Source organism: Apium graveolens, chromosome 8 (genome assembly GCF_009905375.1).
Source record: "Apium graveolens cultivar Ventura chromosome 8, ASM990537v1, whole genome shotgun sequence".
In the NCBI taxonomy this organism is placed as follows: domain Eukaryota; kingdom Viridiplantae; phylum Streptophyta; class Magnoliopsida; order Apiales; family Apiaceae; genus Apium; species Apium graveolens.
Window position 1 is genome coordinate 23,735,004 of NC_133654.1, and position 72,089 is coordinate 23,807,092.

At 34.1% G+C, this 72,089-nt stretch overlaps 2 protein-coding genes and 1 non-coding gene across 15 annotated transcripts; 1 reads left to right on the forward strand and 2 right to left on the reverse strand.

Annotated features, from left to right (window-relative positions):
• Positions 1-1,642: 1,642 nt before the first annotated feature.
• On the reverse strand, positions 1,643-1,749 carry LOC141681623 (small nucleolar RNA R71). Its single transcript, XR_012559050.1, has one exon. It is a non-coding gene; the product is annotated as a small nucleolar RNA R71 (small nucleolar RNA).
• A 58-nt stretch (positions 1,750-1,807) lies between these two features.
• Positions 1,808-3,629, forward strand: LOC141679397 (uncharacterized). Its single transcript, XM_074485899.1, has 4 exons — positions 1,808-2,207; positions 2,306-2,914; positions 3,017-3,199; positions 3,349-3,629. Exons 1-4 carry the CDS (start codon positions 1,808-1,810, stop codon positions 3,627-3,629), a joined length of 1,473 nt encoding a protein of 490 aa, XP_074342000.1.
• A 19,192-nt stretch (positions 3,630-22,821) lies between these two features.
• Positions 22,822-31,684, reverse strand: LOC141678936 (uncharacterized). 13 transcript variants are annotated; one of them, XM_074485397.1, is made up of 8 exons: positions 31,347-31,684; positions 30,911-31,108; positions 30,724-30,790; positions 29,288-29,386; positions 25,190-26,267; positions 24,497-24,587; positions 24,374-24,413; positions 22,822-23,606 (listed from the first exon to the last, which is right to left on the reverse strand). In XM_074485397.1, the coding sequence occupies exons 5-8, from the start codon at positions 25,265-25,267 to the stop codon at positions 23,492-23,494; spliced, it is 324 nt and encodes a 107-aa protein (XP_074341498.1). In that variant the 5' UTR covers positions 25,268-26,267; positions 29,288-29,386; positions 30,724-30,790; positions 30,911-31,108; positions 31,347-31,684; the 3' UTR covers positions 22,822-23,491. The 13 variants fall into 13 exon arrangements, 12 of the variants coding, with proteins under 12 accessions (XP_074341498.1, XP_074341496.1, XP_074341491.1 ...); XM_074485395.1 differs by having other exon boundaries at positions 25,190-26,272; XM_074485390.1 differs by having other exon boundaries at positions 25,190-28,919.
• Between the last annotated feature and the right edge of the window lie 40,405 nt (positions 31,685-72,089).

Below are 72,089 nucleotides of genomic sequence, written 5' to 3' on the forward strand. Positions count from 1 at the left end.
GGATGATCATGAACCCGGCGGATGAAGAATTCAAACATCTGTTGACAGTGACAACACAGTCACATGCGTCGAGTGTATGTAAATGGAATGTGGAAGCCTATTCAACTTGGTTTTAGAGAACAAAGAAGCATTGACATTTCCATGCTATTATGAAGATATTCAAAGATGCTGGAATAGAGTAATGAAGTAGCATAGTATTAGACTTGATAGTTTTTATTTTATTATCTTGTCTTATTGCTTTGTAATCTTGGTGATATATAAACCAAGAAGCAGCAAATATAATAACTAACTGAGATACAAGGAGAGAAACATTTGTAAGTTGTATTCTTAGCATTTCTCTGCACTCTTAGTTGTTCAACACTTGTAAGCAGCTGTGAGCTTTTTGCTACACAGAGTTCTCTCGATATATATTATATATCTCTGGTGGATACATTCAAATCCACCAGAAAGTTTTTAAAGACTTGTGTTTTTAGTTACTTGTGTTTTGATTCAATTGAAGTTATTATTCCGCACTCTGTAAATCAATTCACACTGATATATATATTTAAGTTAGAACAATTTTATTTAAGAAAAAGTTTCAAGAATTCTATTCAACCCCCCTTCTGTAATTCTTGTTGAATTGTTAAGGGACTAACAAAACATAATTGGTGTCTGCCCGGCTTCTATTTAATTTGTGGATGCTGAGTAGTATGATATACGTATATTGAAAGATAACATGTGCTAATTTCGTGTTGTCTGATTAGTTATCATAACCATCACATACTATGATCAAAGGCATAAACTTTGAACGAAGTATTTAATGAAGTTAGAATCTCATGTTTTATTTCAATTAAGTAACTTGATTTTTAATCTCGTAGTTAATTCATTCTAGCATAATTACTTTAGATAATCAACTCAATTTGATACTTGTCTTAGCAGTAAATAATAATCATACATTGTTGCATAAGTGCATATTATGAATTAAACCAATATTTGTGGGAACGAACTAAACTTAATCTTATACTACTTGTGACTGCGTACACTTGCGTGTTTTTGTACCAACAAGTTTTTGGCGCCGCTGCCGGGGATCGGTGTTAAATTTAGTTTATGTGCTTGTCATCAGTGGTCGTTAAAGTTCACTGACTCAGAATTATTTCTCTTACCAGTTTTACTTTGTTTTTGTGTTCAGGTATTCGATCGAGCGTGTATGCGAACACGTTCTCAATCTCATAAGGACACACTAAAAGAAGTAGAAATGGAAGTGATCATTGCAATGGGGGAAACAACTGCAGAAGCGAAAGCATTGAAAGATTATTCTCAACCAAAAATCAATGACATTCAGTCTAGCATTGTCAGACCATCCATTGCAGCTAATACCTTTCAAATCAAGCCTAACACGATTCAAATGGTACAGAATTCAGTCCAGTTTGGGGGTGCTCCAATGGAAGATCCCAATATGCACATTAGGGATTTCATCAAGATCTGTGACACCTTCAAGTTCAACGGTGTTTCGGAAGATGTCGTGAAACTGAGACTTTTCCCATATTCTCTGAGGGATAAAGCTAAGAGTTGGTTGCACTCTCTACCACCAGGTTTTATTGCGACATGGGAGGATCTTGCTCAGAAATTTCTTACTAAATTCTTCCATATGGCAAACACAGCTGCAATCAGGAATGCTCTTACTCAATTTGCACAACAGTTGGGAGAATCTTCATGTGAAGCTTGAGAGCACCACAAGGAGATGCTTAGGAAGTGTCTTCATCATGGAATGCCTAATTGGATGGTAATTAATTGATTCTATCACGGGCGGGGAGCACAGTCGAAACCAATGTTAGATGCAGTATCAGGAGGAGCTTTATGGGCTAAGAGCTATGAGAAAGCTTATGAGCTAATTGAAATGATAGCCACTAATGATTATAAAAACCCAATTCAGAGACTACCACAAGGCAAGGAAGCAGGTATTCTGGAGGTGGATACGACTACGGCTATAATGGCTCAGCTAAAGACGTTGACTATGAAAGTGGATTCTCTGGCTAAGTATGGAGTTCATCAGATAGCAAGTGTTTATGAGCTTTGTGCAGGTGCACATGCGATGAATCAATGTGCTATATCTAGTGAGTCGGCTCAGTTTGTGAGCAATTTTCAGAGACCACAACAACCAGTTCCTGCCACTTATCTTCCTAACAACAGAAACCACCCTGATTTCAGCCGGAGCAATTATCAGAGTGGTATGTAACATCCACAACATCCGTATCAGCAGTTTGGAGCCAAGCCATTCAACCCTCCTGGTTTTCAACAACAGTATGCACCAAGGCAACAATTTCAGCCACCGGTAATGCAACAACAATCTCATGGAAGTGCCGACAATTTTCTAATAAAAAATCTGAATTGGAGGAATTGAGGCTAATGTGTAAAATCCAAGCGGTTTCGATCAAAACTTTGGAGAATCAAATAGGACATATTGCTAATGCGCTGCTGAATCGACCACAAGAAACTCTTCCTAGTGATACGGAAGCTAACCCAGGCAAGAGGGAAGTTAAAGAACAGTTGAAAGCAATCACTTTGAGGTCTGGAAAGGTCGCTAATCATCAAAAATCAGAATCGGAAAATTTTCGGCAGAAGCCAAGCGCGCCCGCGCTCTATACAGGCGCGCCCGCGCCTGCCCCTGTACCAGAAATTGTAAATGTTGATGATGCAGCTTATTATAAGGATGGCAAAGTGGAAATGAAGAAAAATTTTGTTGAACACACTATTCCTGAGCAGAATACAGGAGACAATCAGGTCTATCCGCCTCCTCCATATCCTAAAAGACTTCAGAAGCAAAAGTTCGACAAGCAATTTGCCAAGTTTCTAGAGGTTTTCAAGAAATTGCATATTAACATACCTTTTGCGGAAGCTCTAGAGCAGATGCCAAGCTATGCTAAGTTCATGAAGGGTATTCTATCTCGGAAGTTGAAGCTTGAGGAGTTGGAAACCGTTGCTCTAATGGAAGAGTGCAGTGCAGTGCTGTAACAGAAACTGTCTCCAAAACTGAAAGATCCAGGAAGCTTCACGATACCATGCACAATTGGCGAGTTATCTTTCGATAAGTGTTTGTATGACTTGGGAGCTAGCATCAATCTGATGCCATTGTCTGTCTTTAGGAAACTTGGTCTGCCTGATCCAAAACCTACAAACATGTCCTTACAACTGGCTAATCGGTACATCACTTATCTGCGAGGTATAGTGGAGGATGTCTTGGTTAAGGTGGATAAACTCATCTTCCCTGCTGATTTTGTCATCCTAGAATTTGAGGAGGATAAGAAGATTCCTTTTATCTTTGAAAGACCATTCTTAGCTACAGGTCAAACTTTGATCGATGTGTAAAAGGAGAACTTATAATGAGGGTTCAGGATCAGGATGTCAGTTTTAATGGCTTCAACGCAATGAAATTCTCCACAGATGAAGAGGAGTGCTATAAGGTAGAGCTGGTCGACTATGTAGTGAATTTGGAGCTTGATCAATTGCTAAGGTCAGATACCTTAGAGAGAGCCTTAACAGGAGAATCTGATAATGAAGTCAAAGAAGGGGTTGAGCAACTTCAGTTTTTGAATGCATCTCCATGGAAGAGGAAGTTGGATTTGCCATTCGAGTCCCTTAGATTAGCATAGTTGAAAAATTCTCAGGAGCGTCTTAAACCATCTATTGAAGAAGCTCTCACATATGAGCTCAAACCACTGCCTGATCACTTGAGGTATGCTTTTTTAGGTGATGCATCTACTTCACCTGTTATTATTGTATCTAACCTTTCAGGTAGTGATAAAGACAAGCACTTACGAATTTTGAGAGAGTTTAAATCAGCAATCGGGTGGACTATAGCAAATATCAAGTGAATCAGCCCTTCTTATTGTATGCATAAAATTCTGCTTGTTGAAGGAAGTAAACCTACCGTTGAACATCAGAGAAGACTCAATCCTATCATGAAAGAGGTGACGAAGAAAGAAATTCTTAAATGGCTAGATGCAGGGATCATTTATCATATTTCAGACAGTTCACGTAGTGTGTGCCCAAGAAAGGAGGCATTACAGTTGTGGCTAACGAGAAGAATGAGCTCATCCCTACTTGGACAGTCACAGGATGAAGAGTATACATAGATTATTGAAAGCTGAATAAAGCCACCAGGAAGGATCATTTTTCGCTTCCATTCATCGATCAAATGCTTGGCAGGTTGGCTGGTCATGAGTATTATTGCCTTCTGGATGGGTACTCAGGCTATAACCAGATTTGCATTACCCCAAAAGATTAGGACAAGACCACTTTTACTTGTCCTTTTGGCATTTTCACTTCAAGTCGAGTTTCTTTCGGGCTCTGTGGAGCACCTGCTACTTTTCAGAGATGCATGATGGCCTTTCTATGACATGATTGGTATTAATGTGGAGGTGTTCATGGATGACTTTTCTGTTTTTGGGTCTTCTTATGATGAGTGCTTGCATAACCTGGGTTTGGTGCTGAAAAGGTGTGTTGAGACCAATCTGGTGCTTAACTGGGAAAAATGTCACTTCATGGTGTAACAGGGTATCATTCTTGGGCATAAGGTATCTAGCAAGGGGCTGGAAGTGGATAAGATGATAGTGGGGGCTATTGAAAATCTTCCTGCACCAATCTCAGTTAAAGGAATCCGCAGTTTTCTTGGGCATGCAGGTTTTTATCGGTGATTCATTAAAGACTTCTCCAAAATCTCTAAACCCTTGTACAATTTATTGGAGAAGGATGTTCCCTTCAAATTTGATGAAGACTGTTTAGCTGCTTTCGAGAGTTTGAAAAAGAGTTTGACTACAGCACCTGTTATTACTGCACCAGATTGGGATGATCCCTTCGAGATGATGTGTGATGCTAGCGACTTTGCAGTTGGAGCTGTTCTTGGTCAAAGAAAGAAGAACATTTTCTATATGGTTTATTATGCTAGTAAAACCCTTAATGGTGCTCAGATGAATTACACTACTACGGAGAAGGAGCTTTTAGAAATTGTTTACGGGTTCAAGAAATTCAGATCTTACTTGCTTGGGACAAAAGTGACGGTTTACACTGATCATTCTGCTATTAGATATCTGGTCTCGAAGAAAGATTCAAAACCTCTATTGATTCGATGGATTCTCTTGCTTCAGGAATTCAAGTTGGAAATCAAAGACAGGAAAGATATAATGAACCGTAAGGCGGTGATCGTCGTTCTTACTACAACTTGATTTTAGAAGTTTCACGTCAAGCTAAAGACGGAAAACAAGCGCTTCGTGGGAGGAAACCCATGCGTTTTTGGAGTATTGTCGCTTATAAGAAAAAAGTGAATTTTTTTTGCAGAAGCTCAGCGCGCCCGTGCCCTCTTTCAGTGCACCCGCGTTTGCCCACTGTTCAGAAAAAAAACAAACGCAGAGGACTTGATATAGGCTCTAGGTACTGCTTTTTGAGCCACTGGTGTCGAGGTTGATTGGTCGGTTTTTGAAGCTAGCATATTATATCCGCCGCCTGATTCTCCACCCGAGGAGGGTGATCCTGCCGACAGCTAGGTATGCTCTTGCTATTCTTATTATTGCCTTTAATAGGGTCATTGAATATTTTATGTTTGGGGGTATTTAAGGATTAGTAGTAGTAGAGTCGTGTTCATATAGGAATCATATTGCATGTGTAGTGGTAGTTCATTCATAATTTTGCATAATTATTCATATAGGCCATAATTGTTTGCATAATTGTTCATGCTTATTATGTGAGTCCATTTAGTTACATTTGCATAGTATATAGCATGATCCCGTAGGATGAGCTATTTTCGGTTTGTAGGTCGGTGTTGATTTGGGTGTTGTGATGATGATTAGAGGGATGATTAAGTTCTTATGAATTGACTTGCATGTCCAAAAGCAAAACCTATTCACAAGTCTCATCGGGTGCTTTTAGGTTAGATCAGAGCCATACTTGTTTGGTTGTTAAAATTTAATCACTTGTTTGCATTTAGAATGCTTGTTATTCCCTTGATGACGAATGAGCACTAAAATATAAATTGGGGAAACCAGGGATTTCATTGCTAGTTGTTAATAAAAGTTAGTCGTCAAAAGGCTAGTGGCCGCTCATATTTATGAGTAGTTTAGGGTTGGATGAGATGGAGCGAAACTTACTCATTCCAAAAAATTAAAAAAAAAGAAAAAAATATTGTTAGTATCTGATTATGCAGAATTGACCACGGGTGAGCTCTTTAATACTCGAGCAATTAAGTTCTAGGGGACTTTGTGCCTAGTGACCTAAGGCTTGTTCAGCCTGGGATCCGCTAACCTAACGCTCGCTACATGGGTATTATTGCATAAGTCTTTCGGGGCCTCATCTATTGCACGGTTAAATAAGCATTTGTGTTGATGTGTTTAGTGTTGTAGCACAAATCTTTGTCTAACTCCAGTGATGATGGAGGTGTTTTGGAGTCGTGATGTGTTAAGCGTATATTCTACTTATAAACTTGTGACTGTTTTGGCGAAGAATAAGATATGGTTTTGATCTAGTGTTGAAGTATTTCTGATAAGCAAAGCACACACTCACGCTTCTGTGCTTGTAAGTTAGTGCATTGAATTTAGTCGAGCTCTGTTTAGAGTTATTGCATTCTTAGGGATATTGGCTTATTGATTTAGTTATGGTTATTTCGAGGGGATATTTGCATTGTCATGTATTTGCATTCTTTCATTTAGTTGCATTCATGCATTAATAGTAGTAGTTGTCGAGTCTGTTTATGCTTGAGAACAAGCATCGATTTAAGTTTGGGGGTATGATAAGTGGATTTTATATCCATTTAGAATACTTCATATCGACTTAAGTTGATGATTTAACCTCAAGTATGTGGTATTTTTAATGTATTTTGTGTTGAGTATGTGCAGGGCTTTAGTTGGAGGCAGGAATGGACTTATATATGCTTTTATGTTGATAAGAGATCAAGAATTGAAGTGCGAGCGCTTGCGAGAAGATCAGAACGAGAAACAAGAAATCTGCAGAAAATTTTCCAGAAGCCAAGCGCGCCCGCGCTTGACTTAGGCGCGCCCGCGCTTGACTTAGGCGTGCCCGCGCTTGACTTAGGCGCGCCCGCGCCCTGTTTTCCAGAAGCAGAACTCGCCCACACTCCATACAAGCGCGCCCGCGCTAGGTCAGGTAGACAGAATCCCGATTTTAGTACGTTTTGGATATTTTGAGCGGCCAAGTCAACCCGGAGCATATAAATAAAGAAAAGGAGGCGAATTTAAAAAAAGAAGGAACAAAGGGAGAACTCTGGAAAACTAAAAGCACACAAGACGACTAAGAAGAAGAAGATTTAGTTCTATGTCATTTTTTTGTATTCTTCTAATTAGGCGATAATTTGGATGCTTGTTTCGGATTTGTTTTCTAAACCTTAATACTTTAATATTCTCTTGTTATATTCAGAACCTTTTTACTATCGTGTTTTCATCGAAACCCATGATGACGAGCTGTTCGATTATGAACTAATCGTTATTGTAGGCTTCTAACGGATATATTTATGGAGTTTACTAGTTGATTGCCTTAAAGTTTTCAGTGTGTGATGAATTATTGATTTCCTCGTATGGTTGTGCCTAATCTTCTTGGATGCGTAGCTAACAACTAAGTTGTATTGTTAATCTCTATTGAATGCGAAATTGGATATAGGGGTTTAGAACTTCCCATGCGAGCATAGGTTTATGGATGTTTTAACATGCATGATTCGTAGTGTAATTTTAACCATCTTACGCTGCCATATGTGATCTCAATGGATAACTTGCTCTTAAACTGTTATGTTTTCAAATCTTATAGACATATAGGGTCTAAACATAATTAGTGTCTGCCCAGCTTCTTTTAATTTGTGGATGTGACGGCCTCAACCCCGGGGTCAGGAGTTGATGTCATCAACAATCATGATTCAATCCAAATCATTAATAATACATAATCACGACCCCTTTACCAAGTCATTTGCCAGGTTTAAGTGTGATTTAGGTTACAACTAATAAAAACCAACTTACAACAATTATCTCGACGCGGCTAACTTAACACAGCAACTCAACAGACCACCCTTGGTCCAACACAACCATCTCAGAGGAATCTGACACGACGAGAACTGGAACTCTGCCCTGACTACCACAGAAGAATCTCCTAGGCATCTGCAATACATATATAAAACATTCTGCAAGGGTGAGGAATTGCTTGCTCAGCAGCACCACTATGTGAATAACAAGTAAAACAGTTTAAAGTAAAGCAGCTATAGGAACAAAATTCATAACTTGCCAAAAACATGTAAAATAGGTATAAACTGGATATCAAAACTAGCATGCTCTGATATAAAACAATTCCAGTCGTGTGCTGTGTATAATTACCAGAATCAAAGCTTAGCACGCTATTTCATTTTCACATCATTTGTTTCAATAAGTTGAGTTGTTAATCAATTTCAAAACTGAATCAATCAAATCTATTGGACGTTTAACGGGTAAGATAGCTGATCAGTCTACCCTCATCGGACATCGACTAGCAGCCATCCAGAAATAGAATGTGTTCCGGAACTTGGGAAAAGACTAGCTAGGTCTTTCCCCCACGCTGGACTAATCGGTTAAACAGAATGCCCAATACAATTAGCCACTTACGCAACCACATGCTGGGTCGTTACCGAATAACGGGCCTCTTACGCAACTCCAATAGATCAAATGAATTCCCTTTTTGCCTTTTTCCAAAATTCCACGACATAGGTGGATCAAAACCTTCCACGACATAGGTGGATTAAAACAGTCTCTTTATCCAGTTTCCAAAATCACCGTCACCTATCTCTTTTTAAAACCATTCTGTCACAGCACACTATTCAAAACTTCCTTTTATTTTAATCACGTTTAGAGATAGGTGTTTTCAGAAGTTACTTCTCCCCAAAACATAATTTTAAACAACATTTTCAAATACAGGGGATACGTAACTTAAAACATTTCTGTTCCATTACGAGATTAAAACATTAGCTATTCACATATAGTGAACCATAAAAGAATGGTCAGGGGTACTTGCCTTGCAGAGCTTTACAACTATTAGTAATCGACTCTGAGCCAACTCGGACGCTCAGGCTTTATCGCTTTACTATTTGACTATCCTAGATCCGACCTCAACGCTCAGGTCTTTCGCTTAGGAACCTCGCTGTGCTTGTCGACTGATCACTAGGTTATCCTTAGTTCGATATCAACTCTTGAGTCCTTCGACTAGAACCTACAGAGCCGAAATACCCTACGTTAGACGTCTAGGTATGCTTGACATATCCTCAATACCAATCCTACCCAAACGATAACAATCCCGACTCGTACTTGTATGCATTATTATAATACAATAACACACATAACAGTCAGGGTTCACATTCTCGAGAAATCGGTTCAGTGTTCATTTCCAAATAATATGTATACTCGTAATTTTACGAAATCAGGGTTATCGATTAGGCAAAATATTTCAACACATCGCACAATCAAGTTTTGTATAAAACATACATATATATAGGGTTATCGATTTTTATTTCACGAAATTACTCAAGAAATTTCCTGCAGAAATAAAATAAAAACATATTAAAATTTTAATTCGGTAAGCACACGCGCACAGCAACACGCCACAATCGAAAAGCAGAACACAGCCAAAACAGGCCGGAACCACAGAACGGCTACATAGCAGCTCCACCAAACACACACAAACTCACATAACACAATACACACATAACATATTACACACACAAATATCGCGACTGTACCAGGAAACAAGCCGGAAAATGATGCGGCCGAAAAACTTACCAAAGGTGGCGGAAGAAAGAAACGGAAAACAACAGAAAAGGAGTGGATGAGATAAAGATTAAAATGGAGAGATAGCGAAAGAGAAGAGATGAGAGACCATCGAGAGAGTGAGGCGCGTGGAAGAGAGGAACATAGGAGGAGGAGTAATGTTTCTGTGTGCGTGTGTTTGCTTTTTTTTGTTTTTTTCAACACATAGCAGAAATTCCGGAGAAGCTGCCACACATCACAGAATTAACAGGGTTGCAACACGTGTCCCATGCTTCACTGTAAACCCCAAATTTTATTCATATTTTGCAAAATAATGAATCATTGCGGGAATAAAATAATCCCAAAAAAAATTCCAAGTAAATTTTTGAAATATCACAAATAATTCAAAGTTATTAAAAATAAATTTTCCATAATTTTTAAAGTATTTTTGAAACGCAACTCGTACCCGCATTTGATAATTAACAAACCGAGCTGCATGTAAAACAAATTCAGAAAATCACGAAAATAGTCTTAAAATGTTATAAATATCCTGGAGTTTATAAAAACATAAATTTTGAAATTTTAAAATAATTTCTGAAATGCAATTTATATCCGCTTTTATCAATTAAACGAATCATTGCGCGGGTGAAACTAACTCCAAAAATTCCCAAAATAATTTTAAAATTCTCAGAATAATACGAACCTAATAAAATATAAGTTTCATAATTTTTGAAGATTTGTATAATTAAATATGGATTTTACTATTAAACACACTCAGAAAATCATTTAAAGATAAATAAATAATGAAATATTGATTTCTCAATTTTATAAAGTCCTAAAAATAATTATTGAAATTATAAAGTGATAAAAATAATTTTAGAGACAATCCAAATATTTATGGAAATAAAATGAAATAACACTATTTTTAACAACGGTACAAAATCATACAATTTATTAATTAACCACGCAATTCAATTCCATACACTAATAATCACAAACACATAGTGACAGAGTAATAACCCACTGACTGAACCCACACAAATATTTTATTTAATTATTTATTCCATAATTACACATTTAAATAATAATAAAAATATACGGGTCGTTATATCATTTCCCCCTTAAAAAGATTCTGTCCTCAGAATCTATCTTAACTAAATAAGTGAGGATATTTGTCAAGCATATTTGACTCTAACTTTTAAATAGGCTCTTCTATCCAAGGGTCTATTTAAACCATACTTAGTATAGCTATAAATTCATTCCTAGGGATTCGCTTTTTAACGAGCTAGAATTCAAATCGATCATTCCACGCCAAATAAAATTCGGATGAGAGCCCCTTGACTCTCAATCAACGACTTGGTTCAAATCAGGTACATACCGCTTTAACATTGACGCGTATAACATATTATTTATATATACATTGCAACTGCGGTGACAACATCAACTCATAGACAACTTTGCCTATATTTATCTATACCTCCAACGGTTCAATACATTTGGGACCCTACTTGTCCCTTCTATTCAAACTTAACCAATCTCTTTCAAGATGAAACGTTTACCCGCACCAACGATCCTAATTCTATATCCATATTCTTTCGATGCAATTCCGTTCTCTTTCTTTGTCTATCCCGAGTTGTCTCAACTCTTTTCCGAATCAACACCACTACACTCTTGATGTACTGACTTAGCTTAGGACTTAACAATATCTCTACTCCCAATTTCTCTCAATAGAGTGAGGATCCACGCTTATGTCCATACTAAACTTCGCAAGGTAGCATTCTCTTAACAATATATTAACTATTAGCATAGAATACTCAATCTATAGTAGGTGATTATTCCAGTTTCCTTTATAAACCCAACACATATTTCTTATATTTTCCGAATCATTTTCTCACTTTGACCCTTTATCTAAGGACGATAGGTAATACTGATTTTCAATTTAATTTCCAACATCCGATCGCTTCTTACTCATTTCCATCAGTTAAGGATGGGAAATAATCTTACATACTAGCTTCTCATCACCTTCAGATACTCAACTTCAATTCCCACAGTTTCCAATTCCTTTACTGATTCCTTAGCAATCTTAATCACATTTAATCATTTTTCTCTGCACGAGACATAAACCATTACACTGGCTCTGCTTAGATGTTTGTTAGTGAAATACTCAAATATTTTGTTATTTCTAACCAAAATTCATACTTTAAAACTTAGCGTATAATTGCTTCCCTTCTAATCTTCGTAGGAAAATCCTGGGGCGTTCTACACAAACTTTCTTAATCCTTAGACAGCTGGTAATGTTATCAATAAATACAATTCTTAAGTCAATCCCGTAGAAATCACACGCTCCATTAATTATGTCGCATAAATAACCAATTCTTTATAGAGGTTACCTATTCTTATTTATCATTTTTTTAAACTCCCGATAATTAGTACATAATCTCATAATTTCATTCCTCTTTCCAGCAACATCACTGGTGTACCCCTAGAGAACTATATCTGGTATGCTTACTTTCCTTTCTAATAACGTTTACCATTACCAACTAATTATTTCTTTCCACTGGCCTCCAGAGACTCTAGGGCATTTATTTATTACCCAATATTCTTCCAGCTTCAGTATTCTCTTCCTCGTATCTTTACAGATGGTGGATCCACCTTATGTCCTTGGCTTATTACTTCTTTTCTTGCATGATTGGAAGAATTCCCTATATTACTTCTGCATCCAGAAACTTACCTTACTATTGGATTCCATACACTTTACACATCGCTTCTTATAAAAACCACTACTTGACATAATACAGGACAACCAACTCAATCCTAAAATCACATCAGACCCCTCTAGCTCGGAGGGTGTCAGATCAACTGCAAGTACGTCCAATTTCTAAATGCTTGATTTCTTGGTTCTTTTGAAAGTTCTATCTCTAGCTGAGCTGGATGTTGGCCCTTGGGATGTAATATCTTGAATAACCGTTCTACAACTCCTTGCAATATGGCCACTCTTCCATAATTGTGATACATAACTCCTGCTTTTCTGGATTACATTCTGATGCATAATGACCCTTACGTCCATGCTTAAAACATCGCACCTTCTTCTTGTACGTACCACTAAGTCTCCTTTCACTGGGCTTGCAATCCACTGCTCACTTGACTGACTGGGCTGAAGTTGAAGCAACTGAAGTAGCACTAGATCTATCCTGAAATAAACTCTATCTCCGGAATCTCTTATTCATATTCCAGCCAAACCACTTCTCAAATCCTTGAATGGATTCTCATTGGTCTGCTCTATCCTTAACACCTTCTGACTTCCTTTTCTTATCACTTTCGTCTTTAACAGTCAACTTCTGGTCACTTTCCATTACCAGGGCAGCCTGTTCCATGGAGGAGTATGTCTTGAGTTGCAACGCCACAACTCCTCTGCAAATTTTAGGCTTCAACCCTTGTTGGAACCTCCTTGCCTTTTGACTCTCCGTACTTACATACTCAGGAACTAATCGGGCCAATTCTATAGACTTGGTCTCAAATTCCAATACACATTTTTTTCACCTTGTTTCAGGTCTAGAAACTCAATTTTCCTTTAACTCCGTACATAATCTGGGAAATACCTTTTCAAAAACAACTCAGAAAACCTAGCCCATGAAACAGGGCCTTCTCCTTCTAACGCTCTGGTTGACTCCCACCAATATTTCGCTTCATTCCCTCGGAAGTAGCTTACATAATCAGTCTTAAAATTAGCATTTACTTGGACAAGCCTGGAAGCTTTCTCCATCTCTTTTAACCATGCTCCAGCAGTTACTGGATTAGGTTCACTTTTAAACTCAAAGGGGTTAACATTCTGAAAAGATTTGAAACAAACACTTGGGTTTACTCCTTGCTGTTGTTGCTGTAACAGTAGTTACCGCCACTAAACCTGTTAGATTAACTACAACTGTTGTTGCTACGGCGGGCGCAACAAATCTAGAATTTCATTTATAGTTGAACCCTCCGCAAAACTACTACTATTTTCTTTAGACTGGGTAGCTTTCTTATGTGGCATTTTCTAGAGATATATAAATGAGTTTATTCAAAATATAACAAAATATTTAACAAAATATCACCGTTTTTAAATGGTGCATCTGTATCAGGAAAATTATGCCCAATAAATTACCCATGTCCTTAATATCGGGGTCCATGTACAAAAGAAATCTAGATTAATAGGACTAGCAATCATAGCAACAATGACAGTAGCAGAATCAATAACAGTTCAGGAAAACTAAAATACAAAGGAACTAACAGCGTAGCATGACTCCTCAATACAACAGCAACTGACCGACTTCCGGTCATTGCTCTATTATCACACTAACACTAGTCTGATAAATTACGAGACTTATCTGGCTATATCAACCACCTACCTTGAACAAACTGTTTAATTAGGTCAATTTAAGGAACATTGGGCTCTTCTAGGCACCAAAGTCCAAATTTCAACCAATCACTCTTCTAGAGAGGATTTTTTTTCACCCAAGAGCGGTTCATCCACCACTGACTTACTTTTCCCGAGGCTATAACTCCATCCTTAGATCCTGAACTCTCGCGATTACCATTATTCTTAAATAATATCCTGATATAGGACTCTCGTTCTTCTCAACAGTCGCTCTACCTTGCTTTCAATAACGAGGAACATCAAATCGCAGAACTTTATTATCACAGAATATCGAAGGAAATTTCCGACTCAAGGAAATCAAATAAGAAGAAATAGTGAAAAAGATGTAGGTATGACTGAGAGCAACCATACAAGTACATAAGATGGCCAGTCTTAGTACCATACAGTCACAACACATAACTCGGTGGCATCCCACCAGACCCTTTTGTCACATAGACAAATGGTCAATTCATATGCATTATTTGCCCCAATCAACCGAAAAGTTACCGAGGAAAGAAACAATATTCAGATAGGAAATTCACAAATAGAAAAGAAAGAATTTGATTTGTAAGGAGATCAATAGAATCCCAAGTAGCTTACCTTGGGTTCACAACTTTCTCACAAGAAAGATAAACAGCTTATGGAATAAGAAATAATTACTCTGAAGATAAAATACATTTCAAGGAAGGAAATAAAAGAGTTCAAAGATATCACCTCCCGTTCTAACCCACATTCACTACCAAACTTAGTCGTCATAACAGCCTCTGACTATTGTCACGCTATCCGAACTCACCGAGGTCACACAATCAGTCCAATAACATTCCTTGACACAGAAAATGTGATATTTAGAAATAACGTTGGCGTCTTCTCAGCTGACACAACAAGAGCCCGCTCACTGCTGAATCCTCGCAATCAAACTCGTTTTCTCGAGGGAAAACTAGAAATCTCTATCGAACGTTACTAATAATATATATACGAAGTAAATTTACTCTAGGTTAGGGCAGTTCCAGTCAATCCTTAATAAAAGTCAGGGTTACTCTTTCGAAACCCTTGACTAAACTCATAGACTCACTCCTCTAATTTAGTTGCTCACTCACATCTATCTACGAACCTTTCTTCACTCTTTTAACTTTACCCATAACCTAAATCAGGGACTCAAACCTGTAGCTCTGATACCAACTGTGACAGCCTCAACCCTGGGGTCAGGAGTTGACGTCATCAACAACAATAATAACAATCATGATTCAATCCAAATCATTAATAATACATGATCACGACCCCTTTACCAAGACCTTTGCCAGGTTTAAGTGTGATTTAGGTTACAACTAACACAAACCAACTTACAACAATCATCTCGACGCAGCTAACTTAACACAGCAATTTAACAGACCAACCTTGGTCCAACACAACCATCTCAGAGGAGTCAGACACGACGGGAACAGGAACTCTGCCCTGACTACCACGGAAGAATCTCCTAGGCATCTGTAATACATATATAAAATATTCTGCAAGGGTGGGCAATTGCTTGCTCAGCAGCACCACTATGTGAATACCAAGTAAAACAATTTAAAGTAAAGCAGCTGTAGGAACAGAATTCATAACTTGCCAAAAACATGTAAAACAGGTATAAACTGGATATCAAAACTAGCATGCTCTGAGAAACAACAATTTCAGTCGTGTGATGTGTATAATTACCAGAATCAAAGCTTAGCATGTTATTTCATTTTCACATCATCTGTCTCAATAAGTTGAATTGTTAATCAATTTCAAAACTGAATCAATCAAATCTATTGGACGTTTAACGGGTGAAGATAACTGATCAGTCTACCCTCACCGGACAGCGACTAGCAGCCATCCAGAAATAGAATGTGTTCCGGAACATGGGAAAAGACTAGCTAGGTCTTTCCCCCCACGCTGGACTAATCAGTTAAACAGAATGCCCAATCCAATTAGCCACTTACGCAACCACATGCTGGGCCCTTACCGAATAACGGGCCTCTTACGCAACTCCAATAGATCAACTGAATTCCCTTTTTGCCTTTTTCCAAAATTCCACGACATAGGTGGATCAAAACCTTCCACGACATAGGTGGATTAAAACAGTCTCTTTATCCAGTTTCCAAAATCACTGTCACCTATCTCTTTTTAAAACCATTCTGTCACAGCACACTATTCAAAACTTCCTTTTATTTTAATCACGTTTAGAGATAGGTGTTTTCAGAAGTTACTTATCCCCAAAACATAGTTTTAAACAATATTTTCAAATACAGGGGATACGTAACTTAAAGTATTTTTGTTCCATTACGAGATTAAAACATTAGTTATTCACATATACTGAACCATAAAAGAATGGTCAGGGGTACTTGCCTTGCAGAGCTTTACAACTGTTACTAATCGACTCTGAGCCGACTCGGACGCTCAGGCTTTATCCCTTTACTATTTGACTATCCTGGATCCGACCTCAACGCTCAGGTCCTTCGCTTAGGAACCTCGCTGCGCTTGTTGACTGATCACTAGCTTATCCTTAGTTCGATATCAACTCTTGAGTCCTTCGACTAGAACCTATAGAGCCAAAATACCCTACGTTAGATGTCTAGGTATGCTTGACTTATCCTCAATACCAATCCTACCCAAACGATAACAATCCTGAGTCGTACTTGTATGCATTATTATAATACAATAACACACATAACAGTCAGGGTTCACGTTCTCGAAAAATCGGTTCAGTGTTCGTTTCCAAAAAATATGTATACTCGTAATTTTACGAAATCAGGGTTATCGATTTGGCAAAATATTTCAACACATCGCACAATCAAGTTTTATATAAAACATACATATATATATAGTCACTCGACGTCCTGATAATCATCGGATATGTTCCCGTATTTCCGTAGTTCAATTTCCCGGAAATCGGGCAGCGTCTCCTTTGTTTACCGGACTACCCGTCGACCAACTCGACGTCAAATCAACAACAAACAACCCACAGCTGATCCAGATACAATTCCCAACCTCCGATTCAACTCAATAATAACAATCATAATTTCATGCATTCCAAATTTCAACTTCATTACAATTATTAATTATTATTCATATTTATTTATTTTCAAATATTAGGACTCAGATATACATCATCATTGTCTACCGTCCGCTTGTCGAAATTTATCGCGGACGACGGTAAAATCCGCGGGTACCCAATTAATTTGGGTTTCCAACGCTAAATTCTACCGATTACTCAAATTATTTTCTGCACGAATTTTTATTTCATGAAATTACTCAAGAAATTCCCTGCAGAAATAAAATAAAAACATATTAAAATTTTAATTCGGTAAGCACACGCGCACAGCAACACGCCACAATCGGAAAGCAGAACACGACCAAAACAGGCCTGAACCACAGGACGACAACATAGCAGCTCCACCACACACATAAACACACACAACACAATACACACACAACATAATACACACATAAACATCGCGACTGTACCAGGAAACAAGCCGAAAAATGATACGGCCGAAAAACTTACCAAAGGTGGCGGAAGAAAGAAACGGAAAACGACAGAAAAGGAGTGGAGGAGATAAAGATTAAAATGGAGAGATAGCGAAAGAGAAGAGATGAGAGACCATCGAGAGAGTGAGGCGCGTGGAAGAGAGGAACATAGGAGGAGGAGTAATGTTTCTGTGTGCCTGTGTTTGTTTTTATTTTTTATTTTTTTTTCAACACATAGCAGAAATTCCGGAGAAGCTTCCATGCATCACAGAAATAACAGGGTTGCAACACGTTTCTCATGCTTCACTGTAAACCCCAAATTTTATTCGTATTTTGCAAAATAACGAATCATTGCGGGAATAAAATAATCTCAAAAAAAATTCCAAGTAAATTTTTAAAATATCACAAATAATTCAAAGTTATTAAAAATAAATTTTCCATAATTTTTAAAGTATTGTTGAAACGCAACTCGTACCCGCATTTGATAATTAACAAACCGAGTTGCACTTAAAATAAATTCAGAAAATCACGAAAATAGTCTTAAAATATTATAAATATCCTGAAGCTTATAAAAACATAAATTTTGAAATTTTAAAACAATTTCTGAAATACAATTTATACCCGCTTTATCAATTAAACGAATCGATGCGCGGGTGAAACTAACTCCGAAAATTCCCAAAATAATTTTAAAATTCTCAGAATAATACGAACTTAATAAAATATAAGTTTCATAATTTTTGAAGATTTCCATAATTAAATATGGATTTTACCATTAAACACACTCTGAAAATCATTTAAAGATAAATAATTAATAAAATATTGATTTCTCAATTTTATAAAGTCCTAAAAATAATTATTGAAATTATAAAGCCATAAAAATAATTTTAGAGACAATCCAAATATTTATGAAAATAAAATGCAATAACACCATTTTTAACAACGGTACAAAATCATACAATTTATTAATTTACCACGCAATTCAATTCCATACACTAATAATCACAAACACATAGTGACAAGGTAATAACCCACTGACTAAACCCACACAAATATTTTATTTAATTATTTATTCCATAATTACACATTTAAATAATAATAAAAATATACGGGTCGTTATAGTGGATGCTGAGTAGTATGGTACACGTATATTGAAAGATAGCGTGTGCTAATTTCGTGTTTTATGATTAGTTATCATAACCATAACATACTATGATTACAGGCATAAACTCTGAACGAAGTATTTAATGAAGTTAGAATCCCATTTTTTATTTCATATAAGTAACTTGATTTTTAATCTCGTAGTTAATTCATTCTAGCATAATTACTTTAGATAATCAACTCAATTTGATACTTGTCTTAGCAGTGAATAATAGTCATATATTGTTGCGTAAGTGCACATTCTGAATTAAACCAATCTCTGTGGGAACGAACTAAACTTAATCTTACACTACTTGTGACTGCGTACGCTTGCGTGTTTTTGTGCGAACAATATTCTCACCGAACTTGTTATTTAAATTTACTAAACATAGAATGTGACGATATTTTCCGGCCAGGTCATGTAGGCAAATTTCGAGCATTTTTTGAACAATGAGCCCAGTTCTGATTTCAAATTCGAAATAAACTAAAATGTATTGACTCATTATAATTCGAACTTTTCTAAATATGTAATATTAATATAGATTATTTATATATAAACGATTCTATTTTCAATATTTTCTTTAAAAATTATATATGTACATGTCAATTACTTTTTTATAATAAAAAATATATTAAAAATATATGAGATATATTTCCAATCTAAAAATGATTAATAAATAAGATAATAATCCATTTTATATCTATAATTCAAATTCCTTAAAATTAACTGTACAAATATTCAAGTAAGTATTTTTTTTTACGAAATTCAAGTAACTATCTTTAAAGTTAAATAAAATATTCATTTAACACACTTACATATTATGTGTATGATAAAAAATATATGTTACAATATGGTGTAATGATATGAGGTTGTATAGGTGAATGAAATATCTCGAATTTGATTTTCATAAACCAAATCTTTTATATAAATATTAAAACAAGGGTAATTTAGTCTTTTAAATGAGATTTTTAATCTAATGAATATTATCACCCTGTTTTTCTATTATGTACAGAAGAGATAGATGACACGAATGTCCTTGGGCGTGCCTAACCCATGGCTAGAGTGGGTCAAAATCTAGATCATTTTACTTACTTTTTAAAAGGGCATTATAATAGGGTGCACTCGACCTATGACTTAAGTTGAGCTTGGGAGAAAAAATTTGGCAGCCTTTACTCTTACATTTTTTTCATTATTTAGGATAAGAAAACACTACTTACATAGCTAAAAAAGTATTACTTAGTAAAAAATTAAATATTGTTATTTTGAAAAATTTAAACTTGTAATTTTAGTTAAAATTTATCAGAATGAATAATTACTAGTCGTTGTGCCCGCTGCGCTATGCCGTTGAAAATGTAAAATTATGTATTCTAAAAATATTGAGTTGTTTCTTTATATTTAAAAAATGTAAAATTGTGCATTCCAATATAATGAAATTTGGAACGTTATACATAATTAAGTTACTGTTTTGTTCGATTTTGTTTAATTACTAATAAAATTTATTTCATTTTTAAACGGTAAAAATTAAAACTTATAAAAAATTTAATTATATTATTTTATTATTGGTCATAACTAGCAACAAATTCAATAAGTCATAAGAATAAATATTTGAGTTTATCTAATAACTGTTTAGCATTTTTTCTTAGTATCAAAACCGTTTCAATGTGAGTATGGTTATATTTCTCAATTAGTTAAAAGTTTATTATTTGTCATTTCATGGGTTCAACACTCGCTCACTTAATAATTTCTCAGAATTGATACTCATTTGTAAAGTTATAAGATATAATTGTGAAAAAAATTGTTTCAATGTGTAGGGTTATCGCCTTAATGGATTTTGCGAAGTTAAATATTTAAAAGTAGGAAAATTTATGTTCTTTACATGTCGGCATAAGAAAAATATATATAAATACAACATTTATTCTACTTCTCAAATCACATAAATTAAATGTAATGTGTACATTAAAAACAAAATTCCCCGCCAACTAATTTATTTACTGCAATTTGAAAGTTTAGCTTTAATTTTATTTTCAATAAAAGACTAAAATTGAAGTGTAGTCTGTTTTTATTCTCTTCCTTTTTTCGAAAGAAATTTTGGGTTTGCCTAAATGAAATTAGGCAATAGCTATATTAGTTTCGTGTGCAGCAATATCATACAGAAATATCAACGTGAAATATTGTTGAGTACTTTTAATATATAGAATGATTTTCTATTTTTATCCAAATTTGTTTGAATATGATGATAATCTTTATTTTTGGGAACTCCTAATATCATTTTATTGTTTATGTTCATCTTTCCAAAAATACGGTTTTACGTGTTGATTCTTATTTTTCATGGGTTTGTAGAATTGAAAGTACTAATATGTGTATTAAGGATTTTAACATTATGATTGATTTTAACGGGATTAAACCATATCTTTTGATATTGTTGTAGTATGATGGCAAGAGTAAATTTCTAATATATAAATAAAAATCCTTATGCTATTGAGATTACGTATCCGTCTATTAAGAGTATTACTTCGCCATCTTGTGATTTGCATATGCAGTGATGTTGAAGTTGATCAGCTTTGTTAGGGAATTTTTCTATAATGCAATTTCAAATTTATGATGTATATATGAACTGCTATTAGAATTTATATGTGAAGTGAACTTCGTAGCACGTACTGCATCATTTTTTATTAGTGTCATAGGTACTATGATCCATTGTTAATCAACTAAAAAAATTGTAAGTACTTTCATAAACGAAACTTGTTACATAGTAAGAGTTTGTTTGGAACAATATTATTGGAGTGTGAAAAGCTATACCAAGATTCAGTTTGTTTTGAGCAAAACTGGCTTAACCCGCTACACTAAGAAATATGTGATTTTTTCCAAAATTTAAATTTTTTTTTAAGAAAAAATTGTTTCAAGGTGAAAATGTTATAAAATTACTCATAATTTTTACCATGATAGAAAAATGATGTAAAATGTTAAAACAAATATTCGGCCTAAAATTTGCATGATTTTGAATACAAAACGTATTGAAGAAAAGATCATTTTAACGTATAGTTTTTTGTAAAAGATTATTAATATAGAGTCTCACTCTAGGGAGAACTTTTTATATGGAAAATTATGGAGAACCCATCTCTGCCTTACATTCTAATAACAGCTAAGATTAACAAGTGGCTTTTTTGTAATTAAAACAAACTTTAAGACTAGTTTTATATAAACCAAATTTGAGCCCTCATTCTGCAACGCAGACATATACACACACTATACACACATTGGAAGCTGGAGAGAGAATGAACAACACTAAAATGGTGATTAAAGCTGCAATCAGTCCCTGAGATTCGAAGATTTTTTCGTAAAAAGGTTGAGAATCGTTGTTATTTAGTCAAATTTCATATTATTAAACTTCAATTCGTATGTTTAGGGGTTTGCGATGGTTTAGATTCATTTTAAATCTTTAATTTACATTCATTCTTGGATTTTAATTCTACAGTATAAGTGTGGTTATGTGTTTATAGTTTTAATTTATTTCTGCAGTGGAATTATATGAGAATTTAGGTGCTAGATTTTTTTAATCATGTGTATTTTTAAATATTGATATTACGATAGACCTTAATATAGTCTCCAACATATGTGCCTACCGAGAAATTAACTAAAATTTCTTCTCTTGATTACCAAACTCCAAAGGCGTGATAACAAAAATAACCATATTCACAAACTACACGAGAGATCCCAGGAAATTGTATCCTGATTTAATCTTAGTCTGTGTTTGTTTGCTCATAATAAGGATATTACAAAATCAAGTTTTATTCCACGAATAAGGTCCGGCATCGCATTAGAATTTATAATATGGTTGGGTGCCAGATGTAAGGTCGTAGACAAGACTTGCGCCTAAACCCATAAAGATCCCAAAAAATTTAAATTTCAGTTATAAATATGCATAGAATTTGTACACATACATGTATTAAGGCCCCTACAAACCGAGTTCTACTGAACCCTTTTCAGCTCAAGGCCGGCCCTAACTGTGGCAAGTACAAAGTCTTGGAGAAACATTCTTACAGTCTTTGTATGAACAGGGATTAGTTCCATTTTGCATTAATAACTTGCAGCATTTCTTTCTATAATTATTAAGTTTATACACAAGATTATTTTAAGTAAAAAGAAACTTCATACATCACAACTACATTGATCACAATACGTTGTTACTAATACGGAATATAACCAAAAAATAAATCAATATTCTATGTCTATGTACTGGAAATTGACAATATGCAGCGTAAATATATTATCTTCCACCGCTATATATCAACAATATCTTCTGCTTCTTCATACTATCAAGATCAGATACCGCATTATTGTCATAAAACTTCATAACTTCCCCAATTAATGGCTTTGCCTTCTACATTTGGTTTAATCTTAACCCAATAGTAATTTTCAATCTCAAACTCCCTCAATTTTACAAGCTCTAATTTAACTTCCTTCATTGGGGGTCTTTTGTCTCCTTTAATTTGCATGCACCTTTTAGCTAACTAGGCCACTCCTAAGCTGTTTCGCATGCCTTCTTTTCTCACCCGATATTCAAGAATTTTATGCAATCGATCATCTTCCATTGCAAATAAGAATTACATACCTAAATTCATGTCCTTCTCTTCTTTGTGGAACAAGACAACCCGTGCTTTAGTCAGGAGCTCCACGAGTACTATTAAAATACTGTTACATGATGGAAACCCTATATCAACTTTGACCACTTCACAATACTCTTTTTATACTATTCAAAAAGTATGGTTCCATAATGTCCCTCCATATTGCCTCTGTTCCGCCATTGGAGTCCCATCTCCAGCTACTGTTAAGCTCTTCCTTAAGGCTATATAAAACATAAATTTAGAAAATATAAAAACAAAAATTCTTTAGTAGAAACACAAATTGGAAAGTGAAAAAATAGTGTAGTAAACGAGAAAACTATAAATTATAATATGTTCTATATCAAAATTTTATAGCAGAATCAAAAATTTTATAGTAGAATCAACTAAATCAACCAATCAACGAAATCAACCAATTATTTAATTTCATTTTATAGTAGAATAAAAGACCTACATAAATCAAAATATCTGTTGTAGAATTAATTAAATCAACTAATTATTTAATTTGATTTTATAGTATAATCAACACCTCGACAGTGATGCATAAGCTCATATGAATAAAAAAGGAACTACGTAGGATAGGATTGTGTTAAATACTAACTTGATTCTACATTAGAATCAAATGGTCTAAGATATAATTTTAAGCAAAAAAAAACTTGTTGCGCACTCGTCCTTAATCAATTTTCATATAATATAAAATTCCAAAATCAAACTCACTAAAAACTTATTTTAGAATCAAAATCTCTGCACATAATTAACAAGTGACTGAGTTCAGCAACTAATATTCAGAAAAAAGATGTATGTGATCTCCTAGAGTAATAGAAATGCTTTACTAATATACAAAAAGCAATCTTCATGAGCCCGTAATTCTAGAAAGAAATTTATAACTTATATATGGAAACCTTGTCCAGTAATACATGACTTTTTCCTTCAGGAAGAGTAATTAATTGAAACTACTACGTAAATAATCGATGACACATTTTTAGCTTACTGTTCTTCTAATACAGGCTCCACTTCATCTGCCTCGCGTCCTTAAGACAAGAAGGTATTTTTTTTAGAAAAAGTACATAAAGAAAAGAATAATAAATACACCATAAAAGTAAATTACATATACCATTAATATCATAAACCACATCAAATCCTTCTGCAGCAAGACTAGATCTCGTACAATTAAAATCCTTCCTATCTCCTTTCAACTGAGATATCTACAAATCAAATACAATTCTTCTTTTTTGAGCAAAGTGATTGGACATTTAAGTATATAACAACTAGGTGAAATAACCGCGCTTCGCGCGATTTATTAACATATTTATATAAAAAATGTTGGAATAAAATCACGATTTTTCTATGAAACTTAGTACCGATCAAGTGTTATTATATTCAGATTTTATTGGATTCAAAATTTCAAGATACTTCACATATATGATTAGACATTGATAATTTTTGTATGACGAATGACGATGGATCGATACTTGTATAGAGAAAGCAAGCACCCGATTGAAATTTTGGCATGGATGAAAATTTGAGAATAAAAATGATGAGGTTTTAATATAATGTCAAAATTTAACCATTTAACATATGAATTTGAGAATAAAAGTGTTAAGAGTTTAATATAATGTCAAAATTTAACTTTAAACATAGTGTGCATTATATTTACGAATTTCTTCCTGAGAATAAAAGTGTTAAGGGTTTAATATAATGTCAAAATCTAACTTTAAACATAATGTGCATTATATTTACAGATTTCTTCCCTATTTTGTATACAATTGCCTCCAGTATGCAATTTTTACTTGCAGAGCCTTCTCACCTCAACCGCATTCCAATCATTATCAACCGTGGCACTCAATCTGTTGCATCTTGACAGGAGCAATTCAGTAATTCTCATCACATTCCCAAAATATACATATGAAAATCCAAAAAAGCAGAAAAAGGAGAATTATCACCCCACTGAATTTGAAAAAAATATATAACATATTTTACTAAAGAAAATACCATATCTACACATTTAAAGAAAAACTTAATTCTTAGTTAATATACGTGGTGGTGGAAGCCAACCTGGAAGATAAGGCTAATTACCAATTAACAACTATAAGTAAAAGGGAAAATAGAGATGCAAGGCATAGTTAACCCATTATATATATATGCACTTGACCAAACTTTGTACCTTTCTTGTCTTACCTGTATTGGTTGATTCAATATTGACCCGCATGAGTACTCAGATTATTCTCAGCTCCTCGTGACTTTGAAGTAGACACATCACAAATAGAAACAATTTTTTTCTATGCATGTAAATTAATTAACAAATTAAAAATGTTAGCAAAATGACTATACCCTGCACATGCTAATCTGGGCATGAATATAAAATTGAAATACCCACATGTTTGTGCAGATATATAAACACAATAGGAAGACACCTGAAACCAAAATGAGAATTCTGTTCACCCAGCAAATGTAATATTTTTGCCCGCAAATATATAGAGATGTGTATTGAGTAAGGGACTTTTCACCTTCTCTTTCACATTATAACCGAATCTTTATGAAATACAAAATGAAAGTGTATGCAGTTACAATATAAATCAATAAATGAAGAAGGTTAAGAGTTGCCGATAAAGTTTTTATTAATAATTTTAAATTGATAAATAGTGAAAATCACACAAAATTAAAGATTAGAGAATAGAAGTTTGAGAAAGCGCCATGTCAGTCACGTGAGATTCTACTTTATATAAGTATATATAGATATATAGATAGGCATATCAAAAGATAAATCAGAACCAAAAATTAACAAGTATAATTGTCATTTGTACCTTGAATTTGAAAGCATCATGATCCACCGGACAAGTTTTGGGTGATGGGTGATTTCCCTCTAGTGTAATGAATAGAGTAACCTGCACTAGTAATTGCATTCCTCGGTTAAACATTGCAAACTTGGTTGCATCACTCATAAGTCTCTTCTTTGCGTCCTCAGTATTATATAACGGGCCCTATGTGAAGTGTTGTGCAAGACATGTCTGTACCTTAATAAGAATAAGTCAAATTGACAAACCTAAGTAATTTGTATTGTAATTTTAGTTTGCATTTTATATTGTAATATTTAAAGTTTGTAAAAATGTCAAAGAGTAGACTAGAGTCTTTTTCTTTAAACAGTATTAAGCCTAAGAATTTTATCTGGAAGAAGATCATGCCTCAGAAGAATTATGAAGAAACTTGGAGTTGAATAAATCTGTTTTGAGAAAAATGTTCTAAGTCACAGATTTAGTGTTATAGAGAAGTCACTCGAGAACTCCAGAATGACTTATAGAGAAGTCAGGAAAGCTACTAGAGAACTCAGAGATATTGACAAGCCAAATTGAAGACATGAAGATTGGAGATATCGACAAGTCATTTCTTCACTAGAGAACTTAGATTCATCGACAAGTCAAATATCACTATAGAACTCTAAGTTATCAATAAGTCAAATATCATTAGAGAACTCTGAGATATCGATAAGTCAATTATCACTAGATAACTCTGAGATATCGACAAGTCAAATATCACTAGAGAACTCTGAGTTATCGACAAGTCAATTAGTCACTAGAGAACTCAGAGATGTCTATAAGCTAAAGTGAAGATATGAAGATGAGAGATCTCGACAAGCTAAATTCTATTATAGAGAACTCAGAGACCTCTACAAGTCAAATCAACTATAGAGTTATGAGATATCTCGATAAGCCAATATACTTATCGAGATGTCAAGTTCTCTATATGCCTAACTGGAGATCTCGAGGTAAAATCTCAAAGTACAAATTACAGACCAGTTCAATATTCAAGATCAACAATCAACAAACAATCCAACCAGTTGGATTGACAAGTCTACAAAAAGCAGCGTGAAGAGTGTGCAAGATCAAGGGTGAAGATTAACTGGCAAAGGAAGATTAAAGTTAACACAGTATGCAAATATATGCTAAGCCAGAAATGGAAGATATACTTTTCCTAAAATGGAATAATTAGTGACAGTTACTAAAGTGAATAGCATCTTTTCTTGTACACTGTGTAAACCAGTAGTTAACTATCATATAAAGTTAACACCGGTCCTTTGTAAGTTGTAACAATTAGATCAGGAAATTCTTGTATTTCTCTCAAGATTGAAGCTAAGCTCTTTATCAACAAAGAGCCTAGAAATTTTGTAGCAAAATATTCTTAATTTTAATATAAAATTAAGTAAGTTTTGAAAGATCTGTGTTATTCATTATTGCATGTTTAATTTCAGTTTTAACACATCTTACTACAACATTTGATTTACTTTGTTCATAACCAAAAATATTTCAAAAAAAGCAGAAAAATATAAAAACACATTCACCCCCCTGTGTGTAATTCATTACCTAATATGAAGGAAAAGTCAAGTTTATAATCTAATGCAATATTGATTCTCTGAAAAAATCAGAATTGCATGAGTCGAGTTAAGTTACACATGTCGGGTGGAGGTCTCCGAAGAATGAATGAGAGAGGTTGGAGCAAATGGCGAACTTGGAACACATGTAACATTATAAGAAGACATCCATCCCAATTTAACTATGTACTCGAACCAGTTGGAACACCATGCATGATACTCATTTTTTTGTCTGGAATGCCCAGGATATAAGTTTACCCGCATATGGAAATCATGGTTCACTACATAATAACACTAGATATTCATGTACACCTAAAAAAGTATCACGTCACAACATTTTGAATGCGATGAAACATACACTAAAAACACATTTCACATTAACTGGACAAAAAAAACATTTTGTGTTCAAAGATACATTATAAAAATTGGAGTTCTAGTTTTTACTTGAAATGTGCGCAACATCGAGCTAGCCAAAAAAAACTGCGAGGACCGGATAAACTTATCAACAAAAAAAAGTTAAACCACGACTATACTATATAGAATGTCTCGATAAAATCTTGTCAAACATAGATCCAACTAATCAGAAAACTATACTCTATAAAAGACTTTTAGCATTCTTGAAACTTAATCACCAGAATCGATAAAATTTAAAAAACACTAATTTATTTTTAAAGAATAATCACAAGTAATACTCAAAATTTTGAGTATAACATTTCTTGATTCTGATTCATTAACCTATAATATTTTTTTGTCATTTAGAAGTGTACTGTAAAATCAAAAAATTTGCATTAGAATTTTTAAAATCAAATAAATACCAAATTGATTCGACACTAAATTCAAAAAGTCTACCAAAAATTCTCAGAGTAAAATTTGCTTATTATTTATCTTTTATTAGAATTTGTAGTAAAATTATGCATAAAGAGTCTACTGCTGAAACTAAATGTTTGCACTAAAATAAAATTTGATTCTACAATAGAATTAAAAGGGTTTTATTAGCATCTATAGTAGAATTTATGCATTAAAAGTCTTCAATACAATTAAAATGTCAACAATACAATGAAGAAAATAAAATATTTTTTTTATGATTCTACAATAGAATTAAAAGGCCTACTGAAAACTCTGAGCAGATAATCTGTTACTTATAAGTGATTCATAAGATTCTATAAAAGGTCTGCAATAGAATCAAAATGTACGCATTAGAATTAATAAAATCATGTTAACATAAATTTTGATTCTATAACAAGACTAAATGTCCAAACTAAAATTTTGAGCATATAAATAGCCTTGATTAGAATTGAAGCATTAAAAGTCTCATATAAAATCAAAATATTTTAATTTTGACTATATCACGGAATAAAAAGACCTGACTAAAATTTATAGCATTTGATTCTTATGAGTAATTTCAGACTAGGTAATTGAACATTTGCATTAAGAGTTGTTAGATATATTTGAGATGTCATGTCTAATCTGTTGTGTTTAGTTTTCAGAACTTAATATCAGGACTTACTGAAATCAGAACTTACTGAAGTCATAACTTACTGAAGTCATCAGAACTTAAGGCGTCAGAAGATATATATATCAGGACTTGAGTGCGGGAAGACTTCAGATAAGGAATGCGGCTGATTTACAGGAGAAGATCTGGACTAAAACAAAAGAAGATATGCATGAAGAGTTAGAGGACTAGAAGACTTGTAGAAGATATCTGATTGATATATTTTAGGAGACAGGATTATATTCCATATCAATTAGAAGATATCTTGTAACTGTGTACTATATAAACACAACTTAGGGTTTACACTATATGTGTTATCATTATCGAGAAGATTATACATTGTAACCTAGCAGCTCTTAGTGATATTGTTCATCATTGAGAGAGAACAACGGTTCTATTGTAACAGAGTTTATTTGAATATACTTGATCTTTGTTAAATACTTGTGTTGAAATCGATTTGATTGTATAAACACTATATTCAACCCCCTTCTATAGTGGTGTATGACCTAACAAGAGTATACTGTAGAACCAAAATGTCTGGAATTAACAAAATTGAAGATAACATCAACTAAATTTCAAATATGATCGAATTTAGTGATAAAAAAGTAAAGATTATATAGATTTGAAACAAATATATTCACCTAAACTGAATCATAACCAAAAGTACCTGAAGTAATACATGAATCTTGAGATCTTAATATAGAGAATGCAAAGATTGAATCTTTAATTTAATCTGAACCGAAGGAAGTCGTGAATAGTCGATCGATCGATCAACAAAGATGACAACGATTTGTGTATGCGACGTATACATATGACGATTGTGTGTATTTGTGTTGTGTTGCTTTATGCTGCTGACCTAAAATTTTTGACTATGGACCGTCGGATGTAAATCTAATCTAAAATAATCCAGGGATGTAATTAAAAGAAGGGTTCTCCACGGGACTCCGCGTAATATGGTTCTTCACGGAGTATTGGCCTATTAATATAATAGTAATGCTCAATTATTTTGAAGTATTAAAACTATATTTCGGCGAATCAGACTTATAACCCCATTCTAAATGTAAATAAACTCCAACTTGGACAAATTTAAAACTTTTTTTAACAGATGTGTAAAGAAACCACTCTCGCAAGGCTAGAACTCGGAGATAAAGTTTAATTTTCCACAAAAAGTGCCAGTAACAATTTTGACTACTTACACTAAAAAGATTATATAATAGAGAGGCTGAGAAACAGAATAGGTTACCAAGGAGGAAATATAACCATGTTATGTAACTTTTCTTGTATAACCATGAGGAAATATGGATTTAGTCTAACATCATCATTGAATAATTGAGGGTTAAAAATGGGGTTATTATCGGAAAATTCTTTGCAATTTAACTAAACTGTAGAAAGAAAAGGAATACAGGAAAAGATGACTAATTAATGCATAAAATCTCTTGAGTTAACGATTGAATGCGTGTGTGTGTTTGTTTGAGAGAGATACCTGCAGAATTTATAATCCAACAGCATCCCCCATTTTGAGTGTACCATCTTAACCTGAAGCAAAAACCCTACACAAAATCCTCCAAATATAGGTAAAAAGAAAAATAAATTTCCAACTCATATTTCAACTCAGACATTATTGTTATACAAAAGTTACAATGAAATATTGGAGCATTTAACATACTTACCTAATGGAAAACAGTTTGTTAAGATCTCCAATTCTCCATGGTGTTGAAACCAAAGATCATTTAATAATATATTAAATAGAAAGACCTATACCCCCAAGAATTTATAATTGTAAGGAATAAACCAACTATTCCATCCAATGAAGTAATGGGTCGATTAATAATATTATCGCTCTAAGCCATATATCTGATATATTCAACCTGCAAAATAAAGATACATCAATTCTTGAGATAATATATTGCAAAACTCTGTAACTATTAAGACATTATGAACTACACAACTTATTACATGTATAGTCAACAAAATAATAATGTAAAACTCTATCAGAATTAAGATCAAACACTTGGAGTGCAAAATTTAAGCTCTTAAAATGTCAAAATAATTATTTAAAAAAAATAACTTTTAAGTAAAGAATCAACAGAAGAGTAAGATGATCACCTCATTATGCATTGCATTTACCATGAAAGGTCATCATCTCTTAGCAATTTAACAACCACGATAACAAAACTAAGAAAAAATAATTATCAATACACTTAGTAAGATCAAGAAAAGAGTAACAAATATAATGGATATACAATTTAGTATTCAAATTAAAGAAAATTCAAAATATAAATGAGAGATGCGAGAAAAGAGAAGATAGTGAGAGAGAGAGTTTTTAAATTTGAATTGACCTAAGAAAAGTAGGAATCTGCCTCTTCAGATGTAGAAAAAACTTTAATTTGAATTCGGAAAAGCAACAGTACAATGAGTTATAATTTTGTACTCCATTTTGTAGAATGTTGTATATTTCCAATTATATCTTTCGATAATATATGACACATTGCAACAGATAAGATGAAAAGTTGGATGGCATTATATGTAATTACCTGTCAAGTATGAGGATAGAGGATGTAAAAAAGTTTATTTTTGGATTCAGGATTTATTATATAGATAGATTATAAGTTCAAATTAACAAAAATATGATTAATCATTAACTAATTTGAAACTTACAACATATATGAATTCAAGTTTAGTTGTCGATTTTATATATTTTTTGTCATAATGAACTATTTCATTAATAAAATTTCAAAAATACAATAAGAGTATATCTTCTATTCACAAAATTTATCATCTATACGAAATTCACGCAAGTTGCCTCCGAAAATTTAGATAATAAAACCTTAATGTATGAAAACACTACTTGCATAGCTAAAAAAGTATTATTTAGTAAAAAAAATTCCTAAATATTGTCATTTTGCAAAATTAAAACTTGTAATTTAAGTTAAAATTTATGAGAATGAATGATTATTATATGTTCAAATTAATGGAAATATGATTTGTTAGGAATATGTGTATTATTTTGATGATAAGTTAAACAAAACATTTAAGTAGGAATCCAGTGTCTGTAGCCTCAACGGATAAGACCATTCTGGCTATCCGTTGATGGAGTAGCTTTACTTAGAAATAAGTTTAGTATTGTAGCACATTTCAGTTTCTGTATTAAAGTTATAATTCTAAGAGGTTGTGGGAAATTATAAGTCATGTTGACTACTAGTGGATATGCAAACAGGAGGGCTAATTGTAAATATTTCTTGCCTTGTAATTTTGTATAAGTGAAGTAGTATTAACTGATAAGTTAAAGACCTTCAACGAATAAGAAACAAAGCTTCAACGGATGTCTCTAAAGCTTCAACGGATAACATCCATCAACGGATGAGTGCGTCAACGGATAAAACTTCAACTGCTAATGCATCAACAGATAAAGCCATCAACGGATGAAAGCTTCAACGGATGCTAAGTTCAATAGCAGTTGACAATGACAATTCATAAGCTGACAGAGGCACATGGGTTGACAGAGACAATTGGAATGTGGTAGCCTCTTGGAGGAATCAAGAAAATGCAGCATTTCCATTCTGGTGCAAACAAGGAAGTATTCAAAGATTCACAGATTATCCTAGATTGCATTGGATAGAGAAATGAAGAAGAAACATGTGAAGAATCTTTTCAATTGTTTTTTATATTTTTGTCTTCACTTGTAAACTTGGTGATATATAAACCAAGTTGCAGCTAGTAATTAGAGTGTGAATTTTCCAGAGCTGTTTAGAAAAACATTGAGAGAAAATCATCTAGTTTGTACTAGGAAGCGGCTGTGATCAATTTCTTGAATCACATATTTTCTGAAATAACACATCTCTGGTGGAACAATAAATCCACCAGAAAAGTTTTTAAGTCTTTTGTGTTCTTTACATTTGTGTTTGAATATATATCTGTATGTACCAGCTCAAAGCAATTCACACACACTTGCTCATAAAAACACATAGCCTTTGAAACTGCTCAAAACTTGAAAAAGTTTTGAGATTTACATTCAACCCCCTTTCTGTAAATCTCATTGTTAGTTCCTTGGGAATAACAATTGGTATCAGAGCAAGCTCTTAACTTACAAAGAGTTTAAAGATCTATTCTACTAACATCATGAGTAAGAAGGATATTGGTGTAAAGATTCCAATCCTGGAAAGAGATAATTATCATCACTGGAAAGTGAAGATGCATCTACATCTTCTCTCTCAAGATGAAAGCTACATCAACTGCATTGAAAATGGTCCTCACATCCCTCACAAGGTGGCCACAGCTGCAACTGCCACAGTTGCTATTGGACAGTCTATTCCCAAGCCAAAAGCAGAATGGACTGATGAAGATATTGAAGAGGTTCACAAGGACAAGAAATCCATGAACATTCTGTTCAATGGTTTAGATCAAGATATGTTTGATAATGTCATTAACAACCAAACTGCTAAGGAAATTTGGGATACTGTGCAACTTATCTGTGAAGGTGCTGAACTAGTTAGAGAAATCAAAATGCAGCTTCTCATTCAACAGTATGAATACTTTCACTTTGAAGAAGGAGAATCACTGAATGATATTCAATAGATTTCAGAAACTGTTGAATGGATTGAAGCCGTATGGCAGAGTGTACCAAGTCAAGGACTCCAACTTAAAATTTCTGAGGTTTTTACCAAAGGAATAGAAGCCTATGACTGTTTCACTAAGGAATTCTCAAGATTAGAAGGACTTCACACTTGAAAGATTATATGGAATTTTGAAGACCTATGAACTTGAGATGGAGCAAGATGAGCTGTTGGAAAAGGGAAAGAGAAAAGGTGGATCAGTTGTACTTGTAGCTGATAATGAGAAGACTGAAGCCAGGAATGAAGAAAAGACAATGCCAAGTCTCAAAATTGGCACAAGCAAATCAGAATCAAGCAAGGGAAAGGAGCAAGTAGCTGAGGTTGAAGATAATTCCAGTCAAGATAACTCTGATGATGTTGATGAACATCTGGCCTTTTTGTCCAGGAGGTTTGCAAAGATGAAATTCAAGAAAAATGCTAAATTCACTAAGTCAAACAAGAACATGGTGGACAAATCTAAGTTCAAATGTTATAACTGTGGCATAAGTGGACACTTTGCAAATGAGTGCAGAAAGCCAACCTCTGATAAGAAGAAATTTGAGCAGGTGGATTATAAAAAGAAAGATTTCGATTTGCTCTAACAAAAGGAAAGAGCTTTTCTGACTCAGGATGACTGGGCAACAGATGGAGTCAATGAAGATGATGATATGGAATATGTCAACCTAGCCCTGATGACTAATTCTGATGAAAATAAAACTAGTTCATCAAGAAACCAGGTAATTACCACTGACCTCTCTCATCTTTCTAAGATTGAATGCAATGAAGCTATAAATGATATGTCCAATGAATTATATCATTTGCGTGTTTCTCTTAAATCACTAGCTAAAGAAAATACAAGAATTAAAGAGAATAATTTGTTTTTAAGTGATAGGAATGTTGTGTTAGAGGGTAAGGTAATTGAGCTTGAAAAGATTAAAATTAAATGCTTAACTGTTGAGAGTGAACTAGAAGAATCTATTAAGAAAGTAGAAATCCTTTCTAAACAATTAGAACGTGAACAAGATGTAATCAAGACCTGGAAAACATCTAGGGATGTTAGTGCTCAGATTGTCAAGGTTCAGGGAATTGAATCACTTTGTGAGAATGCTTGGAAGAAAAACAAAAAAGAAGTAGAATTAATTGATGGATTATCAATGGATGTGGAATCAACGGATGATGAAAGTTATCTGTTGAAGGAAGAAAAGGAGCATCCGTTGAAGGTTCATCAATTAAAACAGGCAAGTGATTCTAAAAAGAACAATTTGAAAAATCTCAATAAAAAGTTTGGTTCAACTTCCAAGAACTTTGTCAAAGAAGAAGCTAGCACATCCAAAGATGCCAGTAAGGTGAATATAGGACACATGACTTTAGATCAGTTGAAAAATAGGCTTAAGATGGTTGAGGATAAAAAGGAAACTAAAAGAAAATCAAATAGAAATGGGAAGGTAGGGGTTAACAAACACAACAATTACACACCTGATAAATATGCTCCTAGAAAAAGTTGTGTGCATTGCAAAAGTGTTAATCATCTATCTGCTAACTGCAAGTTAGTTAAGAATGCTCCCATGCCTTTAACTCCTTCCATGCCTAACATGTCTATGTCACCTCTGCATGATATGCCTGTTATGTCTCAACAGAATCCTCATGCACATTTTGCAAATATGCCATATGTTAATAATCCTTATTTTGCTGCATTCAGTATGCCTCAAATGCCATACAACATGCCTATATGGAATAATGTGTTTGCACAATCTATGCCTTATCAAATTCAACCAAATGTGCTAAATAATTCTGTGACTAACCCTACACTTCAACCAACTACATCTGAGACCAAGGTTGATCCAAAGTTACCTAAGTCAAAAGATGCTGGAGGTATGAAGTCTAGGAAAAAGACTAACAAGGCTGGACCCAAGGAAACTTGGGTACCAAAATCAACTTAATTGATTTTGTTGTGTGCAGGGAAAAAGAAGGAATCTATGGTACTTGGACAGTGGTTGTTCAAGGCACATGACAGGATATTTCACCCTGCTCACAGAGTTCAAGGAGAGAGTTGTCCCTAGCATAACCTTTGGAGATAATAGCAAAGGGTTCACTATGGGATATGGCTTGATTTTAAAAGAAAATGTTATCATTGATGAAGTTGCATTAGTTAATGGTCTCAAACACAATCTATTGAGCATCAGTCAACTATGTGACAAAGGGAATACTGTTTCCTTCAATTCTGAAGCCTGTGTTGTCACAAGTAAGAAGGACAACAAAGTGGTTCTAACTGGAGTTAGAAAAGGGAATGTGTACTTGGCTGACTTCAACTCTACAGATGCAGAATCAATTACTTGTCTTCTCAGCAAAGCAAGTCCAGATGAAAGTTGGCTATGGCACAAGAAGCTGTCTCATTTGAATTTCAAGACAATGAATGATCTAGTCAAAAAGGACTTAGTTAGAGGAATGCCTCTAGTGGAATTCTCAAGGGATGGACTGTGTGATGCCTGTCAGAAAGGAAAGCAAAAGAGAGCATCATTCAGCAAGAAGCTTGAATCAGCAATTGATGAACCTTTACAACTGCTACACATGGATCTTTTTGGACCAGTCAATGTTTTGTCAATTTCAAGAAAAAGATATTTCCTAGTGATTGTAGAAGATTTCTCAAAGTTTTCATGGACCTACTTTCTTGGATCAAAGGATGAAGCTAGTGAAATCATCGTCAATCATATCAAGCAAGTCAACAATCATCCAGATTTCAAAGTAAGGAATATCAGGAGTGACAATGGAACTGAGTTCAGGAATTCTACCATGAGGTTGTTCTGTGAAGAAAATGGGATCATGCATGAGTTCTCAGCTCCAAGGACTCCATAACAGAATGGTGTGGTGGAAAGGAAGAACAGATCACTAATTGAAGCTGCAAGAACTATGCTTGAAGAGTCAAAACTCCCAACATACTTTTGGGCTGAGGCTGTTAACTGTGCATGTTACACTTAAAATATTTCTCTAATCAATTAGGCAAAAGGCATGACTTCCTATCAATTGTTCAAGAGAAGAAAACCAACTTTAAACTTTCTTCATGTCTTTGGTTGTAAATGCAACATTCTAAGGAATCAACCTGATCACAAAGGGAAGTTTGATGCAAAGGCTGATGAAGGAATATTTGTTGGTTATTCTGCTGGAAAATCATATAGGGTCTACAATCTAAGAACCAACATTGTCATGGAATCTGTGCATGTTGTGTTTGATGATAAAAAGATTGATGGACTAACAGATGAGGGACATCATGAAAGACTCAAATTTGATAATATTGAGATATATTGTGATGATAGTGAAGATGAGAATGATGGAGAAGGCACCTCGAAAAGAATTCAAAATTTGCCTTTGGATAATGCACAAAATGCTGTATCAGTTGAAAGTCATAATTCAGCATCCGTTGAAAGACAAGGTGCATCATCCGTTGAAGTACATAATGAAGCATCCGTTGATCATAGTCTATCAACGGATAATCAATTTACCTCATCAGTTGATAGAACTCCCAATTCCTTTCAAAGGATCAGTAACTTAGGGGGAGTTTCAACCAATCAACACTCTATCTCACATCATGACAATACTGAGGCAACCTCATCTAGAGCTAATCTACCACCTCAAAGGAAATGGACCAAGAATCACCCTTTTGAATTGATCATTGGTGATGCTACATCTAAAGTACAAACTAGAAGGGCTACTCAAGATGAATGTCTATATAGTAGTTTTCTATCACAGGAGGAACCTAAGAGAGTGGAAGAAGCTCTATTGGATCCAGATTGGATTTTAGCAATGCAAGAGGAGCTAAACCAATTTGAGAGGAACAAGGTATAGAAGCTGGTACCCAAGCCAAAGAACAAGAGCTCTATTGATACAAAATGGGTATTCAGAAACAAGATGGATGAAAAGGGCATTGTCATAAGGAATAAAGCCAGATTGGTTGCCAAGGGCTACTCTCAACAAGAAGGAATAGATTTTGATGAGACATTTGCTCCAGTTGCAAGAATTGAAGCCATCAGAATCTTTCTAGCCTATGCAGCCCATGCCAATTTCAAAGTCTATCAAATGGATGTCAAGAGTGCATTTCTGAATGGAGAATTGGAGGAAGAAGTTTATGTAAGCCACCCTCCAGGATTTGAAGATCCAAATTTTCCAGACTATATGTATTATCTGTTGAAAGCACTCTATGGACTAAAGCAAGCACCTAGAGCTTGGTATGAGACTTTGTCAAAATTTCTTCTAGATAATCACTTCACAAGAGGTACTGTTGACAAAACTCTTTTCTTTAGAAATGTTAATGGCTCTACAATACTTGTTCAAATCTATGTAGATGATATTATATTTGGTTCTACAGATGATAAGCTTTGTAAAAAGTTTTGTTAGGAATATATGTGCATTAGTTTGATGATATGTTTAACAAAACACTTAAGTAGAAGTTTAGTGTTTGTAGCCTCAACGGATAAGACCACTTTGGCTATCCGTTGATGGTGCAGCTTTACTTAGAAATAAGTCTAGTGTTGTAGCACATTTCAGTCTCTGTATTTAAGATATAATTCTTAGAAGTTGAGAGAAAATATAAGTCATGTTGACTACTAGAAGATATGCAAATAGGAAGGCCAATTGTAAATATTTCATGCCTTGTAATTTTGTATAAATGAAGTGGTATCAACGGATATCTTAAAGACCTTCAACGGATGAGAAACAAAGCTTCAACGGATGTCTCTAAAGCTTCAACGGATAGAGCTTCAACTGCTAACACATCAACGGATAAAGCCATCAACGGATGAAGGCTTCAACGGATGTTCTGTTAAATAGCAGTTGATAAGTGGTAGTTGTAACAGCAGACAGAGGCACATGGGTTGACAGAGATAACTGAAATGTGGAAGCCTAATTTCAGGAACATCAGAAAAAGCAGCCGTTCTACTCTAGTACAAAGAGGCAATAGTCAACAAAGTACTTGAGTGATATGGAGAAGAAACAAGTGGAGAACTTATTTTATTATTGTATTTTTATCTTTGTCTTCACTTGTAAACTTGGTGATATATAAACCAAGTAGCAGCTAGTAATTAGATAAGAATTTTTCCAGTGCTGTTTAGAAAAATCTTGAGAGAAAAATTATCTAGTTTGTACTAGGATGCAGCTGTGATCAACATCTAGAATCACAGATTTTCTGAAATACCATCTCTGGTGGAACAACAATCCACCAGAAAAGTTTTTAAGGTCTGTTGTGTTCTTTACATTAGTGCTTGAATATATATCTGTCTGTATTAGCTTAAAGCAATTCACACACTTGTTTATCTTGAACACAAAGCCTTTAAAACTGCTCAAAACTTGAAAAAGTTTTGAGATTTACATCCAACCCCCCTTCTGTAAATCTCATTGTTAGTCCACTAGGAATAACAATTGGTATCAGAGCAAGCTCTTGACACACAAAGAGTTTAAAGATCTTGGAAACTAACAAAGATGAGTAAGAAGGATATTGGAGTAAAAATCCCAGTTCTTGACAAAGACAGTTATCACCATTGGAAGGTGAAAATGCACCTTCATCTACTCTCCCAAGATGAAGGTTATGTAAACTGCATTGAGAATGGTCCTTACATTCCCCACAAAGTAGCCACAGTTGCTACGGCCATAATTGCTGTTGGTCAATCCATTCCAAAACCTAGAGCAGAATGGACAATGGAAGACACAGAAGAAGTCCACAAGGATAAGAAGGCTATGAACATTTTGTTTAATGGTCTTGACAAGGATATGTTTGATAATGTGATAAATTGCACAACTGCCAAAGAGGTTTGGGACACAGTTCAGCTACTGTGTGAAGGTACAGAACAAGTAAAAGAAAACAAAATGCAGTTTCTCATTCAACAGTATGAGTATTTTCATTTTGAAGAAAATGAATCTTTAAATGACACATTCAATAGATTCCAAAAGCTGTTGAATGGACTGAAGCTGTATGGTAGAGTGTACCAGGTGAAGGATTCAAATCTTAAATTTTTAAGATCCTTGCCAAAGGAATGGAAACCCATGACTGTCTCCTTGAGAAACTCTCAAGATTATAAGGACTTCACTCTTGAAAGATTATATGGAATCTTGAAGACTTATGAACTAGAGCTGGAACAGGATGAGGTATTGGAGAAGGGAAGAAAGAAAGGAGGTTCAGTTGCCTTGGTAGCTGAAAATGAGAAAGAATGCAGACAAGAAACTGTGAGATCTACATCAAACTCCAAAGATGGCACAAGCAAATCAGAATCAAGCAAGGGTAAGGAGCAAGTTGCTGAGAATGAAGACAACTCCAGCCAAGATGACTCTGATGGTATTGATGAGCATCTTGCATTTCTGTCCAGGAGATCTGCAAAGATGAAATTTAGGAAAAACACTAGAGCCACTAAACCTCATAAGAACATGGTGGACAAATCCAAGTTCAAGTGTTTCAATTGTGGTATAAGTGGACACTTTGCAAGTGAGTGCAGAAAGCCAACTTCTGAAAAGAAGAAATTTGACCAAGTAGATTACAAAAAGAAATATTTTGATCTGCTCAAGCAAAAGGAGAGGGCTTTCATTACTCAAGAAAAAGACTGGGCAGCTGATGGAGAAGAAGAGGATGAAGATGTGGAATATGTCAACTTGGCTCTCATGGCTGATTCTGAGGAAAATGAAGTTAGTTCATCAAGCAACCAGGTAATCACTACTGATTTAACACAGCTTACTAAAGAAGAATGCAATGATGCTTTTAATGACATGTCTACTGAATTGTATCATTTGCGTGTGTCTCTTAAATCTCTTGCTAAAGAAAATAGTAGGATTAAAGAGAACAATCTGTTTTTAAGTAATAGAAATGCTGTGTTAGAAGATAAGTTGATTGACCTAGAGAAAACTAAGCTACATTATATATCTGTTGAAAATGAACTAGCTGAATCTGTCAAGAAAGTAGAAATACTTTCCAATCAATTAGAGAGAGAGCAAGAGGTGATTAAAGCCTGGAAGACATCTAGGGATGTTAGTGCTCAAATTTCCAAGGTCCAAGGAATTGAATCATTCTGTGAGACTGCCTGGGATAAAAACAAAAAGAAACTGGAATTAATTGATGGGCTGTCAACGGATGTGGAATCAACGGATGATGAAAGTTATCCGTTGAAGGAAGAAAAGGAGCATCCGTTGAAGGTTCCTCAATTAAAACAGGCAGATGTTTCTAAAAGTGAAAATCTAAAGAAACTCAACAAAAAGTTTGGTTCAACTTCCAAGAACTTTGTCAAAGAAGAAGCAAGCACATCCAAAGATTTCAGTAAGGTGAATATAGGACACATGACCTTAGAACAGTTAAAGAATAGGCTCAAAGTGGTTGAGGATAAAAAGGAAACTAAAAGGAAATCTAATAGAAATGGGAAGGTAGGGGTTAACAAACATAACAATTACACACCTGATAAGTATGCTCCTAGAAAAAGCTGTGTGCATTGTAGTAGTGTTAATCATCTATCTGCTAATTGCAAATCTATTAAGAAAACTCCCATGACCACTGCCACCAAACTTGAATTGAATAAGACTGAAAGGTCTGTGGACATTACAAGTTATAGAGGCATGGTTGGTTCACTTTTATATTTAACTGCCAGTAGACCAGATATAATGTTTGCTACATGTCTGTGTGCTAGATTTCAAGCTGATCCTAGGGAGTCTCACTTAATTGCTATCAAAAGGATTTTCAGATATCTCAAGGGTACACCAAATTTAGGTATTTGGTATCCTAGAGAATCTGGCTTTGATCTAATTGGTTATTCAGATGCAGACTATGCAGGTTGCAAAATAGACAGGAAAAGTACAACAGGCTCCTGCCAATTCCTGGGAAACAAGCTTGTATCATGGTTTAGCAAAAAGCAAAATTCAGTCTCTACTTCTACAGCTGAGGCTGAATACATTGCTGCTGGAAGTTGCTGCTCTCAAGTGTTATGGATGAGGAATCAACTCCTTGATTATGGACTTCATGTTGATAGAATTCCTATCTTTTGTGACAACACAAGTGCCATAGCCATAACAGAGAATCCTGTGCAGCACTCAAGGACCAAGCACATTGATATCAAGTACCACTTCATCAGAGAGCATGTCATGAATGGTACAGTGGAACTACATTTTGTTCCAAGTGAACAACAAATTGCAGACATATTTACCAAGCCACTTGATGAATCAACATTCACAAGATTGGTAAGTGAGCTAGGTATGCTTAACTACTCATAAAATTTATGCCCTAATTGCAATTTGAATTGAAGCCTGAAATGTATTAGTTGCTAGAACAAATTTGACTTTTTAACACAGATTATTCCATCAACGGGTATTTCCTATCCGTTGAAAGTCAAAATTGTTCCATCAACGGATGTTCATTATCCGTTGAAAGACATATACATTTCTGGAATTTTTATCCGTCAATGGATAAAACTGTAGTACTTTTCAACGGATGACAATTTACTTTATCCGTTGAAATGTCACATCAGTCGATTCAGGTGTCTTACAGCCGTTGATTCTATTTTCTTAACCGTTGATACTCATACATACAGCTGTATGTATTTGTTTTAAAGGTAGTTTTTAGAATACTTACAGTTTATTCTTAAACGGCTGAAACTCACTTACATATATTTATTGTTTAATCTTTTATTTATGCTTTTTAATTTGAGAAAGTATAAAAGCCCTTCTGATTTTTCATTTTTACTTTACGCTTTCTTGAAACTTCAAAGCTTTTACCATTTACTCTCTGCAAAACCTTCAAGTTATTCTCTGCAATTTCTACTTACAACAATGGCACCAGTAGTAAAAATTATGTCTCAATCTGGGTTCATCTATGAGAAGAACAATTTCATAGCTTTGGTAGCAAAGAATGAAGTCCACTCAGATTATCACAAAATGATGGACTTCATCAAAAACTGTAAACTTAGCTATGCAATGCTGGAAGCCCCAACGATTTACTGTGAAGTAGTTGAGGAGATTTGGACAACTACTGAGTTCAACTCCATAGATATGACCATCTCTTTCACTCTCAAAGGTAAAAATCACTGTGTTAACTGTGATGATTTACTAGCATGTTTTAAATTGCTTGAGAACAATGTCATGACACCACACACTGATAATGATGTATCCAACATGTTAGATTCCATAGGTTATTCTCTTAACTCTGCTAGTTTAGGGAGTATTAAAAGAAAAGGCCTTAGGAAAGAATGGAGTTTTCTTGGGGATGCCTTTATTAAGGTTTTCTCTGGGAAAATTAGTAATTTTGATGCCATAACTTCATCTCTTGTTAATATGCTCTATATGCTTGTTTCTGATAGGTATTTTAACTTTAGCAATTATGTTATGCTAGAATTGGGTACTAGATTAGGTAACAAAGCTAATAGACCTAATAACATCTATTATGCTAGATTCTTTATGTTATTGGCTAACCATGTTGCTGAAGGTTTGGTCATAACCAATGAGAATAACAAACTCAAGTGTTGGGCACAAGAGAAAAGAGTTCTTGCAGATTTATTGAGAATGGATCTCAACAGCAGTGTACCATTGGTATATTTACCAATCATGGATGCACCTCAGGTAAGTGAGGTAATTGTTTCTACAACTCCTACTTCTTCCAACTCCTCTATTTCTTTATCTTCTAGTGTGCCCATGGAATCTGTGACAATGCCCCAACAGATTCCTACCAAGGTCACCAAAACTAAACTTTCAAAATCAAAGACAAAGAAAACCACCTCTGTTGTTTCTCAAAAGACAATAGTTGTAACACCTACCCTTAACCCTGAGGGGAGTGAACAGGGTGTGAGTGGTGAGGGGAGGGGTGAACATCAAAGAAACCCCCAGGATAAGGAAGGAGAGATAAGTGTTTCCCAAGCTAGCCAAACCACAGTTTCTCAAAAAGCTGTGGTGGTTGAAAAGGTTACTAGCACATCCCTAGCTGCATTCTCCCAAAAGGATGTAACTATTGAAAATAGTTCCCAACCAGGAACACAGATCAAACGAGGGAGGGACACAGAAGCCAAACACTCACCAACAAAAGCTTTTATTAGAAGAAAGAGGGCTAGAACCCAATCTTCTACACAGGGTGCACACACTGCACAGATACATCCATCTGTATCTATGCCTTCTCAAACTCAGTTTGATGTGGCTCCAACAAATGTGGAGTCATAGCCCCATTCTCTCACAATTAACACACATCAATCACCACACACTTCATCACCATCTCTGGATGTGGATATGTTATTCCCATCAATTCCTGATTCTCCCTCTTTACAACTCAGGGAGGAGCCCCACTCAAATACAGGTGATCATCATCTTTTAGATGATTTGTTGGATCACCCGCAAATTCTTTCAGATGTAATTGAAGGATCTGTGTCACCAAAACTCAAATCAATCCACACAGATTCAATAGTTATATCACTTTTAATTTCTACTTCTTTTCCTTCTTCAAAGGATATCACTCATCCGTTGACAAGTGGTTGTTCTTCAACGGATAAGCTTAACAGCAGTTATCCGTTGATACCATCAGTGTCACCTTCAACGGCTATTTCATATCCGTTGATAGTCTCTACACACACAACTGAAACAATTCCAAGTGTAGAAGACATGATTACTGTACAATCACTTTTAGGACTGAGGGAAGGGAGTGACAATTTGAGTGAGAGGCTGGGTTGCACCCAGGCAAAAGGAGAGATTGAGAGCTCAAATATGCATGCTATTTCTTCCAGCATGGCAAAAGTAAGTGAGAGGAGTACCACCTTAGTAGGTGAAGGTGAGGAAGTGAGGAGTGTGAGCCAGGGGGAGCCCCTAATGCAAGAATATAGAGAAAAAGAGAGAAAGGCAGGTACAGCAGATATAAGGGTGGATCCAGCCATTGCTAGTGAGTCAATGATTGTGGATGATGCTGAAAAGGAAAGATAATTTCAGCAACATTACAAAGCTGTAATTGATAACATTTCCTTGGATGCTGACACTTTTACTCATCCTGTGTCAGCCTATCAGTTGTTGGCTGCTCAGGGCAATGAGGAGGCAGAAAAGACACTACATCTAGTACATACAACAGAATCTCTTCAAAGGGATAAAGCTGCTATTAACAAGATGCCTTCTACAGCTGGTGAGTCATCTGAGGAATTTGGAGTAAATTCTGATGATGATGACTCTGTTTCTTTTGATGGAAGCATGAACTTAGGGGGAGATGAAAGCCATAGTTCTATTCCAAATTTACCTGAATGGGCCTTGACAAAGGAGTCTACATCAGGGCAATTCAATGTCTCCTTAGTCAAACAAATCAGTACTATCCAACAGGCCATTCAGAAAACTTCACATGCTGGTACCAAGGCAATCCTTACAGCTCAGCTGGACTCACTGCATCTCATGAAGTTGCAGCAAGTCAGACAGAATCTGAGTGTGGATGAACTCAAGAAGGATATTGCTGACTTGAAATCCTACAATTCTGAAAAATTGGATTCAGTCATGCCCTATGGTACAATGAAGGACTTATTGTTGAGATTGAAAAAGGATTCAAATACTGAAAAGAGGCTGGCTAAGTTAGAAGACAGAGTCCAAGTTATTGAAAATTCTGTGGCCAGCATTCTTCACAACCAACAATCTCAAACAAGTCTACTTATGCAGCTGGCAAAGGCACAAGGCTTGACCCCTCTCCTTGATGATAACAAAAAGGGGGAGAGAAAAAGGGAAGGGGAAGGAGAGCCATCTACAAAAATCCAGATATCTAAAGTGCTAGTTCCTGCCATCACTACTTCTCCAATTATGCAAATCGAAGGAAAGCCTGATGGAATTGACCTAATCCAGCTAGCAGCAGCTGAAATTCAAGTGAAAGAGCAAAGGAGGAGAATTGATGAAAGGGTGCAACAAGTGTTTGGCTCAACACAAGATACATCAAAATCTGTGAAACATAGCACAAAGGTTGAACCAATCATTATGGAGCACAAGCCAGAAAGGAGGAATAAGGTTGGAGAGACTTCTTTCAAGAATCTAAAACCTATAGTTCTCAAGCCCAACACTAGATCCAGCAAGGACTCCACAAAGAACCCCCTAGACTTTGCTCAGATGAAAGAAGTGGACTTTCCTCTTCCAAAGCCTGATGAAGACAAAGTTTTGGGTGCTAACATCAAAAAGCACAAGGAGACCAAGGACATAGTTGAAAGAATGAAAATGGCCATTATCTTTAGAGAGGGAAAGAGTATTTGTGTGATGCAAGGACATCCCAAATTTCCAAAGGCCAAGAGGGAAGAAACCAAAAGGTTGAAGAAAGAAGCTGAAAAACTCAAGGCTGACAAAAGAGCACAAGCAAAGCTTGAATAACAGCTAAAGTCAAGTCAAGTTGAAGGAGAGAAAGGAATTGAAGTAAGGGGTGAAGACAAGATTGCAAACCTAGATGAGGTTTTTGGGAGTATATTTGGTGAGAGTATGGAGGAAAGAGAGGAATGGAAGAAGGGAAACAGAAGAAAGGCCAAGGCACATAGAAGGAGTGAAGATAACACTAAAGAAACTAAATCAATATCTAAACCACTACCTTCCATACCTGAACCTTATGTTGCTGATCCTACTATAAACATCCATGGTGAACTAATCATCCCAAAAGAGGAACCTATTAATTGGGACACCATCAAATTGCCTACCTTTTTAACCACTCTTCCACTACCAAAGAAACAGAAAAGAAAATCCAAATCTACACCTCCCCTAACCTCTAAGAAATTCACTCAAAAATAAAAACCTAAGCCTAAGCCACCCATTTCTAAAAATGATTATGTTCACATCTGTGACATAAAAGAAATTTCAGACATTGAACTCTATCTGGATGAGCTGGAGGATGTAAGGGGAATAGCTGCCTACAGACAGCTACCAGAGAGATTGGTGTTCAGATACAAAGGAGCTGGGGAAAGAACATGGCCTCTCTACAGGATTCTGAATGAAGGCTACTCTACCTTGATCAGAGTCTTTTCAGCCATACAAAAGGATTCTGGCTTTACCAGGACAGCCAAGACTGAAATTCTCAACAAGATTGCCAACATAAGGAAAACTTGGAGGGAGCCCAATGCTTTGCCCAGAACTTTACTCATGCAAGAAAGGGGAATTACAATCCACAAGTCACCTCATTGGTTGATGGGATTTAGAGATGATAAAGGAGTCAGAAGATTTTTCAGACTTGAAGACCAACTCAAGATTGCCAGCAATGAAACTCTCAAGGAAATGCAATCTAAGTTGGATATCAGTGATGAAGATGAAGCTGAATTCTACAGACAACTCCAACTTCAAATTGAGGAAAATGACAAAGGGCTAGGAAAGAAAACAAGGGAACAAAGAAGAAAAAGATGATTTGCTCAGACTAGAGGAGCACCCTTGGAAATTCTGTAAATCTTCAATTACCTCCTAGTACATACACTTTTGCAGCACTTTTAAATTTCTACTTAGTTTCAATTCATATATTTGTTAAGTGTTTTGTTATCATCAAGTTAACCCTGAATTTATGTCTACAATTCTTATAGACATAAATAGGGGGAGATTGTTAGGAATATATGTGCATTAGTTTGATGATATGTTTAACAAAACACTTAAGTAGAAGTTTAGTGTTTGTAGCCTCAACGGATAAGACCACTTTGGCTATCCGTTGATGGTGCAGCTTTACTTAGAAATAAGTCTAGTGTTGTAGCACATTTCAGTCTCTGTATTTAAGATATAATTCTTAGAAGTTGAGAGAAAATATAAGTCATGTTGACTACTAGAAGATATGCAAATAGGAAGGCCAATTGTAAATATTTCATACCTTGTAATTTTGTATAAATGAAGTGGTATCAACGGATATCTTAAAGACCTTCAATGGATGAGAAACAAAGCTTCAATGAATGTCTCTAAAGCTTCAACGGATAGAGCTTCAACTGCTAACACATCAACGGATAAAGCCATCAACGGATGAAGGCTTCAACGGATGTTCTGTTAAATAGCAGTTGATAAGTGGTAGTTGTAACAGCAGACAGAGGCACATGGGTTGACAGAGATAACTGAAATGTGGAAGCCTAATTTCAGGAACATCAGAAAAAGCAGTCGTTCTACTCTAGTACAAAGAGGCAATAGTCAACAAAGTACTTGAGTGATATGAAGAAGAAACAAGTGGAGAACTTATTTTATTATTGTATTTTTATCTTTGTCTTCACTTGTAAACTTGGTGATATATAAACCAAGTAGCAGCTAGTAATTAGATAAGAATTTTTCCAGTGCTGTTTAGAAAAATCTTGAGAGAAAAATTATCTAGTTTGTACTAGGATGCAGCTGTGATCAACATCTAGAATCACAGATTTTCTGAAATACCATCTCTGGTGGAACAACAATCCACCAGAAAAGTTTTTAAGGTCTGTTGTGTTCTTTACATTAGTGCTTGAATATATATATCTGTCTGTATTAGCTTAAAGCAATTCACACACTTGTTTATCTTGAACACAAAGCCTTTAAAACTGCTCAAAACTTGAAAAAGTTTTGAGATTTACATTCAACCCCCCTTCTGTAAATCTCATTGTTAGTCCACTAGTAATAACAAGTTTTCTAAGTTAATGCAAAGTAAATATGAAATGAGCATGATGGGAGAGCTAACTTATTTTCTTGGTTTTCAAGTTAAACAAGTTAGTGGTAGAATTTTCATTAGTCAAACTAGATATATTTATGATATTTTAAAGAAGTTTGACTTAATGGATTGTTCATCTGCAAAAACTCCCATGACCACTGCCACCAAGCTTGAATTAAACAAGGCTGAAAAGTCTGTGGATATTACTAGTTATAGAGGCATGGTTGGCTCACTTCTATATTTAACTGCTAGTAGACCCGATATAATGTTTTCTACATGTCTCTGTGCTAGATTTCAAGCTGACCCTAAAGAGTCTCACTTAGTGGCTATTAAAAGAATCTTCAGATATCTCAAAGGGACTCCAAATCTAGGAATTTGGTATCCTAGAGAGTCTGGTTTTGATCTAATTGGCTACTCAGATGCAGATTATGCAGGTTGCAAAATAGACAGGAAAAGTACAACTGGCACCTGTCAATTTCTAGGGAATAAGCTTGTGTCATGATTCAGCAAAAAACAAAATTCTGTTTCTACATCAACAGCTGAAGCTGAGTACATTGCTGCTGGTAGTTGCTGTGGATAGATACTGTGGATGAGGAATCAACTATTTGACTATGGGATAACTGTTGACAAAATTCCAATATTCTGTGACAACATAAGTGCCATGGCCATTACTGAAAATCCAGTGCAGCACTCAAGAACCAAGCACATTGACATCAAGTACCACTTCATAGGGGAACATGTGATGAATGGTACAGTGGAACTTCATTTTGTTCCAAGTGAAAAGCAGATTGCAGACATATTTACCAAGCTACTTGATGAATCAACATTCACAAGATTAGTAAGTGAGCTAGGTATGCTTAATTATTCATAAATTCATGTCCTTATTATAATCTGTATTGAAGCCTGAAATGAATTTGCTGCAAGAACAAAGTTGGCTTTAAGTAAAGATTATTCTATCAATGGATATTCCCTATCCGTTGAAAGCCAAAATTGTTCTATCAACGGATGTTCATTATCCGTTGAAAGACAAATACATTTCTGGTAATTTTATCCTTCAATGGATACAACTGTATTAATCTTCAACGGATAACTGCTTACCTTATCCGTTGAAGTGTCACATCAGTTGTTTTAAGTAAGTCATAACTGTTGATTCTTTTACTTAACCGTTGATACATATATATATATATACACAGTTGTATGTATTTGTATTAAAAGCAGTTTTTCGAATACATACAGTTTTCTTTATTCTCAAACGGCTGTAATTTACTTAAAAATATTATTTAATCATTCTCCTTACGTTTTAATTCGAGAAAGTGTAAAAGCCTTTTGAATTCTTATTTTCACTTTACGCTTTCTTGCAATCTTTCAAAAGCTTTTACTCTATTTCTCTCCCAAAACTCTCAACTTTTCTCTGCAACCTCTACTCACTACAATGGCACCAGTAGTAAATATAATGTCCCAGTCTGGATTTGTCTATGAAAAGAACAATTTCGTAGCTTTGGTGGAAAAGAATGAATCCCGCTCAGATTATCACAAGATGATGGACTTCATCAAAAATTGCAAACTAAGCTATGCAATGCTGGAAGCCCCAACCATTTACTGTGAGGTAATTGAGGAGATTTGGACAACTGCAAAGTTCAATCCCACATATATGACCATCACTTTCTCTCTCAAAAGTAAAGATTAATGTATTAACTGTGATGATATACAGTCTTGTTTCAAACTACCTGAGAACAATGCCATGACACCACACACTGATAATGATGTATCTAGCATGTTAGATTCCATAGGCTATTCTTTTGATTCTGCTAGTTTAGGGAGTACTAGAAGAAAAGGCCTTAGGAAAGAATGGAGTTTTCTTAGTGATGCCTTTATCAAGGTTTTCTTTGGGAAAATTAGTAATTTTGATGCAATAACTTCATCTCTAGTAAATATGCTCTATATGTTAGTTTCTGATAGGTATTTTAATTTTAGCAACTATGTCATGCTAGAATTAGGTACCAGGTTAGGTAACAAAGTTAATAGACCTCATAACATCTACTATGCTAGATTCTTTATGTTATTGGCTAACCATGTTGCTGAAGGATTGGTCATAACCAATGAGAGTAACAAACTCAAATGCTGGGCACAAGAGAAAAGGGTTCTTGCAGACCTTTTGAGAATTAACCTCAACAATCAGGTGCCATTGGTATATTTGCCAATAATGAATGCACCTCAGGTAAGTGAGGTAAATACTTCTTCAACTCCTACTAATTCCAACCCCATTATTTCTTTGCCTTCAAGTGTGGCCATGGAATCTGTGTCTTTGTCCCAACAGATTCCTTCCAAAGCCACCAAACCTAAAGTTTTAAGAATAAAGTCAAAGAAAGCCACCTCTGTTGTTTCTCAAAAGACAACAGTTGTAACAACTACCATAAACCCTGAGGGGAGTGAACAGGGTGTGAGTGGTGAGGGGAGGGGTGAACATCAAGAAACCCCCCAGGATAAGGTAGGAGAGGTGAGTGGTACCTCAGCTAGCCAAGCCACAGTTTCTCAAAAGACTGTGGTGGTTGAAAAGGATTCAAACTCATCCCTAGTTGCATCCTCCCAAAAGGGTGCAACTATTGAAAATAGTCCCCAACCAGGGACACAGAACAAAAGAGGGAGGGACACTGAAGCCACACACTCACCTGTAAAAGCCTATACAAGAAAAAGAAGGTTAAAACCTTAGTTTCCACACAGGGTGCACACACTGCACAGATACACCCACCTGTATCTATGCCTTCTCAAATTTAGCTTGATGTGACTCCAACAAATGTGGAGTCACAGCCCCATTCTCTCAAAATTGACACACATCAATCACCAAATTCTCCATCACCATCTCTGGATGTGGACATGATATTCACATCAATTCTTGATTATCCCTCTTTACAACTCAGGGAGGAGCCCCACTCAAATACTGGTGATCATCATCTTTTAGATGATTTGTTGGATCATCAGCCAATTCTTTCAGATTTGGTTGAAGAATCTGTGTCCCCTAAATTAAAATCAATCTACACAGATTCAACAATCATGTCACTTTCAATTTCTAATTCTTTTCCTTCTTCAACGGATATTTCTCATCCGTTGACAAGTGGTTGTTCTTCGACGGATAAGCTTAACATCAGTTATCCGTTGATACCATCAGTTCCCACTTCAACGGATACTCCCTATCCGTTGATAGTCTCTACACAAATAATTGAATCAATTTCAAGTGTAGAAGACATGGTTACTGTACAATCACTTCTAGGATTGAGGGAAGGGAGTGAAAATTTGAGTGAGAGGCTGGGTTGCTCCCAGGCAAAAGGAGAGCTTGAGAGTCTAAATATGCATGTTATTTCTTCCAGCATGGCAAAAGAAAGCGAGAGGAGTGCCACCTTAGTAGGTGAGGGTGAGGGTGTGAGGCGTGTGAGCCAAGGGGAGCCCCTGATGCAAGAATATAGAAAATTTGAGAGAAAAGCAGGTACAGGAGGTATAAGGGTGGATCCGGCCATTGCTAATGAGTCAATGATTGTAGGTGATGCTGAAAAGGAAAGACAATTTCAGCAACATTATAAAGCTGTAATTGATAACATTTCCTTGGATGCTGACACTTTTACTCATCCTGTGTCAGCCTATCAACTGTTGGCTGCTCAGGGCAATGTGGAGGCAGTACAGACTTTGAACCTAGTACACACTTCAGAATCTCTACAAAGGGATAAAGCTGCTGTCAATAGGATGCCTTCTCAAGCTGGTGAGCCATCTGAAGAATTTGGAGTAAATTTTAATGATGATGACTCTGTCTCATTTGATGGAAGCATGAACTTAGGGGGAGATGAAGGCCCTAGTTCAATTCCAGATTTACCTGAATGGGCCTTGACTAAGGAATCTACACCAGGGCATTTCAATGTCTCCTTGGTCAAACAAGTTATGGCTATTCAAAAGGCCCTTCAGGAAACTTCAGATGCTGGTACCAAGGCTATTCTTCAAGCCCACCTAGATTCTCTACATCTCATGAAACTACAGCAACTAAGACAAAATCTGAGTGTGGATGAACTCAAGAAGGATATAGCTGACTTGAAGTCCTTCAATTCTGAGAAGCTGGATTCAGTCATGCCCTATGGTACCATGCCGGACTTGTTACTGAGATTGAGAAGAGAATCAGATGCTGAAAAAAGGCTGGCCAAGTTGGAAGAAAGAGTTCAAGTCATTGAAAATTCTGTGGTCACCATTCTTCAAAATCAACAGTCTCAAACAAGTCTACTTATGCAGTTGGCAAAAGCACAAGGCTTGACCCCTCTCCTTGATGATAATAAAAAGGGGGAGAATGAAAGGGAAGGTGAAGGAGAGCCATCTACAAACATTCAAATATCCAAAGTGCTAGTTCCTGCCATCACTACTTCTCCAACACTTCAAATCAAAGGAAATATTGATGGAATTGATCTAATCCAACTAGTAGCAGCTGATATGCAGGTGAAAGAGCAAAGGAGGAGAATTGATGAAAAGATGCAACAAATGTTTGGCTCTACAACAACAAAATCCTTACCTGTGAAACATAGCACAAAGGTTGAGCTAATCACTATGGAATACAAGCCAGTAAGGAGGAATAAGGTTGGAGAAACTTCCTTCAAGAACTTCAAGCCTGTGGTACTCAAGCCCAACACTAGACTTAAAAAGGACTCTACAAAGAATCCCCTTAACTTTGCTCATTTGAAAGAAGTGGACTTTCCTCTTCCAAAGCCTGATGAAGACAAAGTTTTGGGTGGCAGCATCATAAAGCACAAAGAGACCGATGATGTAGTGGAAAGAATGAATATGGCTATAATTTATAGAGAGGGAAAGAGGATCTGTGTGGTGCAAGGATATCCCAAATTCTCAAAAGCCAAGAGGGAAGAGACCAAAAGGCTGAAGGAAGAAGCTGAAAAGCTAAGGGCTGACAAAAGAGCACAAGCAAAGCTTGAAAAATAGCTAAAGTCAAGTCAAGTTGAAGAGAAGAAAGAAATTAAAGACAAGGGTGAAGATGAAGGTATGGGGAATATGTTTAGTGAGGATGTGGAAGAAAGAAGTGAGGAAATAAAGGAATGGCAGAAAGGGAACAGAAGAAAGGGAAATGCAAAAAGGAAGATTGTAGATAACACTGAGGAAATCCAATCAAAATCCAAACCACTACCTTCTATTCCTGAACCCATTGTGCCTGATCCCTATATAAATATCCATGGTGAAACAATCATTCCTAAGGAGGAACCCATTGATTGGGACACCATCAAATTGCCCAACTTCTTAACTACTTCTCCACCACCAAAGAAACAAAAAAGAAAAAACAAATCAACACCTCCCCTAACCTCAAGAAAATTCACTCAGAAACCTAAGCCTAAGCCACAAGACTCAAAGGATGATTATGTTCACATTTGTGACATAAAGGAACAGACATACATTGAACTCTACTTGGATGAGTTGGAGGAAGTAAGGGGAATAGATGCCTACAGACATCTACCAGAAATATTAGTGTTCAAATACAAAGGAAATAGGGAAATGACTTGGCCCCTTTACAAAATTCTGAATGAAGGAAATTCTACCTTGGTTAGAGTCTACTCAGCTATCAAAAGGGATTCTGGCTTTACCAGGACTGCCAAAACTGAGATTCTCAACAAGATTGCCAGCATAAGGAAAACTTGGTGGGAGCCCAATTCCTTGCCTAGAATATTACTCATACCTGAGCATGGAATTACAATTCATAAATCACCTCATTGGCTGATGGAGTTCAGAGACAATAAATGAGTCAGAAGATTTTTCAGACTTGAAGACCAGCTTAAAATTGCCAGTAATGAAACTCTCAAGGACATGCAATCTAAGTTGGACATCAGTGAAGAAGATGAAGCTGAATTCTACAGAAAAACTCCAACTCCAAGTAGAGGAAAATGACAGGAGGCTAGGGAAGAAAACAAGGGATCAAAGAAAAAGAAAATAATCTGCTCAGCTTAAAGGAGCATCCTTGGAAACAATGTAATCCTTCAATTCTATCTCAGTACATACACTTTTGCAGCACTTTTGAATTTCTACTTGATTTCAACTCATATATTTGTCAAGTGTTTTGTTATCATCAAGTTAAACCCAAATTTATGCCTAAAATTCTAGTAGACATAAATAGGGGGAGATTGTTAGGAATATGTGTATTAGTTTGATGATAAGTTAAACAAAACACTTAAGTAGGAATCCAGTATCTGTAGCCTCAACGGATAAGACCATTTTGGCTATCCATTGATGGGGTAGCTTTACTTAGAAATAAATTTAGTATTGTAGCACATTTCAGTTTCTGTATTAAAGTTATAATTCTTAGATGTTGTGGGAAATTATAAGTCATGTTGACTACTAGTGGATATGCAAACAGGAGGGCTAATTGTAAATATTTCATGCCTTGTAATTTTGTATAAGTGAAGTAGTATCAACTGATAAGTTAAAGACCTTCAACAGATAAGAAACAAAGCTTCAACGGATGTCTCTAAAGCTTCAACGAATAACATCCATCAACAGATGAGTGCATCAATGGATAAAGCTTCAACTGCTAATGCATCAACGGATAAAGCCATCAACGGATGAAAGCTTCAACGGATGCTAAGTTCAATAACAGTTGACAGTGACAATTCATAAGCTGACAGAGGCACATGGGTTGACAGAGATAATTGGAATGTGGTAGCCTCTTGGAGGAATCAAGAAAATGCAGCATTTCCATTCTGGTGCAAACAAGGAAGTATTCAAAGATTCACAGATTATCCTAGATTGCATTGGATAGAGAAATGAAGAAGAAACATGTGAAGAATCTTTTCAATTATATTTTATATTTTTGTCTTTACTTATAAACTTGGTGATATATAAACCAAGTTGCAGCTAGTAATTAGAGTGTGAATTTTCCAGAGCTGTTTAGAAAAACATTGAGAGAAAATCATCTAGTTCATACTAGGAAGCAGCTGTGATCAATTTCTTGAATCAAAGATTTTCTGAAATAACACATCTCTGGTGGAACAACAAATCCACCAGAAAAGTTTTTAAGTCTTTTGTGTTCTTTACATTTGTGTTTGAATATATATCTGTCTGCACCAGCTCAAAGCAATTCACACACACTTGTTCATCAAAACACATAGCCTTTGAAACTGCTCAAAACTTGAAAAAGTTTTGAGATTTACATTCAACCCCCCTTCTGTAAATCTCATTGTAAGTTCCTTGGGAAAAACATGATTAATCGTTAACTAATTTGAAACTTACAACATATATGAATTCAAGTTTAGTTGTCGATTTTATATATTTTTTTGTCATAATGAACAATTTCATTAAATTTCAAAAATAAAATAAGAGTATATCTTCTATTCACAAAATTCATTATCTAACCCAAAGTCACGCAAGTTGCCTCCAAAAATTTAGATAAAAAACCTTAATGTCTGAAAACACTACTTATATAGCTAAAAAGGTATTACTTGGTAAAAAAAAATCCTAAATATTGTCATTTTGGAAAATTTAAACTTGTAATTTAAGTTAAAATTTATGAGAATGAATGATTATTATAAGTTCAAATTAACGAAAATATGATTAATCCTTAACTAATTTAAAACTTACAACATATATGAATTCAAGTTTAGTTGTCGATTTTATATATTTTTTTGTCATAATGAACTATTTCATTAATAAAATTTCAAAAATACAATAAGTGTATATCTTCTATTCACAAAATTTATCATCTAACCGAAAGTCACGCAAGTTGTCTCCGAAAATTTAGATAATAAAATCTTAATATCTGAAATAGATAACTCACAAAAAAGGCGTCATTAAAACCTCACAATAGCAAATACCTATGAGAAAAAAACTTAGTGAAAAAAAGAGTGCCCTCTGCAAATTGCATTTTATACAAAACTAATAAAAATTAATGTCTTCCGATAATTGTAAGAAATTTCTTATGTCATCAAAATTTGAAATTAAATTATCTTGTGCTCCGAGTCCTCGTTGGATAATTGTAATATAAAGTCTGAAAAGAGATACACATGGGAAACTCTTTCAATCATCCTGTATATAAGAACAAATGAAACAAAGAAAAATATAAAAATAATAAAAAAATTATATCTGATAATAATTTATTTGAAGAAAAAATAAAAATACATATAATAAGTCATTAATGAAATAAAATAAAATTTAATCAAAGGAGATCTTTGGTTAAACACAAAAAATTCTTATAATATGACACAATCAGTCATTAACGACTCATAAATACCCAATAAATGGTCAAAAATTATCATATATGAAATACCCATTTTGGCACTACCTCTAATAGACACAAAAAGTCATAATTTGATACACAATTACGTAACCCATGTATTTATTAAAATTTATTTAAAAAATAAGTTGCAATTAAAAATTTAAAAGTAATCGATAATTACCAAATTTGAAAATGTAATAGAATATTAAATGTTTACACTAAATTGTCAATCACTCGAATATAATATTAAAACATATGAAAAGTTGGAGCATTTAATATAATTAATAAAAACAAAATGTACACATGAAATATTACACTAAAATTAAGTTATCAAAATTAAGGGTTTTTAAAAGCATATCATATCAAACAAAGGGAGCATTGCCTATTTTACAAAACCTCAAGGTGTATTATTAGAACAATTAACATATCAAATGGGTTTTATATCAAGTCGGCCACCCTATTCGTCAAAATATCTCACTTAGACCACCATTTTCCATGGCGACTCATTGAAACCATTAAAAAACTAATATATATCACGTCGTTATCCTTTTCTAAATAAATTAACAGAAAATGTTAAATTTTTAAAAATTTCCATTAGTTCAAGCAGAAACAGCCAGAAGTGGTGAGCTGGTAGTCCACGTATATTCCACGCTGGACTAACTATCAAGTGACACAACACAAGTGAAAGAAACCCTAATAAATTAAACAAATAACCCGAACAAACAAATAAACTGACATATTGGCGGGTTAATTTTGGGCTAAAAAAACCCTAAACAACGGGTTCATTCAATCGTCACTATCAACTATCATTCAATCGTCAATCGTATCTATCTTCAACAAAATTTGGACACCAATTATCACTTTTTAACATCATTCGACAAGGTAATCATCAATCCTCTCTGTACTGTTTATTTGTGTTTTATATAATAGTACTGTTTCATTCGATCGTATTGTGCGACTTGTTTATTTTGTTGTTATTTGTTAGTAATAAGTGAATATACGAATGTAATTACTTATACGTTGCTTTTACCTTGCTTTTACCACAACTCCAGAAACCTCTTCCTAGATTTTTGGAAGTTCATGATATAAGTACTCGAGCATTCATACCACAAAAATAAAAAATCAAGTTATTATCAGACTTAACAACTGACGAGTTTGACAAAGCAGACATGGGGGTTTACGATTATGAGCGAAGATGATGATAATGTGAGAAGTAATTACAAAGTTATGTAAAAATTCAAGAGAAGATTAAATTTTTTATCAAGAACCCTAATACATACACTGTGTTTGTATGTCTACTATATTTACAGGGGTAAATGTGAAGTCAGTCAAGCTAGCCGTTGTTTATTCAACGCCATGTCAGCTGAAACATCAACATCACCGTTAATTTTTTTATTAATATAACGGCGTGATATATATTAGTTTTTTAATGGTTTAAATGAGTCGTCGTGGGAAATGGTGGTCTAAGTGAGATATTTTGACGAATCGGGTGGCTGACTTAATATAAAATCCCATATCAAATATAGATGACATCAAAGTACAAGCGAACCAAGTAACAAATATGGCCATGCTTATTTTACAAATGGGGCCAATGCCATAAATAAGTGTTATAAGTCATAATTTATAATATATTAAAGTAGCAAATTTTTTTGGTGTCTTTTCTTTATAAATACGGAGAAAAAAGAGATAGTTGAAGTAGAGAAGTGAAATGAAAAGTTAATGCATTTTTTTTGCATTTCAGCATTACTTTGTGACAGAATATTAGAATTTATCGCATATTTGAATTAAATAATATTATTTAGGCAGGGCATTAATAGGCCAGAATGTTGGATATTAATGATGAACGGTTGGATATTAATGTAGGGTAGGTAATACTTACGGTAAATTTTCTTATTTCTGTCTATTGCTAAAATTTACGACAAATTTTACAGTTTTTGTCGAAAAAATTCAAACTAAAATTTGATTTGTGGATTGAAATTTGAAGGAAAAAACTGGTAAATTATCAATTTTAATTTAAAGGAAAAATATGATTAAATATAAAATTACGATAAAAGAATCTGTCGTTTGGAACAATACGACGGATCGTTATAGATGTTCGTCGCTTATTAAAAAGGTGGGAAAACCAAATATTAGAAAATACACGGAGTGCAAAATTTAATAATAAAATATTAATATGATGAGTAATATATTAATATAATCTCCAATGGCTAAAACTTCAATATATCTGATTAACTAAAGAAAAGGTTTCTACATATGTAGTTCTTGTTACTCATGAGTGCATTGGAGTTCAACAGAAGGTGCCTTGTGGAGTCATTCTCATTTCTCGAGGGGCAAAGATTTGAAGATCCAGAGAAACTCCTTATATTATGTTTCTCACTAATGCTTTATTGAGTTATGAGGACTGTTTCTTCTCTGCTCACGAGATTAGTTATACTTGTATTTATTTTGTTACTGAAACTGGTAGACAATATCTTTATACATGAAACGGTTACTCTTTATGGAGATACCTCTATTGAGGAATGCTTGAATTTAGTTAAACCAAATTTCCGGACTATTGTCATTATAACATTTTGTGCTTGATGTCTGAAATGTTATCTTTCTCTTTGAAGTTACTCTAAGTTGGATATCAGGCGATATAAACCAATGTCATTATGATTGCTATTATTTGTATAATATAAATATCCTGACTATTATTTTCATTGTAATTATTTGCGATATTCTTGTTATATATCATTTTATGAATGTATCGTAACATACATTAATACATATGTAGAAGTAAAGTAAATCTTCGAGTTCCTGAGTTGATGCCATATATGCAAGATCATTCGTTTATCATCATATAATGAATCAAGCATGATCTGGGCAAATATAGGTGTGGATCAACCTCTGATGTATCAGATATTTTCCTTCAGCTAGATAGCAGGTGATGCTATGAAAATGACAGGTAAAATTCAGATAAATTTTAAACTTGGGATTTGAAATACAGGTAAGCTGAAGCTGGAAATAACAATTTTTATCAATATTGAAAATTAAGAACTATGACCAAAGTATAAACCAGAGATATGTCGAGATCCATTATTTTGTAGGATTGAGAAGAAAAAGGAACTGTTTCAGTTCTCATTAAGACTTAACCAAGCAAGTAAAACAAACATTTTGAGGCCCTAAACATGATGTTCCGGAAAACTAATGTCTTTGGCTATTTAAAACATATTTAAGTAGAAGTCCATTGATTCAGTAAGATAAGCTGAACGGCATCCCATGAGCACTGCAACTTTGCATTGAGGACATGTATAATCATCCATTTGGTCTGGGTGTATTGGATATCCATCAGGCTGATAATGACTGTCTTCATTTGAAAGTTGAGCATCACAAATTGGTGGACCACTCAATGCGTCAAATATTGTATTTGGATAAATTTGGCCACCAATTTTTTTTAAAGCCAATATCATGCCATTAATTGTGAGCTTTATCTCAGGTGTATCGATCATTTGCATGATAGCAGTGACAACATATTGCCATTTTTCAGGAAAGAAATATATATCAATCATGTTCTTGAATAGCAGGCTGAGCGTGTGTCCTTTTTTAGACAGATCTTCGATTATTCTGTATGAATATCCCAATATGTCATAGTAAACGTGATTTCTTAGAACTACACTTTTACAAACCCAGTAAAATTCATCCATATTTCCAAGTCGTTGACCCATAGTCATGAAGTATGTGAACATACTTTCATTCGGCCTGTGCACATCATGCCCCCACTGATACAATTCCTGAATAGGAATATGATTCAATAAGGCTTTGATTGTTTTATGTGTTTGGCCTTTTATCCAGAAAGTGAGGAAATCGAAAAAATTGTTAAACCTATCCTTTGATATCTTCATGAGTATAAGTGCAACGGAAGTTAAAGGTAAGTCGTGTAAAGGATCAGTTGCTGAATGCTTAATAGCATTCCAGTTCTAGCAAGTAGCACGTAAACTAACCCGTTGTTCATAATTGAGTTTGTCTGTAACCAATCTTAACAAATCTGGTGGAAGATGGCACCACTTGGAAAGAGTTTTGTTTTTTCCTTGCTGTCTTTGTCGTTTTGCAGCGTTCTGTGTGCCTGAAGTTTTTGCATTTTCTTTGTTTTTCTACAATTCATACAAGAAAATTTTATTGTAAGGAGCTAAGATAGGTTAGCTGCAAATAATAAGCAAGAAAATTTTTGAAAGTAAGAAAATAATTACAGAGTTAATCACCTTATGAAGTAAAGTGATAGCCATGTTCATTGAGTTTTGAGATGGTGGTAGTATTTTCTCTTGTTTTTCTGAATGGTTCCTGGGAGGCCCTGTAACACCCCCAAATTCGGGGTCGGGGATCCGGGTTGTCACGAGTTCCATTTCCCTTAACAACACCCAATCTTAATAAATAATCAACTACTCTGTACTGTGACCCCACCATTAAACACACACACCACAAGTTATAGCCTCAGAGATGAATATCCAAAAATAATCACAAGTCATTTTATTCCACAATTATATGCGAATGCACCTTAAACAGGTTTCTGAATAAATTTACATTTCTTTGCCATTATTACAATTCATAAAATACATAAGTCTGGTACATTATTAGTTGAAAACTTAGCCTATTGGTAATTTCTACCTCAGCTACAGCGTCCTCAACGCTTCCAGAAAGCTGCAGAACGTTTCTTAATCGCTTGCGAATCGGGAGCTTGGTCCTGTTCATCTTTTCTATCTGTTGTTGTGTGATGAAAGAAGAAAGCAAGGGTGAGCAGCAAGCCCACCAAAATAATATGTATAATGATTAACAATATATGAGCCTTCTCATAGTACTCATGAAAGTCTTGGTCAAAAGAAATGAACCAAGTTGATATCTTAATGTGATGAAGTCGCAAAATATTCAGTATATATATATATACATATATACTTTTCAAGATATGGGAAGTCCTCTTCCATGCATAATACACACAGAGTTCCAGTGTATAACTGTATAAAAATATCGTTGCAAGGTGATCTCATATATCTAACCTTGTCTCAACGTTTTTCTGAAAATCTTTGTCATGCATAAGATAATCATTTACTAGATATAAGTTTAAATGATGAAGTTACAAGATACTCCAATATACTTATATCTTTTCCGAATACTACTTGAACCACCACCGTTCAAGTTATAATTAGTTTCAAAAGTTCATCACACTGATGAGACTACAAGATAAGACTTGAATAGATTCAATCTTTGAAATATTTTGAAGGAAATGAAGTTATGATATACTTCATTAAGTCCCGATATATATATACACCTATATATATACATACGTTTCCTGAAAACCTCTATCATGTAAAGTATGAACAGAATTGCAATATCCAATAAATTTGGAAAGGAAAGAATTTTGGTATAAACCTGATATCTTGCTGATCAGGCAAAGATACCAATAAGTAACATTTTCTACTAGTAGATGGATGAATCCCCCACCGGTCATCACCCTGGCCACATAAGGACCTTGTGCTGGACCGCCACCCGGCCTCTTACGCGTTGATGGACTGCCACCCGGCCACTTACACTTTGATAGACCGTACCCCGACCTGTCGCTTATGCCGACTCAATTAGATGGGCTTACTTCCCGAACGTTGGGTAAGTAATCAATTCATTTGTTTTCTCAAAACAGCAACCACGTTGCGAATGTAAAATGCACCACAGAGTTGGATCCCCCAGGTTTTGAGCGAGTATTTAAATCCCCTTTGAAAGGAAGATCTTAAATATAAAAATGAGTTTTGGGATCCGCTCTAACTTTTAAAAATCATTTTGAAGACTCGAAAATACTTTAAAGAGTGTTTGGAGTAATGCTGATTTAATGAAATAAATCAGTCCCAATATATTTAGAAAATATCTGAATATTATTATTTAAATAATATTCCCATAAAAAATAATCTTTATACAAATAATTGAAGTAAAAGTTGTAAGACTTATGCTTGAAATGAGTATTAAATAACCAAAGATATACTTATACGAAAGTACTATCTTTATTTGAATAATCAAAAATAAGTTTGATTATAGACACCTTATTCTTTAATAAAATAAAGATATAACTCAGCAATAATCGGAGTCATAGATCCTCAAATGAATATTCAAATAATATTCATTAAATAATATAAACTGAGTCATAAGCCCTCGAATGAATATTCAAATAATATTCAATTAATAAAATAATCTGAGTCATAATTCCTCGAATGAATATTCAAAATAATATTCATTAATAAAATAAACTGAGTCATAATTCCTCGAATGAATATTCAAAATAATATTCATTAAATAGAATAAACGGAGTCATAAGTCCTCGAATGAATATTCAAATAATATTCAATAAATAAAATAAAGTTATCGAATAAACCTTATTCGATTAATAGTTTTGTAAATTATAACCATATATATATAATATATATATTATACTCGGGAACATCGACTCCCGGTTTAGAAATATGTTCACCTTTTTATCCCCTATACTAAGGGTAACTCAAATACCGCTTATCTCTAGCATAGGTATTATGCAACTGTAAGCATTTTAACCAACAGATATATAATCCAAGAATATGAAACAGGCATGCATATATACCATATCACATGCTACAATATATCATAATAACTTGCTAATAACAAATATGCATTTATCGCAAGATCATGCATATACACATATACATCACAACAACAGTATAACGGGTAGAAAACTTGCCTGAGTGCTCCCGGATAGACTTAAGCTTAGAGTGGGTCCGATAACCTATGAATAACAACATAAGTCGGAATTAAACCCCGGTCGCTTAAGAAACTAGACTTTAACCATTTAGAGTCCTAACGTTCGCTTTCGCGCTTAACGATTCACTTAAGTCGCTCGAGTACCCTCGGCTCCACCATTTTTAATAATTTAACCATTACGAGTTTTAAGGCTATTCCTTCGCGAGTGTCTTACCAACTGCCTATTACACCTTACATAAATGTTTCATACTTTAATTAGTCCATTAAGGTCTTTAACCTATGTTTCAAAGTAAGGCGGGGGGTAAGGGTTCGTTCGCGAAACGTCGTTACTTAAAACGGCCGTTTCTCGTAAACCGTTCATCGGAATCAAACGAACCACATATCAAAACGAAGCTCGTAACATGAACTATCTAAACATGGCAATGGTCAAAACCTAGCAGTGAGTTCAAGGGTTCTGATGTTAAGAACAAAAACAGTCTACGGTAAATCGGACATTACGACGGCTATGTTTACGCGATTTCCCAATTTTATACCCTTCCAATTCAACCCATAATCAAGCCACAATCATATCCCAATCCAAACTCCATCCATACCACATCATAACAGCCCCAATCAATTCAATATTAACATTTATACTTATGCTTAAGCTTGAATTTAACTATACCTAAGTTCTTTTAACCAAAACAACAAGATTCACCATCCATTTCACTACCACTCCAACCCAAATTCTAAACCAACAAGCATTAAGCTACTATATCACCATAACAACTAAAATCATCCTATTTAACAAAGTAAAGCTAGGGTTTGGAGATGATATACCTTTCTTGAATTGGTGTGAGTAGCTAGGAAGCCTTAAGAAGCCTTGAGATGACTTAGGGATGCTTGGATCTTAAAGGAAAAACAAGAAAATCAAGTTAAAATTCTTGAAGTCACTATTCATTGTCTTCTTCATTGATTTCTTGAAGAAGATTGTGAATGATTTGGAGGCTTAAACTCATAGAATAGCCATAACTATGCATAAGGAATACTAGGAAATTATCTTACCAATTTAGGAAGCCTTGAACTTGGATTTTGAAAATTCTTTTCTTTGAAATAGTAAAAAGCCGAGAGTAAAGCTTGGAGAAGATGAAATGTTTTGTGTTTTTGTTTTGATTTGTTTTGGTTGGTTGCTTATTTGATTTGTTTTAGGTTAATTACCAAATTAACCTTGGTTTTGTGTGGTTAATATTCCACCACATTTCCTTCCTTCTTATGTCATGCTTGCATCACTTCGTGATGTCATCATCCCTCCTTTGTCCTCTTTCTATTGGTTGGGTGACATCATCCTCTCTAATCCCTTTGATTAACTTCCTAATTGTTTGCCTAACGACCGTTGATCTGTTATACGGTTCGCTTAACTTTCGTTTTCGTTTATCATTTGAGGGATCATACCCGGGATCTTATTACTTAGGTTCCCTTAACCTTTCTCAATATATTGTATTCCTTTTATGATCCTCTCTTATTATCCTTTAATTTAAATCTTTTTTATCCTGTTACCTTATACTCAATTCTTTCCGTATCTAGTGGATTTTCGGGAAAAAACAAAGTGTTCGGAATTGGATTCTGACGATCTTTACATACACTTATATACCATATAGAGTACTAATAAAATCTCAGAATATCCATAACAGAACCCCTACATAGTGTGGCATGAAAAGTTTTCTCATTCAGCTAAAACACTATTCATAAGGGTTACAAAAAGTTCAAAATTTTTGGGGTTATTACAGGCCCTGCTTTGCGTTTCATTCTTTAGTATGTTGGGGTGTTGTTATTAATATTATGTAGTTTAAAGCATGTTAGAAACAGTTCTATTTTTTATAAAGTTCCTATAGTTTTAAAACTCTCCAAGTTGAGTTTTGTTTTAACGGTAGTTGTATTCAGATTAGATGTTACATTAGGCTTAAATTACTTATCAGTTATCTTTTTTATTGTATTTTAATTGTTTTAACGTTAGTTTTATTCAGATTAGGTGTTATATTAGGTTTAAATTACTTTATCAATTATCTTTTTTTTGTATTTTATTTTTTTAATTTATTATTTTTAGTAAAGGAGGACATGTGTATGTAACTTTAGGAGGGCTATTTTCCTTCGGTATTTTAAAAATGAAGGGGAAAAATATATTGTTGGGCAGTTATGAAAATCATAACAGCAATCATCATATCCTAAAATGGCAAACTGGTGTAAAAGGAATGATTGAATATGCGGAGAGTTCTAAAAATTTTGTAGAAAATGTTGGTACAGACTCCTTTGTTGAGAGCGATGATGATTGTCTTTCAGGTAAACAACCAAGTAATATATGATAATTTTTTTAATTAAAAGTGTTTTTATTAATTTTTGGAGCATGTTGTCATCTTTTTTTTTTAATTATTATTTGTTTAGTCTATTTTTATCTCTCTTTTTTCTTATCAATTAAGTGGCATGCACCAGTTTTTATTATTTTTTTAAAAAAATATTGTCTAAAAACCTAGATCAACACATTAGCTGATTTAAATATATTATTTAAACATGTTTTTTTTATTAAATAATGAATAAAAAGGGAAATTTGACATCGTAACTAAATAATAAATAGGGAAAATTTGGCATTGCAAGCATTGTACCATTAGGTATATTGCAAGATATATTCATTATAAAAAAACTAACAATATGAACAGAATATAGTACGCATTAATAGTTAAAAGATTTTTTAAAAAAAAGTTTAATAGTAATATTTTCAAATAAACTTTAGTTTTAAAAAACTTTAGTGTATTACACATTAATAGATTAGCAACATTGTAATAAATACCTTTATCATTGTTTGAAAGCTTCTTTTCAGCATTGGCTTCCTTCTAACAATGTAAACACAAAAATGTTAGAACCTAATACAGATAAAATTGTAAAATAGTAAAGTAAATAAGGATGACCTACTTGTGCCATGTATTTTTCACGACGTTTCTTGTTACATTGAGCTCGATATTCTTGATTCTCTGATTCCTTTCTCTTACGATAGTTTGTTCTCGTAGTTGCTCTATGCATTTTAGCTTCTAAATCGGTAACTATAAGTGGGATAATGTTAAAAAAAAGGTAAACAACATAAAATTTTAAAAAAATTGTATCATAGATTCCAAATATAAATACTTAATAATAAAAAACACAAAAAAAGCAAAGGAAAATGTGTCAAATATACTTATAGAAATGCTAATTGCAAACCTGTAGAATTAGTTAAAGGATTTTTTTCGCATCCATTTTCTATTTCAATGAAAAGTAAAAGGTTAGTAATACATAAATAAACATTGACCATATTTAAAAAAAAAATTGGCATGCGATACCCGTTCTTTGGTTGTTTCTCGACGTCTCTTGTTGCGTTGATCTCGTTCCTCTTTACTTTCCGATTCCTTTTCCCTGCAATATTTTTCTGGCGCACAGTTTTTTTGAGCGTTAGATCTTATATACGTAGGTAAATGATAAGAGTAAAATTTATTAAAATCATAACGCACATATAATTTTTCTAAACCATCACTATAATTCGTGTGGAGTAATTGTGCTGACATTTAAATTTTCAGGTAAAATAAAAAATAATTCTAAAAATTCTTTACAATTACCATACAACTTAAATATTTTTATATATTTATACTCAATTTCTCAGTTTTCTCTTTTTGTTTCTAGTTAACATTTAACATAAAATGTGAAAATTAAATACTTTTGTAAATTTTAATAAATTCCATAAATAATAAAGTGCAGTCCAAGCAGGTCTGTTTTAGTTTTCCTTTTACTCTTGGAAAGTAATCTACTATTAAGTATAGTTAGCTAGCTTATTATTATAATTAATCTGGAAATGTAAAAAGTATGTAAGCTATGTAAATTCATGAAGCAAAACATTGGATCTTGTGAGGTTGATCCAAGTATAAAAAAATTCAAAATCTGATCCATTACCGGTTTTTTATCAAAGCCGTAACTTTTGGATCTAAAAATGGCAACACCTTTAAATCCAACATTGCAGAACTGTTCATAATGTATACTTCGGGCCTTTAAGCTTAGCCATCTTACAACATATATTTTGAATTTTCTTAAAAGTTTCTTAAACCTATGCTTCTAGTGAAGTGTTAACAGTTTGAAGTTCGAATTTAGTGACTCCGACCAATCTTTTGCAGGTTGCTGAAGAAAATAAAGAAAGCATATCAACTAATAAATAGAAGCATAATTGAGAACTCTAAAAGTGCATTTAAAGCATTGTACCATTAGGCATATTGCAAGGTAAATTCATTGTAAAAAACTAATAATATGACAGAATATAGTACACATTAATAGTTAAAGATTTTGAAAAAAACTTTAGTTAGCAACATTTTAATAAATACCTTTATCACTGTTTGAAAGCTTCTTTTCAGCACGGGCTTTCTTCTAAAAACGCAACACAAAAAATGTTACAACCTAATACGGATAAAATTGTATAATAGTAAAGTAAATAAGGATGACCTACTTGTGCCATGTATCTTTCCCGATATTTCTTATTACATTGATCTCGATATTCTTGAGTCTCTAATTCCTTTCTTTTACGATAGTTTGTTCTCGCAATTGCTCTATGCATTTCAGCTTCTAAATCGGTAACTATAAGTGGAATAATGTAAAAAAATGGAAGGTAAATCACATAAAAAAAAATAAAAATTGTGTCATAAATTCCAAATACGAATATTTTATTAATAAAATACCCAAAAATTGAAAGAAAATATGTCAAATAAACTTATGAAAATGCTAATTGCTATACCTGTAGAATGAGTTAAACGATTTGTTTCTGCAATCATTTTCTATTTCGAAAAAAAAGAAAAAGATTAGTAGTACATAATAAAATTGACAATATTTCAAAACAAAAACTTGGCATGTAATACCCGTTCTTTGGTTTTTTCTCACTGTTTCTTGTTGCGTTGACCTCGTTCCTCTTTGCTTTCCGACTCCTCTTTCCTGCCATCTTTTTCTTGCGCATAGTTTTTGGACCATCAAAGCTTATAGTCGTAGCTGTATGATAAGAGCAAAATTCATTAAAACCATAATGTATATATAATTTTGCTAAACCATCACTATAATTTGTGTGGAGCAATTGTGTTAGCATTTAAATTTGAGGTGAAATAAACAATAATTCTAAGAATTCTTCAAAATTACCATATACCTTAACTATTTTTATATATTTACACTCTATTTGTCGGTTTGTTCTTTTTGTTTCAAGTGAACATTTAATATAAAATGTGAAAATTAAATGCTTTTGTGAATTTCAATAAATTCCATAAATAATAAAGTGCAGCCTAAGCAGGTCTGTTTTAATTTCCCTTCACTCTTGAAAAGTAATCTGAGTTATTGATCTTGATCTTTAAAAAGCCATCAACTGTAAACACAAGTCAACACTTACATAAACATAATGCATTTATAATGTTAGCCTCAATCTTTTTGGTATTCAAGATATCGTTAAAATTGCTTGTTTGAACTACCAATCCATGGGTCTGAGTCGAAGCCATGTCCTACGTACATAGCCCAACACTTTTAGAGATTTAATGATTAACATATTACAAAAGAGTAAAAATAAAACTATCAGTCCACGGTCCACGCTCATTTAAAGGTGTTTTTGCAACTGGGTCTTCCTTGAAGCTATGTTCTAGAAACAAAGGTCAACAGTTTTACAAATATAATGCATTAATGTTTGCTAAACTAAAAAATTGCAAAGCATTATGGCATTATTATGCAATTGAGCTTTGTAACTAAAACAAATATCAACAAATACGAACCAAAAGGTAGCTTCCTTTTTATGTAGTCTTCACGTATTTGTGCATCACGCTTTATTCTACGCTTGTCCGCTATAATTTCTGACAAAGTTTTCTCCGGAACAATCTCCAACAATTTGCAAAATATTGTAAAACTATTATTGAAGATGCGTGGGTATTTAATATCTATAATGAAAGTGCCATCATGCAATACCTCGTTTTAATATATTTCCCGTAATTTACTATTACGTTCCAGGTAACTTCTCAAACACTTTTTATTAACAAAACTTTCATCCTCATCGACATCTGGTCCAGCATTATTTGGAATCCTCATAATAATGTAACACTGTCAACCATATATTAAATCAAATATTAGTTTTATCAATATAATACTAAACCAAAGTTCCTAGAAAATGTTATAATATACAACAATTTCAATTTTTAGTAGTTTAACGGATATATAACACTATCATTTATTATTTAGTAGAAAATAATAATTAATTATCTTACATATCACTTATAAAATATTATAAGTTAAATTATTACTAAATTAAAAATTACAGGTCATTTAAAATTTTGGCCTTTATATCGAGTACTATTTCGAGATGCTCGAAAACATATTAATTATCTCTTATATCATTTATTTATAGTTCAGGATAAAGAAATGTTATGATTTTGATAAATAAACCTTTTTTAAGTGCACTGGAAAACAGATACAAATAATGTGGAAGACTAAAATTGCTGACATGCATGTAAAATGAATTCATGACTGTGTTATTACTAAGCTTGCTCTTATTTTTGATTTCTTCATCTATTACTTAATTCTATGCATTTCTCAATCTTGTTCAATTTGGGTTTAAGAGTAGATTAGTAATTAGAACACCTATTAAGTCTCTAGCTAGTCTGATGTACTTGTGTTAGCATACATAGATTTGCATTTTGTGTTAAACCCTATATGTAAAATTGACACTAATACTATTATTAATATTGTAATAAAACATTACACTTGAGTATCTAATTTCACTTTGACAATATTTCTTAAGTCAAGTGACAATTATTCCAAGGGATTAAATGCATTTATAGTTAACACAAGAGGTTCAATGTTCACAAGAGGTTAGCACAGTTTGTAGATAGGCAGTGCCAATTTGGAATACTTGATTAAATGCTTGATTGATAATACTCTTAATTTGAATACTTGATTAAAAAAAATATATTTTTGCAATAATATTTTAAAGATCGTATTTTCTAATAGAGTCCCTATTTTTATAATTGTCTTATTGTAGTCTTATTTATTATTTATATGTCATATATATTATTTTAGGTTTGAATTAAGATTTAAAATTAATTTTATATTGGTGGATAACCTGTTCCCACAAACCCGAAAATATTTATTCAAATTAAGAGTATTATCAATCAGTTTGTATACCCCAAATTAGGATCTTTATGTTAGCACAGTTTGTAGATAGGCAGTGCCAATTTGGCACTTTATATAGATGTGTACATAATAACTCATCCTAAAACTTGGTTTTCGTTTATGAATTTGTACCAATTGTATCACCTAATATTTTTTTAAGATAATTCTACAAAAGGAAGCTTTAAACAGCAGCATACAACAACCCCAACACTATAGCAGAACTGTAGCATTCAGGTATATAATCATAACACCTAACATGCACCATTAGGACTTTGTTGCCTTAAACTCTTCAATTCTGCATATTTTAAACTTATTAATCAGTGAGAATTAAGAAGCCTTTCTGAAGCTGCAATTCTTAACATTTGCTGCCACTTTTTATCAATCCATTTTTCCTAATATTTTTTGCATTATTTATCTTTATATAAATACAAAAAGTATTTCTCCAATTCATTCGGCTAATCTATGAAATCAATGCGTCTTAACTCTTCAATTTTGTTAATAAAACTTCATTTTTCAGGAAATTCTTCAAAAGATTTTGCTAAATAATATTCAACTCATTGTTAGAAAATAGAAATTTTGAGACATATTTTCAATATGTTCTTGATGAACCGTTGAACCAAATTATCTCTATTCCTGCTATTATAACATTTATTTATCAGACTTTTCCGTTGTAGAATATCTAGCTTTTGAAGTTTTTTTTATTGGTCTGGCATTCTATCAAATAGTACAAATACATCTAAAATATAACAGGTATTAACAATAGATGTGAAATCAATTAGCAAAACCAAAGCAAATATGGTAAAAGAGACCACAAAACAAAGAATTTATTTATGAGACTTTTTTGTTGTAGAATATCTAGCTTTTGAAGTTTTTTTTTGGTCTGGCATTCTATCAAACAGTACAAATACATCTAAAATATAACAGGTATTAGCAATAGATGTGAAATAAATTAGCAAAACCAAAGAAAATATGGTAAAAGAGACCACAAAACAAAGAAAAAGCACAGGAAACCACAAGAAACACAAACTGGAAGAACTATGATAAACTGGAAGAACATGGACTAACGTGAAATTACCTGCGACGACTCTGTGGGGGCAGCTCAATTCAATTCCATGATGGCTCTGGTTTGGTTGTTTGAGAAGAAAGAGGTTGAGAACCGTGGAAGTGATTGTAGTTGTGAAGGTTTTGTTCAGTGTTAGTGTACAGCTAGGAATGTGATGTTGCTGTTATTGTTTTTTAGTCTTTATTGTTTTTTAATTTAAAAAATAGTGAATTGTCGTTGAACCAAATTATCTCTATTCCGGAACATTTTGACCAAACTCAAATGGGCCGTAAAAAATCTATGGAGATGTCTTCTCTAGCAAAGTTGAAGCATTTCATGACGACTTGCAAACACATGCCCTAGTTCAAGATTGTTCACCACCTTCTTGCCCAAAGCACTCACGAGTAGAGGCAGATCTAGTCAGAGAGGTCCCTGGCCCCATGAGATTTCATAAATAGTGAATAGTTTGTATTTAAAACGT

Coding starts and splice junctions, on each gene's coding strand:
- LOC141679397 (XM_074485899.1), top strand. CDS start 1,808: ATGTTAGATGCAGTATCAGGAGGAGCTTTATGGGCTAAGAGCTATGAG. Junction 2,208..2,305: donor CCGGAGCAATTATCAGAGTG/GTATGTAACATC, acceptor CAACAATTTCAG/CCACCGGTAATGCAACAACA. Junction 3,200..3,348: donor GTACATCACTTATCTGCGAG/GTATAGTGGAGG, acceptor GATGTGTAAAAG/GAGAACTTATAATGAGGGTT.
- LOC141678936 (XM_074485394.1), bottom strand. CDS start 25,267: ATGAGAATTACTGAATTGCTCCTGTCAAGATGCAACAGATTGAGTGCC. Junction 24,588..25,189: donor ATGATTGGAATGCGGTTGAG/GTGAGAAGGCTC, acceptor TTTGATTTGTAG/ATATCTCAGTTGAAAGGAGA. Junction 24,414..24,496: donor TGTGGTTTATGATATTAATG/GTATATGTAATT, acceptor TCTTGTCTTAAG/GACGCGAGGCAGATGAAGTG.